This window comes from Mercurialis annua, linkage group LG4 (assembly GCF_937616625.2).
Source record: "Mercurialis annua linkage group LG4, ddMerAnnu1.2, whole genome shotgun sequence".
Classification (NCBI taxonomy): domain Eukaryota; kingdom Viridiplantae; phylum Streptophyta; class Magnoliopsida; order Malpighiales; family Euphorbiaceae; genus Mercurialis; species Mercurialis annua.
In genome coordinates this window covers 4236370-4308458 of record NC_065573.1, presented here as the reverse complement: position 1 = coordinate 4308458, position 72089 = coordinate 4236370, and positions in this window count along the sequence as shown.

Genomic DNA, 72089 nt, shown 5'->3' with positions numbered 1-72089 from the left:
TTGTAAACGTTTGCCTTAAATAGCTAAAAAGGTGAAAGTTTGGAATTGTTTCGAAACGTTTGTAAACGTTTGGCTTAAATCGCTAAAAGGGTGAAAAGTTTGTATTTGTTTCGTAACGTTTGTAAACGTTTGGCTTAATTCGCTAAAAAGGGGAAACATTTGGATTTTTTTGTAATGTTCGTAAACGTTTGGCATTAATTTCTAAAAAGGTGAAACGTTTGGATTTGTTTCGTAACGTTTGTAAATGTTTGGCTTGAATCACTAAATATTTGTAAACGTTTGGCTTAAATCACTAAAAAGGCGAAACATTTGGATTTTTTTCGTAACGTTTGTAAACGTTTGGCTTAAATTGCTAAAAAGGGGAAACGCTTGGATTTGTTTCGTAACGTTTGTAAACCTTTTGCTTAATTTGCTAAAAAGGCGAAACGCTTAGATTTTGTTCCTAATGTTTGTAAACGTTTGGCTTAAGTTGCTAAAAATGTGAAACGTTTGGATTTGTTTTTAAACGTTTGTAAACGTTTGGCTCAAATTGCTAAAAAGGTGAAACATTTGGATTTGTTTCATAACCTTTTTAAATGTTTGGCTTATATCGCTTAAAAGGTGAAACGTTTGGATTTGTTTCGTAACATTTGTAAACGTTTGGTTCAAATTGCTAAAAAGGTGAAACATTTGAATTTGTTTCATAACCTTTGTAAATGTTTGGCATAAATCGCTAAAAAGGTGAAAAGTTGAGATTTGTTTCGTAACGTTTGTAAACGTTTGGCGTAAATCGGTAAAAAGGGGAAACGCTAACATATGTTTCGTAACATTTGTAAACGTTTGGCTTAAATTGCTAAAAAGGTGAAACGCTTGGATTTGTTTCGTAATGTTTGTAAATATTTGGCTTAAATTTCTAAAGAGTTGAAACGTTTGAATTTGTTTTGTAACATTTGTAAAAGTTTGGCTCAAATTGCTAAAAAGGTGAACCATTTGGATTTGTTTCATAACCTTTGTAAATGTTTGGCTTAAATCGCTTAAAAGGTGAAACGTTTGGATTTGTTTCGTAACGTTTGTAAACGTTTGGTTCAAATTGCTAAAAAGGTGAAACATTAGGATTTGTTTCGTAACCTTTGTAAATGTTTGGCATAAATCGCTAAAAAGGTGAAACGTTGGGATTTGTTTCGTAACATTTTAAACGTTTGGCTTAAATCAAAAAAAAATGTGAAACGTTTGGATTTGTTTCATAACTTTTCTAAACGTTTGGTTTAAATCGCTAAAAAGGTGAAACATTTGGATTTGTTTCGTATCGTTTGTAAACATTGGCTTAAATTGGTATAAAGGTGAAACGCTTGGATTTGTTTCGTAACGTTTGTAAATATTTCGCTTAAATTGCTAAAAAGGTGAAACGCTTGTATTTGTTTCGTATCCTTTGTAAACGTTTGGCTTAAATCGCTTAAAAGGTGAAACGTTTGGATTTGTTTCGTAACGTTTGTAAACGCTTGGCTTAAATCGCTAAAAAGATGAAATGTTTTGATTTGTTTCGTAACGTTTATAAACGTTTGGGTTAAATTGCTGAAAAGGTGAAACGCTTGGATTTGTTTTGCAACGTTTGTAAACGTTTGGCTTAAATTGCTAAAAAGATGAAACGCTTGGATTTGTTTTGTAATGTTTGTAAACATTTGGCTTTATTTGCTAAAAAGGTGAAACTCTAGGTTTTGTTTCGTAACGTGTGTAAACGTTGGGCTTAAATCGCTAAAAATATGAAACGTTTGGATTTGTTTCGTTACGTTTTAAAAGTGTGGGTTTGTTTCGTAACGTTTGTAAACGTTTGCCTTAAATAGCTAAAAAGGTGAAAGTTTGGAATTGTTTCGAAACGTTTGTAAACGTTTGGCTTAAATCGCTAAAAGGGTGAAAAGTTTGTATTTGTTTCGTAACGTTTGTAAACATTTGGCTTAATTCGCTAAAAAGGGGAAACATTTGGATTTTTTTGTAATGTTCGTAAACGTTTGGCATTAATTTCTAAAAAGGTGAAACGTTTGGATTTGTTTCGTAACGTTTGTAAATGTTTGTCTTGAATCACTAAATATTTGTAAACGTTTGGCTTAAATCACTAAAAAGGCGAAACATTTGGATTTTTTTCGTAACGTTTGTAAACGTTTGGCTTAAATTGCTAAAAAGGGGAAATGCTTGGATTTGTTTCGTAACGTTTGTAAACGTTTTGCTTAATTTGCTAAAAAGGCGAAACGCTTAGATTTTGTTCCTAATGTTTGTAAACGTTTGGCTTAAGTTGCTAAAAATGTGAAACGTTTGGATTTGTTTTTAAACGTTTGTAAACGTTTGGCTCAAATTGCTAAAAAGGTGAAACATTTGGATTTGTTTCATAACCTTTTTAAATGTTTGGCTTATTTCGCTTAAAAGGTGAAACGTTTGGATTTGTTTCGTAACATTTGTAAACGTTTGGTTCAAATTGCTAAAAAGGTGAAACATTTGGATTTGTTTCATAACCTTTGTAAATGTTTGGCATAAATCGCTAAAAAGGTGAAACGTTGAGATTTGTTTCGTAACGTTTGTAAACGTTTAGCGTAAATCGGTAAAAAGGGGAAACGCTAAGATATGTTTCGTAACATTTGTAAACGTTTGGCTTAAATTGCTAAAAAGGTGAAACGCTTGGATTTGTTTCGTAATGTTTGTAAACATTTGGCTTAAATTTCTAAAGAGTTGAAACGTTTGAATTTGTTTTGTAACATTTGTAAAAGTTTGGCTCAAATTGCTAAAATGGTGAACCATTTGGATTTGTTTCATAACCTTTGTAAATGTTTGGCTTAAATCGCTTAAAAGGTGAAACGTTTGGATTTGTTTCGTAACGTTTGTAAACGTTTGGTTCAAGTTGCTAAAAAGGTGAAACATTTGGATTTGTTTCGTAACCTTTGTAAATGTTTGGCATAAATCGCTAAAAAGGTGAAACGTTGGGATTTGTTTCGTAACGTTTGTAAACGTTTGGCGTAAATCGGTAAAAAGGTGAAACGTTTAGATATGTTTCGTAACATTTGTAAACGTTTGGCTTAAATTGCTAAAAGGTGAAACGCTTGGATTTCATTCGTATCGTTTGTAAACATTTGGCTTAAATTGGTAAAAAGGTTAAACGTTTGAATTTGTTTCGTAACGTTTGTAAATGTTTGGCTCAAATTGCTAAAAAGGTGAAACACTTGGATTTGTTTTGTAACGTTTGTAAACGTTAGGCTTAAATCACTAAAAAGGAGAAACGTTTGGATTTGTTTCGTAACGTTTGTAAACGTTTGGCTTAAATCGCTTAAAAGATGAAACATTTGGATATGTTTCGTAATGTTTATAAACGTTTGGCTTAAATTGCTAAAAAGGTGAAACACTTGGATTTGTTTTGTATTGTTTGTTAACATTTTGCTTAAATTGCTAAAAAGGGGAAACTCTTGGTTTTGTTTCGTAATGTTTGTAAATGTTTGGCTTAAATCGCTAATAATGTGAAACGTTTGGATTTGTTTCATAACGTTTGTAAACGTTTGGCTTAAATCGCTAAAAAAGTGAAATGCTTGGATTTGTTTCGTAACGTTTGTAAATGTTTGGATTTGTTTCCTAACCATTGTAAATGTTTGGCTTAAATCGCTCAAAAGGTGAAACGTTTTTATTTGTTTCCTAACGTTTGTAAACGTTTGGCTTAAATCGCTAAAAAGGGGAAACATTTGGAATTATTTCATAACGTTTGTAAATGTTTGGTTTAAATTGCTAAAAAGGTGAAACAATTGGATAAATTAGATAACGTTTGTAAACGTTTGGCTTTAATTGCTAAAAATATGAAACGCTTGGATTTGTTTTGTAATGTTTGTAAACGTTTAGCTTTAATTTCTAAAAAGGTAAAACTCTTGGTTTCGTTTCGTAACGTTTGTAAACGTTTGGCTTAATTCGCTAAAAATGTGAAACTCTAATATCCCGTAAAATTGTAAAATTCAAGTTTCGAGTTCCGGTGACATTTTAGTTGGTTACGTAATTTAAATTTGTTTTGTGATTGGATTCGAAAATGGTTTAATTTTAGTCCGGGTTTCGAAAGGGGTAAATTGAAGTCCGGGTTTCGAAAATATAAAAAAAAAAATTGGTCCAGGTTGGATTTCGGTTCAACCAGAATTGGTTGGACCAGGTCTCGTTGAAACGAGGTTCAAACGAGACCCGGTCTCGTACGGGAAACGCAGGTCTCGTACGAGACCTGCGTCTTTTTAGCAGGTCTTGTTCGAGACCCACAGGTCTCGTACGAGACCTGCGTCTTTTTAACAGGTCTCGTTCGAGACCCACAGGTCTCGTACGAGACCTGTTCAAACTCAGAAGGTCTCGTTCGAGACCTGCTGCGGGAATCCAGGGGGGCAGTTTCGCCCCCTGATTTCTCTCATTCCGTTCGCTTTTTTAAAACGATCTCCAAATTAAAAATACTCACCACACTTCATACTAAACCTAGCCGCCATCTTCCTCGTTTTTCCTTGAGAGAAATCGCTAGTAATTGCCTCCAAAGTTGGTGAAAAATAATCGGTAAGTTTGGTTATAAATTTCAGTTTTGTTCAAAAACGACATCTCTGTTCATCACTGATTGCTCTCTCGTTTCAGAACCGAAATAAGTTCCGCTTCCTTCCAGTGATAGAAGACTCACGTATCTACAAATCCCAATTTTTGTTTCGTCAAACGGTACGTAAACGAACCCGTACCAATCGCCGTCGTTTTACCGTTTTCAGGAAAATTTTCTGTTTTGATTCTAATCGATCTCTCTGAATTTCAATCCGTTCCACAGCCGTTCGTAGATCAAAATCAGTTCCGTTATTTTCCCGTGATAGTAGACTCGATCCTCTTCGATACTACACTTTTCATTCGCCAAATGATACGTAGATTATTTCGTTTTAATCGCCGCCGTCTTATCGCTTATATTTTGCTCTTAACTGTGTATATATGAATGTTGTGGCTGTCGATTATTGAGGCATGATTTGGGCTTGATTCTTGTTGTTTGGTGACCTTAGTTTCACGTGTTGTTAATGTTACTGCCTTATTATTACTTGCTCTTGAATGTTGTTTTGGTTTGGCTCGTTAATTCGTTGTTGAAGCGATACGTACAATACTCCTTGATTAGCAAATCTTCAAGAGTTGAGTATTTGGATGGCTACATTTTGAATTATGTTCCTGAGATGAATTTGTAGATGTTTGGATGTCTTGGTTAATGACAAATTAAGGTTTCTGAGTTGTTGTTAAAGGAATGACGAATTACAGTAGGTTGAGGGTTGGTTTTTGAATGTTTGTGAAGAAGATGAATATGTGTTCTTATTCTATTGGCCATTTTGATTTACTTTTGGCTAAATGATGGTTTCAGTCACTGAATTTTTGTATGTTAAATCTATTGATTCCTAAACTTATCTTTTAACTGTTTTAATTGATTTTTGATTTCAATTTACGAAATTGTTTTCAACTTATTAATTAGCGATTTAAATAATAATATTATTTATAATTTGAAATTACTTTGGGCGTTAATATTTTAAATTTAAATTAATATTAATTTTATTATAGTTTATACGTAATTTTATATATCGACTATATTAAATAAGTATTGGGGATTTTGTTTAATTTGAAAGTTTGTCAAATTAATTATATTATTTTTAAGACCTAAAAATAATATTTGAGTATTTAAAAAAATTAAATTAATAATTATTATAAATTATTATTTAATCGATAACCTGAGATTTTTGATTTAGTATGCCTTTGGGATTAAAGTTATATTTTAGCTTTATTTTGTTATTTTATTATTTGAGATATTTTTGCCGATAGTTATATTTACTTGAGTTTCAAGCTATTGAGTTCATTTTGATATTTAATCAACATTTTATTAAATATTAAATTATAAACTGTGGTTTATAATTCTGGAATATCCGTTGGGTCTGTTTGGACTTGGGTCACCGACATGTGGGTTTAGCTTGGTAGTTTTGAAAAACTCGGCTAACCCACTATTTGAGGAATTGATTTTATTTATCATTTAAATATTATTTTAATAATATTTTCGGATTGGATTTAAGTGCAAACTCAATAGTCTTGATTTATTTACGACATTACAATTTAAATGAGATTGTGTTTCTCTGTGATTTTATATGACTTATTAATTGTGCTAGTCCTACGTGGTGTCTAGTATTCTTAGAGTTAGGGGTTGGAGCGATTTTAACGCATGATTTATTTTTAGACTCTTCGACTACTCGCGCTCCAGAGTCGAACCAGGGTTAGCTGTTTGCCGAAGTTTCACGTGGATAAGCAAGCAGTGAGTTTGTAGTGCTATTTACCGCTTTATTAAGTACTGCATCATATTTTAATATTATAAGTGCTTTTGAACTGTTTTTACGGATTACGGATCTGGATTGAAACGAGCTGCTCGATAGGCTAGTATCGAGACTGTGTGCACCGGTAAGTACTCTGGAAAACGGCAGACTAAAGTCTTGCTTACGCTGGTATATATATATATGACGAGGATTTGTTCCCGTCCACTCTGGGTTTATCGGTATGCTATGTCATACTTATGCTGGGATCATTTCAATACTGTTTTCCATAATCATACTATATTAGTATAAACTGTTTTGATTTAAGGGTTTTAAACTTAATAAATGTAATTGTATTGCGAACTAATCTCAGTAAATCTGACCCCGTTGTTTTCCCAAATTTTTCAGGTTTATGATTTGAAATCTTGTCCACTCCGATTCTTTTGATTCTTCGGAGGTTTTTATGTTATTTAACTAGTTACTGTTTTCGAACTCTTAAACTGCAATAGAACTAGTTTATTTATTACATCTGATATTACACTTTGGGATTGTCGATATATTCGATTATTTATATTTGGCATGATTACTCGGGATTACGATATTGTTATATATAAGGCATGATGTTGAACATTTAAGATATTTAAGTTATTTATATTTGAACTGTAATATAAATGGCTAGACCTAGGTTGGAATCTCGGTTGCCCCCGAGCAGTTTTCTGCAGGTTTAAATGTTTATTTGATTTCCGCGAGGCTTGCTACGGGTTTTTGTACAACCATACCCATAACCTAGCGCCGGTCATGATTCATGAAATTGGGTCGTGACAAAGTTGGTATCAGAGCTTTAGTTTCGAACTAAGGCCAAATGTTTTGCATTTTATGTGTTTATTGATTTAAGGCATGTTAAGTGTTACTGTTGTATCATAAGATCTACTGCGGAATTAGGATTCAAGTTTTGTCCTTTGAAACGTCATCATTTGTTTTGAAAACTTTCTACCTTCACCTTTAGGGATGTTTGAGTCGGTCTTATGTGTTACTAATGTTTTACTTTGCGAAGTTTATGCTTACTTTGGAATGTTATTGTTATTACTTTGGGTGTTGCCATGTGGGCATTGTTTGAGATTTATCTGTTTCATTCTTAGGAATGAATACTCGTAGGCGTGCTGCTGCTCAGGCTGAGGCTGAAGCTGATGACGCTATGTCAATTGAGGTTGACCAGCATGAATCAGAGGTTCAAGTTGGCAGGGGACGTGCAGGTGGAGTTCCGGCTGGTAGAGGCCGAGCTGGCAGAGGACGGGGTTGCAGAGGTCAGGCTGCTGGAGGCAGAGGTAGGGGACGTGGTGGTGTAGGCTTTCACGCACCAGGCGTACCACAAGCTCCTATCGATCCATTTGATTTCACGACGTTTCTGGCTAGGATCACTGCACTCCAGAATAATCAAGTGCAACTGCAGGCGGGACAGATCGCCATGTAGAACTAGTATACTATGCTGGGACAGATTGTGCAGCAACAGGTAGCACAGGCTGGTGGTGTTGCGGTTGGTGGTGCTGGAATCACTGACAGGGACTTAGTGTTTGCTTATTCAAGGCTGAAGCCGGCTGAGTTTGCGGGCGACGGCGACGCCCTAGACTTTCTGGAGGTGGTTGAGCGAAATGCTCAGAGACCACATGCTTCTGAGAGACAGACCATTATGCTAGTGGAGATCTCCTTGAAGGGTGCTGCAAATGGCTGGTTTCGCAGGGAGATTCGTGCGGTTATGGCTACTATTACTTGGGCGGATTTTATGACTCAATTCAAGGAATTTTATCTACTTTTTTCAGTGACAGAGGGTTTCAGAGACAGAATACTGATTTTGAATGAAGGAGACAGATCGGTACATGAGTATACTACTGAGTTCGTGAGACTGAGTCGCTTTGCCCCAGATCTGCAGACTGAACATTTGAGGGTGAACGACAGTTACGTGAAGGGTCTAGGTGCTAACTTTATTAGTCTTCTGACTGAGACGACCAAGGAATTTTCCGCTGTAGTGGACAGTGCCCATCGGATGGAGGCAAATTTACTACACTTTGGGAAAATGACTGAGACAAAGAAGGCGAGCGGTGTTGTTCAGAGTAGTGGGAAGCAGGGTGGTAGCATCAGCTATCAGTTCAAGCCTTTCATGTACAAGAGTCAGAAAGGGGGTGTTCGAAAAGGGTATCAGCCGTATTCTCACAGTTCTGGTTACAGTGGGAGTAGCCGTGGATCCGGTCGCGGTTACAGTGATACTTCTAGCGTCCCGTTTTGTCAGAACTACCAGCGAATACATCGGGACAGTGCACAGTGGCACCAGGTAGTTGCTATGCTTGTGGCCAGCATGGTCACTTTGCTAGGGAGTGTCCAGCATCTGGACAGCAGATGTCGTCGGCTAGTATTGCTCAGCCGTTCTTTCAGCAGCAGAGACCCATTTTCACTTCTTCGACAGGGTATTCTCAACCTGCCGCTTCGTTTGATGGCCAGCGGGGCCGTAGTTCAGGAGGCCGTGGTTTTGGTGGCCATGGGAATGGTGGTAGAAGCTCCAGTAATTATAGTTTTTCTCAGGCACCGCAGCATGGACAGTGTCAGGCCAGAGTATTTGCTTTGACTCTTAAGGATGCTCGTGCATCAAACGCCGTGGTGCAAGGTACTATTCCCATTTCATTTGTAGATGCCTTGGTCTTATTTGATGCGGGTGCAACACACTCTTTTGTTTCTTCGAGTTTTGCTGCTAAGTTGGGTATGACACCATCTAGGTTGTTAGAGCCTTTATCTGTATCTACGTCCTTGTCTGATTGTGTTGTGGTGGACGTGGTTTATCCGTCTTGTTCTGTGGTTATACATGGTAGGGATCTTAGTGCTGATTTGATTATGCTTGATGTGTTATCTTTTGATGTCATCTTGGGGATGGATTGGCTTTCACGCCATTTTCATTCTATCGACTGTCGAGGGAAGTCAGTATTGTTTGGGATTCCTGGTGATATGCCTTTTTCCTTCCAAGGGGAGAAGACAGAAGCACCTAAGAATCTAATTTCGGCGATCAAGGCCAAGCGTATGATGGGCAAGGGTTGCTAGGCTTTCTTAGCGGTGGTTCGCGATTTAGAGGGTGACAGTGGTGATGTGCATAGTGTTCCGATAGTGAATGAGTTCACTGATGTGTTTCCAGAGGAGTTTCCTGGATTACCACCCGATCGTGACATTGAGTTCTGTATTGACGTTGCTCCTGGAACAGCTCCTATTTCGATACCGCCGTATCGGATGGCTCCTGTAGAGCTGAAAGAGTTGAAGGAACAGTTACAGGAATTGCTAGATAGTGGTTTTATCAGACCGAGTACTTCTCCGTGGGGTGCTCCTGTGTTGTTTGTCAAGAAGAAGGATGGGTCATTTCGGCTGTGTATTGACTACAGACAGCTGAACAAGGTTACTATCAAGAACCGGTATCCTCTTCCTCGTATTGATGATTTGTTCGACAAGTTGGAGGGCACTAAGTGCTTTTCGAAGATTGATTTGAGATCCGGGTATCATCAACTTCGGATTCGAGATGTCGATGTGCCTGAGACTGCTTTCAGAACGCGGTATGGGCATTTCGAGTTTCTGGTCATGTCTTTTGGGTTAACTAACGCACCAGCGTTTATGGATATGATGAACCGGGTATTCAAGCCGTTTGTGGATCAGTTATTTATTGTGTTTATTGATGACATACTGATTTACTCTTGGAGTGAGGAGGAGCATGATTTCCACTTGAGAACGATACTACAGACTTTGCGTGAGCATCAGTTGTATGCTAAGTTCTCGAAGTGCAAATTCTGGCCGGATCAAGTGACTTTCTTAGGACAAGTGGTGTCAAAGGATGGGATCAAGATTGATCCAACAAAGATTGAGGCGGTTATGGATTGGCAGAGGCCGAGGTCAGTTACCGAGATCAGAAGTTTTCTGGGGTTAGCTGGCTACTATCGTCGGTTCGTGCAGGATTTCTCCAGAATATCTTCACCGATGACTAAACTGACACAGAAGGGTGTAAAGTTTGAGTGGACTGATAAGTGCGAGGCGAGCTTTGAGAAGCTCAAAGAGATTCTGACTACAGCTCCTGTGTTGGCTTTGCCATCTGGCATCGAGGGGTTCACTGTGTATTGTGATGCTTCCCGTATCGGTTTGGGTTGCGTTCTGATGCAACATGGTAAGGTGATTGCCTATGCTTCTCGCAAGCTGAAGAAGCATGAGGTTAATTATCCTACTCATGATCTGGAGTTAACAGCCGTGGTTTTTGCCCTCAAGATTTGGAGGCACTATTTGTACGGTGCGACTTGCGAGATCTTTATTGATCATAAGAGTCTGAAGTACATCTTTGATCAACGTGAGTTGAATCTGAGGCAGCGAAGATGGTTGTAGTTACTGAAAGATTACGATTGTACTATTCAGTACCATCCGGGTAAGGCTAATATGGTAGCCGATGCGTTGAGTCGCAAGTCTTCGGGCAGTTTGGCCCATATTTCTGAGATTGGGTGGAGACCCATGGTTCGTGAGTGGCATAGTTTGTTAGCCTCGGGATACGGATTTAGGGTTTCGCAGAGAGGTTGTTTGTTGGCACAGTTACAAGTGCAGCCGGTTTTGATTGATAGGATCAAAGCTTCACAAGTTGAGGATCCACAATTGAAACGGATTATGGATGAGATCCATCTGGATGGGAATTCTCAGTTTATTCTGGCGGATGGAGTTCTCAGGTACAGTTCTCGACTGTGTGTTCCGGATTCGGATGGTTTGAGAGACCAGATTCTGGAGGAAGCGCACAAGTCAGCTTACAGTGTTCATCCGGGTTCAACCAAAATGTACCATGATCTCAAGGGTACGTACTGGTGGAGCGGAATGAAAAAGGATGTTGCAGAGTTTGTGTCTAAGTGTTTGACTTGCCAGTAGGTAAAGTTAGAGCATCAAAGACCGTTTGAATATCTGCAACCGCTACCTATTCCAGAGTGGAAATGGGAGCGAATAGCTATGGATTTTGTGGTTGGTTTGCCACGTACCCGACAGGGGTATGAGTCGATTTGGGTGATAGTTGACCGTTTGACCAAGTCAGCTCACTTCCTACCGATCAAGGTTACTTATCAGGCTTCGAAGTTGGCACAGTTGTACATCGATCGGATTGTGAGTCTCCATGGTGTACCAGTGTCGATAGTCTCAGATAGAGGTTCAGTTTTCACCTCTCGGTTTTGGAAGGCGATGCAGGAATCTCTGGGTACGAGATTGAATTTCAGTACTGCTTTTCATCCTCAGACTGACGGTCAATATGAGAGGACTATTCAGACTTTGGAGGACATGCTCAGGATGTGTGTTCTGGATTTTCATGGTAGCTGGGATACTCATTTGCCTTTGATTGAGTTTTCCTACAACAACAGTTACCACGCTAGTATCGAGATGGCACCTTATGAGGCTTTGTACGGGCGTAAGTGTCGATCTCCTATCTGTTAGGAGGAGGTTGGCGAGCGCAAGCTCTCGCGAGCAGAGATTATTCAGATTACCTCAGAGAAGGTACCATTGATCAAGCGGATATTGGAGACAGCTTTTAGTCGGCATAAGAGTTATGTTGATCCGAAGAGAAAAGACATGGAGTTTCGGGTTGGAGATTTCGTGTTTCTTCGGGTTTCGCCTATGAAGGGCGTTATGCGTTTTGGTGTTAAGGGGAAGTTAGCACCGCGGTATGTTGGTCCGTATGAGATCATCGAGCGTATTGGAGCAGTGGCATACAAGTTAGCGTTGCCACCAGATATGTCGTTGGTTCACCCAGTGTTTCACATTTCCATGTTGAGGAAGTGTATTTCTGATCCTTCTCACGTGATAGTACCGCAGAGTGTTGAGATTGACCATGAGCTATCTTACGAGGAGCAGCCTGTTGAGATTGTTGATACGCAGGTTCGTAAGTTACGGAACAAGGAGATTCCGATGGTCAAGGTTTTATGGCGGAACCATTTTGTCGAGGAGTGCAAGTGGGAGACCGAGTTGGATATACTGAATCGTTATCCTTTTCTATTTCCTTGAGGTACGGAAATTGATTGTTATCTGATTTTTATGAATTTAGTTGGTATTTTGTGTTGTTTTTGTGCTATGTGTTTATTGTGTTAAATTCGAGGACGAATTTTTAATAAGTTGGGGAGAATGTAATATCCCGTAAAATTTTAAAATTCAAGTTGCGAGTTCCGGTGACATTTTAGTTGGTTACGTAATTTAAATTTGTTTTGTGATGGGATTCGAAAATGGTTTAATTTTAGTCCGGGTTTCGAAAGGGGTTAATTGAAATCCGGGTTTCGAAAATATAAAAAAAAAATTAATTTGGTCCGGGTTGGATTTCGGTCCAACTAGAATTGGTTGGACCAGGTCTTGTTGAACCGAGGTTCAAACGAGACCTGGTCTCGTATGGGAAATGCAGGTCTCGTATGGGAAATGCAGGTCTTGTATGAGACCTGCGTTTTTTTAGCAGGTCTCGTAAGAGACCAGTTCAAACTCAGCAGGTCTCGTTCGAGACCTGCTGCGGGAATCCAGGGGGGCAGTTTCGCCCCCTGATTTCTCTCAATCCGTTCGCGTTTTTAAAACGCTCTCCAAATAAAAAATACTCACCACACTTCATACTAAACCTAGCCGCCATCTTCCTCGTTTTTCTTTGCGAGAAATCGCTAGTAAATGCATCCAAAGTTGGTGAAAAATAATCGGTAAGTTTGGTTTTAAATTTCAGTTTTGTTCAAAAACGACATCTCTGTTCATCACTGATTGCTCTCTCGTTTCAGAACCGAAATAAGTTCCGCTTCCTTCCAGTGATAGAAGACTCACGTATCTCCAAATCTCAATTTTTGTTTCGTCAAACGGTACGTAAACGAACCCGTACCAATCGCTGTTTTACCGTTTTCAGGAAATTTTTTTTTTTTGATTCTAATCGATCTCTCTGAATTTCAATCCGTTCCACAGCCATTCGTAGATCGAAATCAGTTCCGTTTGTTTCTCGTGATAGTAGACTCGATCCTCTTCGATACTACACTTTTCATTCGCCAAACGGTACGTAGATTATTCCGTTTTAATCGCCGCCGTCTTATCGCTTATATTTTGCTCTTAACTGTGTATATATGAATGTTGTGGCTGTCGATTATTGAGGCATGATTTGGGATTGATTCTTGTTGCTTGGTGACCTTAGTTTCACGTGTTGTTGATGTTACTGCCTTGTTATTACTTGCCCTTGAATGTTGTTTTGGTTTGGCTCGATATTTCGTTGTTGAAGCGATACGTACATAGCTCCTTGATTACAAATCTTCAAGAGTTGAGTATTTGGATGGCTACATTTTGAATTATGTTCCTGAGATGAATTTGTAGATGTTTGGATGTCTTGGTTAATGACAAATTAAGGTTTCTGAGTTGTTGTTAACGGAATGACGAATTACAGTAGGTTGAGGGTTGGTTTTTGAATGTTTGTGAAGACGATGAATATGTGTTCTTATTCTATTGGCCATTTTGATTTACTTTTGGCTAAATGATGGTTTCAGTCACTGAATTTTTGTGTGTTAAATCTATTGATTCCTAAACTTATCTTTTAACTGTTTTAATTGATTTTTGATTTCAATTTACGAAATTGGTTTCAACTTATTAATTAGCGATTTAAATAATAATATTATTTATAATTTGAAATTACTTTGGGCGTTAATATTTTAAATTTAAATTTAAATTAATATTAATTTTATTATAGTTTATACATAATTTTATATATCGACTATATTAAATAAGTATTGAGGATTTTGTTTAATTTGAAAGTTTGTCAAATTAATTATATTATTTTTAAGACCTAAAAATAATATTTGAGTATTTAAAAAAATTAAATTAATAATTATTATAAATTACCATTTAATCGATAACCTGAGATTTTTGGTTTAGAATGCCTTTGGGATTAAAGTTATATTTTAGCTTTATTTTGTTATTTAATTATTTGAGATATTTTTGCCGATAGTTATATTTACTTGAGTTTCAAGCTATTGAGTTCATTTTGATATTTAATCAACATTTTATTAAATATTAAATTATAAATTGTGGTTTATAATTCTGGAATATCCGTTGGGTCGGTTTGGACTTGGGTCACCGACATGTGGGTTTAGCTTGGTAGTTTTGAAAAACTCGGCTAACCCACTATTTGAGGAATTGATTTTATTTATCATTTAAATATTATTTTAATAATATTTTCGGATTGGATTTAAGTGCGAACTCAATAGTCTTGATTTATTTACGGCATTACAATTTAAATGAGATTGTGTTTCTCTATGATTTTATCTGGCTTATTAATTGTGCTAGTCCTACGTGGTGTCTAGTATTCTTAGAGTTAGGGGTTGGAGCGATTTTAACGCATGATTTATTTTTAGACTCTTCGACTACTCGCGCTCCGGAGTCGAACCAGGGTTAGCTGTTTGCCGAAGTTTCACGTGGATAAGCAAGCAGTGAGTTTGTAGTGCTATTTACTGCTTTATTAAGTACCGCATCATATTTTAATATTATAAGTGCTTTTGAACTGTTTTTATGGATTATGGATCTGGATTGAAACGAGCTGTTCGATAGGCTAGTATCGAGACTGTGTGCACCGGTAAGTACTCTGGAAAACGGCAGACTAAAGTCTTGCTTACGCTGGTATATATATATATGACGAGGATTTGTTCCCGTCCACTCTGGATTTATCGGTATGCTATGTCATACTTACGCTGGGATTATTTCAATACTGTTTTCCATAATCATACTATATTAGTATAAACTGTTTTGATTTAAGGGTTTTAAACTTAATAAATGTAAATAGTATTGCGAACTCATCTCAGTATATCTGACCCCGTTTTTTTCCCAAATTTTCCAGGTTGATGATTTGAAAGCTGGTCCACTCCGATTCTTTTGATTCTTCGGAGGTTTTTATGTTATTTAACTAGTTACTGTTTTCGAACTCTTAGACCGCAGTAGAACTAGTTTATTTATCACATCTGATGTTACACTTTGGGATTGTCGATATATTCGGTTATTTATATTTGGCATGATTACTCTGGATTACGATATTGTTATATATAAGGCATGATGTTGAACATTTAAGATATTTAAGTTATTTATATATGAACTGTAATATAAATTGCTAGACCTAGGTTGAAATCTCGGTTGCCCCCGAGCAGTTTTCTGCAGGTTTAAATGTTTATTTAATTTCCGTGAAGCTTGCTACGGGTTTTGGTACAACCATGCCCATACCCTAGCGCCGGTCACGATTTATGAAATTGGGTCGTGACAAAAACGTTTGGGTTTGTTCATAACGTTTGTAAACGTTTGGCTTAAATCGTTAAAAAAGTGAAACGTTTGGATTTGTTTCATAACTTTTATAAATGTTTGGCTTAAATTGCTAAAAAGGAGAAACACTTTGATTTGTTACGTAACGTTTGTAAATATTTGGCTTAAATTGCTAAAAAGATGAAACGCTTGGATTTGTTTTGTAATGTTTGTAATCGTTCGGCTTAAATTGCTAAAAAGGTGAAACTCTTGGTTTTATTTCGTAACGTTTGTAAATGTTTGGCTTAAATCGTTAAAAAGGAGAAACGCTTGGATTTGTTTCATAACGTTTGCAAATGTTTAACTTAAATTGCTAAAAAGGTGAAACACTTGGATTTGTTTCGTAACATTTGTAAACGTTTGGCTTAAATTGCTAAAAAGGTTAAACGCTTGGATTTGTTTAGTAACGTTTGTAAACGTTTGGCTCAAATTGCTAAAAAAGTGAAACATTTGGATTTCTTTTATAACCTTTGTAAAAGTTTGGCATAAATCGCTTAAAAGGTGAAACGTTTGGATTTATTTCATAACGTTTGTAAACGTTTGGCTTAAATCGTTAAAAAGGTGAAACGTTTGGATTTGTTTCATAATGTTTGTAAACGTTTGGCTAAAATTGCTAAAAAGGTAAAACGCTTGGATTCGTTTAGTATCGTTTCTACACATTTGGCTTAAATTACTAAAAAGACAAAACGCTTGGATTTGTTTGTAATGTTTGTAAATGTTTGGCTTTAATTGCTAAAAAGGTAAAACTCTTGGTTTTGTTTCATAACGTTTGTAAACGTTTGGCTTAAATCGCTAAAAATGTGAAACGTTTGGATTTGTTTCGTTACGTTTTAATAGTTTGGTTTTGTTTCGTAACGTTTGTAAACGTTTGGCTTAAATCGCTAAAAAGGTGAAATGTTTGGATTTGTTTCGTAACGTTTGTAAATGTTTGGCTTAAATCGCTAAAAGGGTGAAACGTTTAAATTTTTTTCGTAGCGTTTGTAAATGTTTGGCTTAATTCGCTAAAAAGGTTAAACGTTTGGATTTTTTCATTACATTTGTAAACGTTTGGATTAAATTGCTAAAAAGGTGAAACGTTTGGATTTGTTTCGAAACGTTTGTAAACATTTGGCTTTAATCACTAAAAAAATTGTAAACGTTTGGCTTAAATCACTAAAAAGGTGAAACGATTGAATTTGTTTTGTAACGTTTGTAAACGTTTGGGTTAAATTGCTATAAAGGTGAAATGCTTGAATTTGTTTCGTAACTTTTGGCTTAATTTGCTACAAAGGCGAAACGCTTGGATTTCTTTCGTAATGTTTATAAACGTTTGGATTAAATTGCTAAAAAGGTGAAACGTTTGGATTTGTTTCGAAACGTTTCTAAACGTTTCCCTTAAATTGCTAAAAAGGGAAAACATTTGGATTCTTTTCGTAACGTTTTAAACGTTTGGCTTAAATCGCTAAAATTGGAAAACGTTTGAATTTGTTTCGTAACGTCTGTAAATGCTTGGCTTAAATTGCTAAAATGGCGAAACGCTTGGATTTGTCTCGTAAAGTTTGTAAACGGCTTTGTTTCGTAACGTTTGTAAATGTTTGACTTAAATTGCTAAAAATGTGTAATGTTTGGATTTGTTTCATAATTATTTTAAACGTTTGGTTTTGTTTCGTATCGTTTGTAAAAGTTTGGCTTAAATCGCTAAAAAGGTGAAACGTTTGGATTTTTTCTGTAACGTTTGGCTTCAATCGCTAAAAAGGCAAAACGTTTGGGTTTGTTTCGTTACGTTTGGCATAAATCGCTAAAAAGGTGAAATGTTTGCATTACTTTCGTAACGTTTAAAACGTTCGGCTTAAATTGCTAAAATGGGGAAACGTTTAGATTTGTTTCATACTGTTTGTAAACGTTGGGCTTAAATTGTTAAAAACGTGAAATGTTTGGTTTTGTTTCGTAACGTTTGTAAACATTCCGCTTAAATCGCTAAAAAGGTGAAACGTTTGGATTTGTTTCGTAACATTTGTAAGCGTTAGGCTTAAATTGCTAAAAAGGTGAAACATTTGGATTTGTTTCATAATGTTTGTAAATGTTTGGCTTAAATTATTATAAAGGTGAAACACTTGGATTTATTTCGGAACGTTTGTAAACGTTTGGCTTAAATTGCTAAAAAGGTGAAAGATTGGATTTGTTTCGTAACGTTTGTAAACGTTTGGCTTAAATTGCCAAAAAGGTGAAACGTTTGGTTTTGTTTCGTAATGTTTGTAAAGGTTTGCCTTAAATCGCTAAAAATGGGAAACGTTTGGATTTGTTTCGTAACGTTTGTAAAGGTTTGGCTTAAATTGCTAAAAAGGCAAAACGTTTGGATTTGTTTTGAAACGTTTGTAAACGTTTGGCTTAAATTGCTAAAAAGGGGAAACATTTGGATTTGTTATGTAACGTTTGTAAACGTTTGGCTTAAATCGCTAAAAAGGTGAAACATTCAGATTTGTTTCGTAACGTTTGTAAAAATTTGGCGTATATTGCTAAAAAGGTGAAACGGTTGCATATGTTTCGTAAGGTTTGTAAACGTCTGGCTGAAATTGCTAAAGAGGTGAAACGCTTGGATTTTGTTTCCTAACGTTTGTATACGTTTGGCTTAAATTGCTAAAAAGGCGAAACGTTTGGATTTTTTTAAACGTTTGGCTTAAATCGCTAAAAAAGTGAAATGTTTGGATTTGTTTCGTAACGTTTGTAAACGTTTGGATTTGTTTCCTATCCTTTGTAAATGTTTGGCTTAAATCGCTTAAAAGATGAAACGTTTTGATTTGTTTTATAACGTTTGTAAAAGTTTGGCTTAAATCGCTAAAAAGGGGAAACGTTTGGATTTATTTCATAACGTTTGTAAATGTTTGGCTTAAATTCCTAAAAAGATGAAACGCTTGGATTTGTTTTGTATTGTTTGTTAACATTTGGCTTAAATTGCTAAAAAGGGGAAACTCTTGGTTTTGTTTCGTAATGTTTGTAAACATTTGGCTTAAATCGCTAATAATGCGAAACGTGTTGATTTGTTTCATAACGTTTGTAAACGTTTGTCTTAAATCGCTAAAAAAGTGAAATGTTTGGATTTGTTTCGTAACGTTTGTAAACGTTTGGATTTGTTTCCTAACCTTTGTAAATGTTTGGCTTTAATCGCTTAAAAGGTGAAACGTTTTGATTTGTTTCATAACGTTTGTAAACGTTTGGTTTCAATCGCTAAAAAGGGGAAACGTTTGGATTTATTTCATAACGTTTTTAAATGTTTGGTTTAAATTGCTAAAAAAAGGTGAACCGATTGGATTTGTTAGATAACGTTTGTAAACGTTTGGCTTTAATTGCTAAAAAGATGAAACGCTTGGATTTGTTTTGTAATGTTTGTAAACGTTTGGCTTTAATTTCTAAAAAGGTGAAACTCTTGGTTTCGCTTCGTAACGTTTGTAAATGTTTGGCTTAAATCCCTAAAAATGTGAAACGTTTGGATTTGTTTAATAACGTTTGTAAACGTTTGGCTTAAATCGTTAAAAAAGTGAAAAGTTTGGATTTGTTTCATAACGTTTGTAAACGTTTGGCTTAAATTGCTAAAAAGGAGAAACACTTGGATTTGTTACGTAACGTTTGTAAATATTTCGCTTAAATTGCTAAAAAGATGAAACGCTTGGATTTGTTTTGTAATGTTTGTAATCGTACGGCTTAAATTGCTAAAAAGGTGAAACTCTTGGTTTTATTTCGTAACGATTGTAAACGTTTGGCTTAAATAGTTAAAAAGGAGAAACGCTTGGATTTGTTTCGTAACGTTTGTAAATGTTTGGCTTAAATTGTTAAAAAGGTGAAACACTTGGATTTGTTTCGTAACATTTATAAACGTTTGGCTTAAATTGCTAAAAAGGTTAAACGCTTGGATTTGTTTAGTAACGTTTGTAAACGTTTGGCTCAAATTACTAAAAAGGTGAAACATTTGGATTTGTTTTATAACCTTTGTAAAAGTTTGGCTTAAATCGCTTCAAAGGTGAAACGTTTGGATTTGTTTCATAACGTTTGTAAACGTTTGGCTTAAATTGCTGAAAAGGTAAAACACTTGGATTTGTTACGTAACGTTTGTAAACGTTTGGCTTAAATTCCTAAAAAGATGAAACGCTTGGATTTGTTTTGTATTGTTTGTTAACATTTGGCTTAAATTGCTAAAAAGGGGAAACTCTTGGTTTTGTTTCGTAATGTTTGTAAACGTTTGGCTTAAAATCGCTAATAATGCGAAACGTGTTGATTTGTTTCATAACGTTTGTAAACGTTTGTCTTAAATCGCTAAAAAAGTGAAATGTTTGGATTTGTTTTGTAACGTTTGTAAACGTTTGGATTTGTTTCCTAACCTTTGTAAATGTTTGGCTTTAATCGCTTAAAAGGTGAAACGTTTTGATTTGTTTCATAACGTTTGTAAACGTTTGGTTTCAATCGCTAAAAAGGGGAAACGTTTGGATTTATTTCATAACGTTTTTAAATGTTTGGCTTAAATTCCTAAAAAAAGGTGAACCGATTGGATTTGTTAGATAACGTTTGTAAACGTTTGGCTTTAATTGCTAAAAAGATGAAACGCTTGGATTTGTTTTGTAATGTTTGTAAACGTTTGGCTTTAATTTCTAAAAAGGTGAAACTCTTGGTTTCGCTTCGTAACGTTTGTAAATGTTTGGTTTAAATCCCTAAAAATGTGAAACGTTTGGATTTGTTTAATAACGTTTTGATTTGTTTCATAACGTTTGTAAACGTTTGGCTTAAATTGCTAAAAAGGAGAAACACTTGGATTTGTTACGTAACGTTTGTAAATATTTCGCTTAAATTGCTAAAAAGATGAAACGCTTGGATTTGTTTTGTAATGTTTGTAATCGTTCGGCTTAAATTGCTAAAAAGGTGAAACTCTTGGTTTTATTTCGTAACGATTGTAAACGTTTGGCTTAAATAGTTAAAAAGGAGAAACGCTTGGATTTGTTTCGTAACGTTTGTAAATGTTTGGCTTAAATTGTTAAAAAGGTGAAACACTTGGATTTGTTTCGTAACATTTGTAAACGTTTGGCTTAAATTGCTAAAAATGTTAAATGCTTGAATTTGTTTAGTAACGTTTGTAAATGTTTGGCTCAAATTGCTAAAAAGGTGAAACATTTGGATTTATTTCATATCCTTTGTAAAAGTTTGGCTTAAATCGCTTAAAAGGTGAAACGTTTGAATTTGTTTCATAACGTTTGTAAACGTTTGGCTTAAATTGCTAAAAAGGTGAAACGTTTGGATTAGTTTGATAATGTTTGTAAACATTTGGCTTAAATTGCTAAAAAGGTGAAACGCTTGGATTTGTTTAGTATCGTTTCTAAACGTTTGGCTTAAATTACTAAAAAGACAAAACGCTTGGATTTGTTTTGTAATGTTTGTAAATGTTTGGCTTTAATTGCTAAAAAGGTAAAACTCTTGGTTTTGTTTCGTAACGTTTGTAAACGTTTGGCTTAAATTGCTAAAAATGTGAAACGTTTGGATTTGTTTCGTTATGTTTTAATAGTTTGGTTTTGTTTCGTAACGTTTGTAAACGTTTGGCTTAAATCGCCAAAAAGTGTAAATGTTTGGATTTGTTTCGTAACGTTTGTAAACGTTTGGCTTAAATCGCCAAAAAGTGTAAATGTTTGGATTTGTTTCGTAACGTTTGTAAACGTTTGGCTTAAATCGCTAAAAGGGTGAAACGTTTGGATTTTTTTCGTAGCGTTTGTAAATGTTTGGCTTAATTCGCTAAAAAGGTTAAACGTTTGGATTTTTTCGTAACATTTGTAAACATCTGGCTTAAATTGCTAACGAAACACGGTTTTAGAGATATCAGATTCGTGGATCGGCACCTGGTTATACCCAGAATGTGCGTCCAAGAAACTAGGGATAGTATGCCCAGCCGCTCCATCGATCAACCTATCGGCTATCGGCATCGGGTATTCGTCTTTTAGTGTTGCTAGATTCAAGTTTCTTAAATCGACACATACTCTTAGTTTGCCGTTCTTCTTCATTACGGGCACTATGTTGGATAACCATTCTGTGTATTTAGCTTCCCGTATAAAGTTGGCATCCTGAAACGTTTGGATTTGTTTCGAAACGTTTGTAAACGTTTGGCTTCAATCGCTAAAAATTTGTTAACGTTTGGCTTAAATCACTAAAAAGGTGAAACGATTAGATTTGTTTCGTAACGTTTGTAAGCGTTTGGGTTAAATTGCTATAAAGGTGAAACACTTGAATTTGTTTCGTAACGTTTGGCTTAATTTGCTACAAAGGCGAAACGCTTGGATTTCTTTCCTAATGTTTATAAACGTTTGGATTAAATTGCTAAAAAGGTGAAACATATGGATTTGTTTCGAAACGTTTGCAAACATTTGGCTTAAATTGCTAAAAAGGGAAAACATTTGGATTCTTTTCGTAACGTTTTAAACGTTTGGCTTAAATCGCTAAAATGGGAAAATGTTTGAATTTGTATCGTAACGTCTGTAAATGCTTGGCTTAAATTGCTAAAATGGCGAAACGCTTGGATTTGTTTCGTAACGTTTGCAAACGGCTTTGTTTCGTAACGTTTGTAAATGTTTGACTTAAATTGCTAAAAATGTGTAATGTTTGGATTTGTTTCGTAATTATTTTAAACGTTTGGTTTTTTTTTCGTATCGTTTGTAAAAGTTTGGCTTAAATCGCTTAAAAGGTGAAACGTTTGGATTTTTTCCGTAACGTTTGTAAAAGTTTGGCTTCAATCACTAAAAAGGCACAACGTTTGGGTTTGTTTCGTAACGTTTGTAAACGTTTGGCATAAATCGCTAATAAGGTTAATTAATTTAGTAACGTTTTAAACGTTCGGCTTAAATTGCTAAAATGGGGAAACGTTTGGATTTGTTTCGTACTGTTTGTAAACGTTGGGCTTAAATTGCTAAAAACGTGAAATGTTTGGTTTTATTTCGTAATGTTTGTAAACGTTCCGCTTAAATCGCTAAAAAGGTGAAACGTTTGGATTTGTTTCGTAACATTTGTAAGCGTTAGGCTTAAATAGCTAAAAAGGTGAAACGTTTGGATTTGTTTCGTAACATTTGTAAGCGTTAGGCTTAAATAGCTAAAAAGGTGAAACATTTGGATTTGTTTCATAATGTTTGTAAACGTTTGGCTTAAATTACTAAAAAGGTGAAACACTTGGATTTATTTCGGAACGTTTGTAAACGTTTAGCTTAAATTGCTAAAAAGGTGAAACGTTTGGTTTTTTTCGTAATGTTTGTAAAGGTTTGGCTTAAATCGCTAAAAATGGGCAACGTTTTGATTTGTTTCATAACGTTTGTAAATGTTTCGCTTAAATTGCTAAAAAGGCAAAACGTTTGGATTTGTTTTGAAACGTTTGTAAACGTTTGGCTTAAATTGCTAAAAAGGGGAAACGTTTGGATTTGTTTTGTAACGTTTGTAAACGCTTGGCTTAAATCGCTAAAAAGGTGAAACGTTCAGATTTGTTTCGTAACGTTTGTAAAAATTTGGCGTAAATTGCCAAAAAGGCGAAACATTTGCATATGTTTCGTAAGGTTTGTAAACGTTTGACTAAAATTGCTAAAGAGGTGAAACGCTTGGATTTGTTTCCTAACTTTTGTATAAGTTTGGCTTAAATTGCTAAAAAGGCGAAACGTTTGGATTTTTTTTAAACGTTTGGCTTAAATCGCTAAAAAAGTGAAATGTTTGGATATGTTTCGTAACGTTTGTAAATGTTTGGATTTGTTTCCTAACTTTTGTTAATGTTTGGCTTAAATCGCTTAAAAGGTGAAACGTTTTGATTTGTTTCATAACGTTTGTAAACGTTTGGCTTAAATCGCTAAAAAGGGGAAACGTTTGGATTTATTTCATAACATTTTTAAATGTTTGGCTTAAATTGCTAAAAAGGTGAAACGATTGGATTTGTTACATACCTTTTGTAAACGTTTGGCTTTTATTGCTAAAAAGATGAAACACTTGGATTTGTTTTGTAATGTTTGTAAACGTTTGGCTTTAATTTCTAAAACGATGAAACTCTTGGTTTCGTTTCGTAACGTTTGTAAACGTTTGGCTTAAATCCTAAAAAATGTGAAACGTTTGGTTTGTTTCATAACGTTTGTAAACGTTTGGCTTAAATCGTTAAAAAAGTGAAACGTTTGGATTTGTTTCATAACGTTTGTAAACGTTTGGCTTAATTTGCTAAAAAGGAGAAACGCTTGGATTTGTTACGTAACGTTTGTAAATATTTGGCTTAAATTGCTAAAAAGATGAAACTCTTGGATTTGTTTTGTAATGTTTGTAATCGTTCGGCTTAAATTGCTAAAAAGGTGAAACTCTTGGTTTTATTTCGTAACGTTTGTAAACGTTTGGCTTAAATCGTTAAAAAGGAGAAACGCTTCGATTTGTTTCATAATGTTTGAAAATGTTTGGCTTAAATTACTAAAAAGGTAAAACACTTGGATTTGTTTCGTAACATTTGTAAACGTTTGGCTTAAATTGCTAAAAAGGATAAACGCTTGGATTTCTTTAGTAACGTTTGTAAACGTTTGGCTCAAATTGCTAAAAAGGTGAAACATTTGGATTTGTTTCATAACCTTTGTAAAAGTTTGGCTTAAATCGCTTAAAAGGTGAAACGTTTGGATATGTTTCATAACGTTTGTAAACATTTGGCTTAAATCGCTAAAAAGGTGAAACGTTTGGATTAGTTTCATAATGTTTGTAAACGTTTGGCTTAGAATTGCTAAAAAGGTGAAACGCTTGGATTTGTTTTGTAACATTTGTAAGCGTTAGGCTTAAATAGCTAAAAAGGTGAAACGTTTGGATTTGTTTCGTAACATTTGTAAGCGTTAGGCTTAAATAGCTAAAAAGGTGAAACGTTTGTATTTGTTTCGAAACGTTTGTAAACGTTTGGCTTCAATCGCTAAAAATTTGTAAACGTTTGGCTTAAATCACTAAAAAGGTGAAACAATTGGATTTGTTTCGTACCGTTTGTAAACGTTTGGGTTAAATTGCTATAAAGGTGAAACGCTTGAATTTGTTTCGTAACGTTTGGCTTAATTTGCTACAAAGGCGAAACGCTTGGATTTCTTTCCTAATGTTTATAAACGTTTGGATTAAATTGCTAAAAACGTGAAACGTTTGGATTTGTTTCAAAATGTTTTTGTAAACGTTTGGCTTAAATTGCTAAAAAGGGAAAACATTTGGATTCTTTTCGTAACGTTTTAAACGTTTGGCTTAAATCGCTAAAATGGGAAAACGTTTGAATTTGTTTCGTAACGTCTGTAAATGCTTGGCATAAATTGCTAAAATGGCGAAACGCTCGGATTTGTTTCGTAACGTTTGTAAACTGCTTTGTTTCGTAACGTTTGTAAATGTTTGACTTAAAAATTGCTAAAAATGTGTAATGTTTGGATTTGTTTCGTAATTATTTTAAACGTTTGGTTTTGTTTCGTATCGTTTGTAAAAGTTTGGCTTAAATCGCTAAAAAGGTGAAACGTTTGGATTTTTCCCGTAACGTTTGTAAACGTTTGGCTTCAATCGCTAAAAAGGCAAAACGTTTGGGATTGTTTCGTAATGTTTGTAAACGTTTGGCATAAATCTCTAAAAAGGTGAAATGTTTGGATTACTTTCGTAACGTTTCAAATGTTCGGCTTAAATTGCTAAAATGGGGAAACGTTTGGATATGTTTCGTACTGTTTGTAGACGTTGGTCTTAAATTGCTAAAAACGTGAAATGTTTGGTTTTGTTTCGTAACGTTTGTAAACGTTCCGCTTAAATCGCTAAAAAGGTGAAACGTTTGGATTTGATTCGTAACATTTGTAAGCGTTAGGCTTAAATTGCTAAAAAGGTGAAACATTTGGATTTGTTTCATAACGTTTGTAAATGTTTGGCTTAAATTACTAAAAAGGTGAAACACTTGGATTTATTTCGGAACGTTTGTAAACGTTTGGATTAAATTGCTAAAAAGGTGAAAGATTGGATTTGTTTCGTAACGTTTGTAAACGTTTGGCTTAAATTGCTAAAAAGGTGAAACGTTTGGTTTTGTTTCGTAATGTTTGTAAAGGTTTGGCTCTAATTGTTAAAAAGGTGAAACGCTTGTTTTTGTTTCGTAATGTTTGTAAAGGTTTCACTTAAATCGCTAAAAATGTGAAACGTTTGGATTTGATTCGTCACATTTTAAACGTTTGGTTTTGTTTCGTAACGTTTCACTTAAATCGCGAAAAATGTGAAACGTTTGGATTTGATTCGTCACATTTTAAACGTTTGGTTTTTTTGTAAACGTTTGGCTTAAATTGCTAAAATGGTGAAAGATTGGATTTGTTTCGTAACGTTTGTAAACTAAATTGCTAAAAAGGTGAAACGTTTGGTTTTGTTTCGTAATGTTTGTAAAGGTTTGGCTCAAATCGCTAAAAATGGGAAACGTTTGGATTTTCTTTATAACGTTTGTAAACGTTTGGCTTAAATTGCTAAAAAGGCAAAACGTTTGGATTTGTTTTGAAACATTTGGCTTAAATTGTATTGCTGTCTAGACTACGACTCTGTCAACGCGGGACCACTACTGTAGCATTCACAAAAGTCAGAAACTATACATACACAGCTGACTTCTGGACTTCAAAATTGGCTTCTAGCTAAGTCCACACACTAAACACCTAAAAGATATCAAAGGTGAGGGGTCAGTATTTGGGAAAATACTGAGTGAGTTTGAATTTACTAACGGTATTATTATAAAAACATAACATCGTATTTCAAGAAAACAATAATATAAAAATACATATAAATAGGTATTTGATCCGTACGAAACTAATATCCTAGCATGCGATATAATTCTTAAATTGTACAATCAAAATGTATTGCTGTCTAGGCTACGACTCTGTCAACGCGGGACCACTACTGCAGCATTCACAAAAGTCAGAAACTATACATACACAGCTGACTTCTGGACTTCAAAATTGGCTTCTAGCTAAGTACACACACTAAGCACCTAAAAGATATCAAAGGTGAGGGGTCAGTATTTGGGAAAATACTGAGTGAGTTTGAATTTACTAACGGTATTATTATAAAAACATAGCATCGTATTTCAAGAAAACAATAATATAAAAATACATATAAATAGGTATTTGATCCGTACGAAACTAATATCCTAGCATGCGACATAATTCTTGAATAATCAAATCATACTAATCCAGATAGTCCGACCCGGGAGTGCTCACACTCTACCTCGTCGATCGCGACCTATCTCTTAATCCCAAAGTGTGAGTCCAACTCACTAGATACGCGGACTCCAGACTACACCGTAGCCGAGTGCTCACTCGTATCAAATTCATTATCCAACTTCGAAATTCATATTCATATTTGTATCATATTCAAGTCATGTTTATATCAAATCATTTCTCAAATGCAAACACACTAGACTGACTCGATACTGGTGATCACACAGCCTACTGACACCCAATAGGTAGCTAGTTTCTTCGGATCGCATACTAGTTCTGTCACGATCGATTTTCATGAATTGCGACCGGCACTCGTGTATGGGTATGGTGGTACCAAAACCCGTAGCAAGCCTTGCGGATACCATATAAATACATAAACCTGCAAGAAACCAATGCTCGGGGCAACCGAGACTTCAGCCTAGTTCTAGCAGTTCATGCAATGCAACATATATATATTAAATACTAGACCAACTTCGAGTTTCTGACGTGGCATAAATATTTAATAACCCAAGTTATTATATTAATGCCAAACAACAATTAAATCAACTGAATAATTCTGATAAGAAGTATTATACAAATAAGACTTCTAATTACTACTGCGGTCTAAGAATAAAATCAGTTTGACAGTTTTAATAAAGTAAACCTCCGAGGAAATAAAGAGTCGGAAACCAGCTGACTCGCTCAAATCATAACCCTGGGAAAAATTTGGAAAACAATGGGGTCAGATATACTGAGATGAGTTCTTACAACTATTTACATTTATTAAGTGAAAACCTTTAAAACACTTTTAAAACATTAGTAAAGCAATTTATTATTATGGATAAATATTGAAACCCTAAACCACAATATATTAAATCCAGTTGTAGTGTCGGTGAGACGTATCTCCATAACCGATCCCCGACTGTCACTCAAATAAAACACGTGAGTCCCAGGAAACGTATCTTCCACCGGCGCCGTCTCTAGGTGAGACGTATCTCTAACCTGCCTCAAATACCATATGATCATATACCGGTGTGCACGTAGTCTCGCTGATACCCATCGAGTAGCATGTTCCAATCCAGATCCATAATGCCGAAAACAGTTCGAAAGCTGTTTATACAATATATATATATATATATATATATATATATATATATATATATATATATATATATATATATATATATATATATATATATATATATATATATATATATATATATACAAAATACAATTTACTTAATAAAGCGGTAAATAGCGATATAAACTCTCTACTTGCTAATCCACGTGAAAACTCGTGGCAAGCAACCTAAACTCGGTTCGCCTCGGAAGCACGAATGGTCGACGAGTCTAAACAAATGCAAATAGTTATTTAAAACGGACCCTAACCCTAGAGAGTATTAGACAACACATAGGACTAGCACAAACAATAAGTTAAGGTAAAGTCGATCAGAGTAAAAGCAATACTCAAATAATTATACAGTCAATAACAAGTCAATTTTTATTGAGTTCTCGCTTTAAAGTCCAGCTCAAAAAAATATTTATTAAATAACAAACCAAATTAAAATCCATATCAGTGAGTCAGCCGAGTTATCAAAACTACCAAACTTCTTCCCACTTGTTGGGCGACCAAAGTCTAACCCAACTCAAAGGTTTTATCAAATTATAAACTCAAGTTTATAATTCCAAAAAACAACTTGATAAAATAATATATTATCCAAATTATAAACCATAATTTATAATTATAAAAACAACCTTGATAAATAATAATCAAATTCGAAACGGAACTCAATAGCTTTAAATTCAAGTAACCCAAGTTACAAACCAAAAACTTAACTAAATAAGTTTAGAAAACGTCCAGGGGCTAAATTGTAATTTATCCAAATTGACATGCCAGAATGATATTGGAAATCAAATATAATTACCCGAGTAACTATATAAAGTTAGGTTACACAATAATTATCGTTTACGCTTTACTAATTTATAAATTTAAATGAAATCCAAAAGTTATTGTTAAAACAATCACAATAGGTAAAACTAACTTGAGGGATTCAATTGTTTTAGACAAAACAAATGAGTGATTATTATAGCCATTTAACCATCTCCCTTAAATTCAAACAAACAATTCCCTCCATCTAACAAAAAGTTGCAGTAACCATCAAACTTAAAGCAACCTTAAATCCATACATTATTTGAACTAACATAGCAACATTATTCATGAACAAACAATACACTAATCACCTAATCAAAACCTAAGACAAACAACATCAATTTTAATAAGAAATCCAAAGAAAAATAAGAACAACGGCATATATCAAAACAAGGCAACGATAAACCGTACGGCGTAGAACGAAGGAACTGAACGTACCGTTAACAATTACAACATGTGGGGATTGAAGAGATCGATGAATAATGAAGAACCGTCGAAGAAACTTTCAGTTTATAGCTAGAACAAGCGAGACCGAATCAAAAGCCGCATTTAACGATAACAAATTCAAATACACAAAGTAACGTGAAAGCTTACCGAAAACAATGCGATCTTGCGAGAGGAAGGGATGGGTGTTTTCAAAGAGTTTGTTAGGGTTAAGAAGTCGGCTAGGGTATCAGAATAAGAAAGGAAAAGAACGTGTTGTAACAGGTCTATTTATAGACCTGTTACTGCCCGCAGAAACAGGTGTGCGTTCGCACACTTGATGTGTGCGTTCTCACACTACACCAATTCGTCTCAAATTGTGATCCAACGGTCAACTTTTCGTCGTGCACAGCATATCCAAAAATGAGCCCGATCCAACGGTAATATTTGGAGATTTGGATGTTTTATCAAAATATGTCAGATTCAGAAGGCACACGAACCCATCATCGATTATAATTCGGATACAAATTAAATCGCCATCGAAAACTCACACGATACATGCGACACCTACAATATATAACTCCAACCCCAATTAAACTTTCGCACTTGCTAAGTCCACCATTAATAATCCGAAACTAAGTCGGAAAAACAACGAAACCATGACGGAAGAATACGGGATATTACAAGTTCCTTATATATACACTTGATACAAACATATAATATTTAATCAAATCATATAACATGCGATGCGTATAAACAATATACATATCTATATAAAAATAACTTTACTATATAAATTACATGAAAGTAAAGTGCAACTCACTGTGACCGCAATCCAATCAATGACGTGGTCCATGAAATGATATACCCTCGCTATCCCATGTCTACTGACCCTCTGCTCGCTGACACGTCTGATTCATAATAATTTACGTTAAATAGTTAGTTATTAGCCTCGTGTTTTTTATACGTGTATTACTTTAAATTCTAGGGTATATTTCATTCTTAATGTTATTCGTGATCTTGATATTCCTTTATCCCATTCACGATATATACAACTCTATTTCTCGTATTCGAGAAACATATAGTATCTTTAACGTTTTCCACTATCGTTGCCCACGTAAAACGTCGAGCTAAAACTTCACTTTTTAAATTATCGGGGTCCTTAATCGTTATTATGGTCTAATATTCAAAAATATTAAAATCCCGCTCAACTAGGGCTAAAAGCCCAATTTGGTCCCTGCGGACCCACTGTGTGCGTTCGTACACTTCAGTGTGCGTCCGCACACTTGGAAGTGTGCGTTCGCACACCACAAGTGTGCGTTCGCACACTTTGGTGTGCGATCGCACACCGAGAGCAGCCCCCGGAAAATCCATTTGCCGGGACTTTTCGCCCATTCCGACGTGCTATCTCATAACAAACATCTATAAAACTCTATTTCCTTCAAAACCCGTACTTTTATTTTTTTTTCCAAAAACACTAAAAACGATCCAAATCATTAAATTCCTAACCCTAAACAAAAATCACCATTAATTCGAATTTACCACCAAAAATCAAGATATTTACCTTGAAACGAAGCTTAGGATCGATAGAGGATTCGATTCTGAAGGAATAGCCGCGAAAACCGCTTGAATCGGACGTCGAATGGAGAAACGGTGGCGAAACGACGGTATCGATCGAATTTTCTCTCGCCTTATCCAGATGCTTCTGTTCCTTCTGTTTCATATTTCTCTTCTTATATAATTAGGCGAAAATGCCACTTTGGTCCTTGTTCTTTTTATTCATTATCATTTATCCTTTAAACTTTTCTTTCGTACGATTTAGTCCATAACTAAATCAATAAACTCTTAAATTATAACTTATATGTATTATTTATACCCGATAAATAATACGAAGCTCGATATTAATGTTTACCGTCAAAAACTACAAATTTCCATTTTCGACATAAAGTGGCTAAATTACCACTTTAGTCCCTATACTTTATTTTGAGCTTTTCTTGACATTTTTTCTCTTAATTCCAATTCAGACTTTAGAATAGAAATATAATATTAATTTCTCCGCAATAATCTTTTCCAAAACCGACCTACTAAAATTTATTTATCTTTATTTTATTGGAAAACTTTCCGATAACGCCTCTCGGGGGAGTCCAAACTGGACACGTGGTTCAATTAAATAATTAAACATTTTGGGGTATTACATTCTTTCCCCTTATAAAAATTAGTACTCGAATTTTCATAAAATTTGTTGAGACCTTATAATTATCCTTACACTTTCCTCGATGTTCACTTGTACGTTTTTGTCGCAGTTTTTCTATTACTTTAGCCTTTAGCTCTCCTTTTATAGCTTCGTACCCTCATACAGTTGAGAATCTTCTTGTTATCATTCTTGTTCATCTGTTGTCTCTCTGAAGTAGTATGGCTTTAGCGTACCCTTGATACTGAGGTCTTTGTGTCCTTATCACATGGTTGTCATTAATCATTACTCAATACTATTCAAATCCATTATTCCATTCTTAGTCATCACCGGGTCGCTACTCATCTCTTCTATACGCGACTAGTCACGACGTGTCGGTTACACCCTTAATGACGTACTTACCTTATTCATAATTCTATAAGTATTTTCCTTTGTAATTATAATCTACGGTTATGATCTTTACTATCGCCTGTAGTTGTCACTTTTCTTTCCTAGTGGGTCCTCGTCATTTTCTTACTCCTTTCTATCCTTATCTGGCACTTCGTTCCTCATCAACCAATCTCTTTCAACTTGCTCCATGTCTAACACATTCACTGTCTCTTAACATAGCTAAACCTGATACATTCTTTACTATCTTCAATTTCTCCTTTCTTTGCTTCTCTAAGCTATGGTGAATCGCACGTCATTCTGTTAATTGTGATTCTTCACTCATTTACCATTGTCTTAAGCGTTTCATTTCACGTTACTTTTGATTGTATGGTTTGTACAATTGCCCTTGTTTACTAGTATTACTCGTATTCATATCCTCTTCACTTTCCTCTAGTTGTTACTTTGAGGTTCGTCTCAAATCTCTTATTGACTATTTAGTCAACAATGTTCTTCCTTTACGTCACAGTTCCCTATTCATGATGACCTCATAAGAATCTCATATGTTTCTTTAGCATTTAACTATTTCAAGAATCCTTATCGCTAATTAGCCTTCGCTTAACTTCATCTTTACCTTATATCCTTAACGGATTCAGTAGATCCTTAATAACTTATTTACTTCCTTTATCGACATTCCTTCTTACTGTATAAACAATTTTCTTTTTCATCTCACACTTATGTTTCTTACTTTCAAATAGCTTTACGACTTTATTCTTACTCATTAAAATATTACCTTAGTACTGATTGTAATTGTTCCTTAGCTTATCCTTATTTTGTCTCTCACCTTCTTCTTGAAGGGTTTTCCGATTGTCCTTAACATTTATATTGTGCTTAACTTTGTAACTCAAAATTAGGGAATAATTTCAATTCATTGTCGTCCTATACGCCTTATGCCTCTTTAGTGCCTATAACATGGTTCTATTTGTCTTTAAGGAATTGGCTTTTTAGATTTAATTCATTCTTACCTGTCCAGTAGCAATGAAGTATCATTTTATCTTTACTTATTGTACCCATTACGTCCTTCTTCCGTTTATAATAGTTCTATTGCTGTCGTTCTATTCTGACAATCTTTCTGATATATTTCTAGAATCTTCCACTTCTCTAATCATCTTACTAAATTCTGAGGATACATGAGTTTCCTATCACATTTTCTTTTATGTTTTCACCATCCTTACGTTTACTGATACATATATCTATACGTGTGCCGTTCTTTTTATACTAGAATTCTATAACTTAACTTTTCTCCTTTCCGTTGACGCAACTTTTAACTCTTAATACTGATATTAACAACTTTACTTAATATCAGTCAATCAGCATCATTATCTCTTGATCTATCTAACTTTAAACCTTCACATTTTGCAAAATCGTCTGCTTTGTCGTTTCATATCCTTTCTCTTTTTACTTCTGTATCTTCAAACACTGATATTATTAAGGTTGTATATATTTTTAAATATCACTTGATATTCATCATTTATATTATCGTCTTTTCATTCTTCATACTTTCAATCTCTCTTCTCCAATACATCCCTCAATTGCTACGTTACTTATCTCGACATAAGAATAATCATTATACTCTTCATCCTTGCGTATTTGTTATGTTTCTTTCGTCTAACATGACTCTCTGTCATTTCATCCTTTATTCTATCATAAGGATAATTACTATATCCTTAAATATTGCCAGCGCATCGCATCTTAACTGCGTATACACTCCGACGATAACTTCTTATTCACATTCTCCTTTGTCTTCACTAGCTTTGTTGCAATTAATCATTAACATGGCTTTATTCCTTTATTGGGGTTTGTTTTACAATTTTTATTCTTATTTATTAAAAATCTTTTATTATTCGTCGCAGATTTTCATATCTGAGTTCACTTATCAAACAAAAGATTTCAAAACATTCTTTGGATGGCCGACTCTTTTAAATCACTTTTCATAAATCGTTTGAAATTGTTAATACAATTGTAGCTCGGAGTGATGACACCTCTCATCACCAAAGAGTTGCTCAAAATCACATTTTTCTGCATTATTATAAAGATATGATGCATTCCTATCGTGATTATGCAATGTCATATGCGATGTCTGAGCACAATTGTAACTTGAAAAATCATAAAAACTTTCAAAATTTTCATAAAATCATAAGTTTACTCTAGATTGTACACTCTGCGACTATCAACGTCTTTTTTTATACTTATTGAGTATATTTCAAATTTTTGTATTGCTGTCATTTTCTGTCATTTTCCCGACTATTCTTCTGATACATCTTTTCTTTTTCCATATCTCTAATAACTCAATTCAATTCAAAATTTTCTACTGCTGTAATCACCACATCCACTTCTTCAACATACTGTATCATGTCATATACAAACGCAGGTACCGATGTTTCACATCGATTCCCTGTTGGTAACCCATCTCTTTCTTCACAACTTCTAGAACGTAATATAGGAATTACGTTCACGACAATGTATTATGTGGTGTTTATTATATTATTGCTTTTGTAAATTATATTTATATGTTCTTTTGTTGTTCGCGTATTTATCAACATCGCTTCCTATAGGTTCTCAATTTCTGAGATATTATCCTATTGGCGTATTCTATTACTGACATTCTATTATGCAATGCAGCAAACATATAAACAGCAATGTAAACACATAAACACAAATACTCAATGCATATAAATCATTGATCCCTGGAGGTGCCTGATGTGGAACGCTAGGTTCCCTAATAACTATGCCTGTGTGCCGGCCCCTAACTGTCCTACCGGAGTTGCTTTCGCCTCTTTGCACAAAGTAGGGGTTGGTCCTAACTCTAGAGGATGTTTTGACGTAGTCCGGATGGTACTCACGTTTAAAATAGAAGGGTCGTACAGGATCGCCCTCCCACTCACACTCAGTTTCGATCCTACAGGCCATCGTAGTGAGCGTTCCAAAATGTTGACCTACGTGTTCATATAACTCACTAAACTCAGGTCCTAAGCCTCTGACATATCTACGGTTGATGGTTCTATTACCTTCATTCAGATAAGGGACTCCCTCAACCATTCGCAGAAAATCAGCGGAATACAAACCTACTGTTATCATTCCTCGGGAGAAGTAGCGCATCTGTCTCCTAACTTGGTCTAGAGCTATATGTGCCTGACCATTTGCTATATATGCATCTTCTCTCAAATCGCGGTATCTCTGCACCCTTGACCAGAAATGTTCACTTCTGTACTGTTCAATGTCTGAATCTTCTAACAGTTCTTCTTCCTCATACTCTTCTTCCTGAGGATCTTCTTCTTCTGCCTCTTCTTCTATATCCTCTTCTAGATCCTCCTCAGGATCCTCCTCCGGATCTTCCTCAGGATCCTCTTCCGGATCTTCCTCCGGTTCCTCTTCATCTTCTTCACTATATTCTATTTCTGGCGAGTGTACTCTACCTCTGTTGTCAGAAGAACTACCAATCTCTGATACAGACATATAGCCATTCTGACAAATTTCTGGCGATCTCCTATTATCTGCGTGGAATCCGTTCTGATGGACCCCAAATGGTTCGCCTACTTCATTGTGAAACCCATTTTGAAATATAGGAGGCGCTTCCTCCCGTTCTTCAGCAGCATGTGACTGAGCTCCGTTCTGCCCAGACATGCTGAAAAGAAACAATTTCAACATAAGCCACCATCTGAGCCCATTTCCACACGCAATTCCAATATCAATTTATAAAATTCTGTAAACATTTAGCATTTAATCCAGCCGTACGTAGTTCACAAGCAGATAACCATTTAACAATCCCAGCGCAAGTAGTAAACATCTAATTATCTCAGTCGTTCACATATATTGATACTAATCACTTGCTAACTTAATAATCCTGATTCGCGCGCGCTGTACCACGTATCACTAATACACATATCAAACAAATGCAGACAACTAAGGTCCGACTCTCTGTTGCAGTAGTTCCTAGGTTTACTTACTGACAGAGTATCCCAAATAAATCTGACACTCAGAAAAAACTGGCAGTGGTAACTGGACCAACTGCTCTGATACCAACATTATCATGACCCAAAATATTGAGCAACAACTGGCGCTAGGGAACGGGAGTGGTAGCTCCGGAACCCGTAGCAAGCCTCAAATCACTATTAATTTTTCAAACCACAATTAATTAACAAATAATATTTAACCATGGAAGCAAAAACATTTATATAACATATAACCTATATTTACATTAACTGTTTAAACCTCGCGGGCTCTAGTTACCGTACCCTGTACGAACTGGCCTCGCGGTACTATATACATCAGTTAATGTCTCAAAACATGTCACCGGCATCTGGGGCCGTGAACCACATATAGAACACATAGCATACAAAACATATAAACAAGACATGAAATATTATGTACAATCAAAATGTATTGCTGTCTAGGCTACGACTCTGTCAACGCGGGACCACTACTGCAGCATTCACAAAAGTCAGAATCTATACATACACAGCTGACTTCTGGACTTCAAAATTGGCTTCTAGCTAAGTCCACACACGAAGCACTTGAAAGATATCAAAGGTGAGGGGTCAGTATTTGGGAAAATACTGAGTGAGTTTGCATTTACTAACGGTATTATTATAAAAATATAGCATCAGATTTCAAGAAAACAATAATATAAAAATACATATAAATATGTATTTGATCCGTACAAAACTAATATGCTAGCATGCGACATAATTCTCGAATAATCAAATCATACTAATCCAGATAGTCCGACCCGGGAGTGCTGACACTCTACCTCGTTGATCGCAACCTCTCTCTTAATCCCAAAGTGTGAGTCCAACTCACTAGATACGGGGACTCCAAACTACACTATAGCCGAGTGCTCACTCGTATCGAATTCATTATCCAACTTCTACATTCATATTCATATTTGTATCATATTCAAGTTATGTTTATATCAAATCATTTCTCAAATGCAAACACACTAGACTGATTCAATACTGGTGATCACACAGCCTATTGACACCCAATAGGTAGCTAGTTTCTTCGGATCGCATACTAATTCCTTATATATACACTTGATACAAACATATAATATTTAATCAAATCATATAACATGCGATGCGTATAAACAGTATATATATCTATATAAAATAATTTTAATATATAAAATACACGAAAGTAAAGTGCAACTTACTGTGACCGCAATCCAATCAATGACGTGGTCGATGAAATGATATAACCTCGCTATCCCACGTCTACTGACCTCTCTGCTCGCTGACACGTCTGATTCATAATAATTGACGTTAAATAGTTAGTTATTAGCCTCGTGTTTTTATACGTGTATTACCTTAAATTCTAGGGTATATTTCATTCTTAATGTTATTCGTGATCTCGATATTCCTTTATCGCATTCACAATATATCCAACTCTATTTCTCGTATTCGAGAAACATATACTATCTTTAACGTTTTCCATTATCGTTGCCCACGTAAAACGTCGAGCAAAAACATCACTTTTTAAATTATCGGGGTCCTTAGTCGTTTTTAGGGTCTAATATTCAAAAATATCAAAATCCCGCTCAACTAGGGCTAAAAGCCCAATTTGGTCCCTACGGACCCACTGTGTGCGTTCGCACACTTGCTCAAGTGTGCGATTGCACACCGAGTGCAGCCCCCGGAAAATCCATTTTCCGGGGCTTTTCGCCCATTCTGACGTGCTATCTCATAACAAACATCTATAAAATTCTATTTCCTTCAAAACCCGTACTTTTGTTTTTTTCCAAAAACGCTAAAAACGATCCAAAATCATTAAATTCCTAACCCTAAACGAAAAAACCATTAATTCGAATTTACCACCAAAAATCAAGATATTTACTTTGAAACGAAGCTTAGGATCGATAGAGGATTCGATTCTGAAGGAATCGCCGCGAAAACTGATTGAATCGGACGTCGAACGGCGAAACGGCGGCGAAACGACGGTATCGATCGAATTTTCTCTCGCCTTCTCCAGATGCTTCTGTTCCTTCTGTTTCATATTTCTCTTCTTAAATAATTAGGCGAAAATGCCACTTTGGTCCTTGTTTTTTTTATTCATTACCATTTATCCTTTAAACTTTTCTTTCGTACGATTTAGTCCATAACTAAATCAATAAACTCTTAAATTATAACTTATATGTATTATTTATACCCGACAAATAATACGAAGCTCGATATTAATGTTTTCTCGTCAAAACCTACAAATTTCCATTTCAACACAAAGTGGCTAAATTACCACTTTAGTCCCTATACTTTATTTTGAGCTTTTCTTGATATTTTTCCTCTTAATTCCAATTCAGACTTTAGAATTGAAATATAATATTAATTTCTTCGCAGTAATCTTTTCCAAAACCGACCTACTAAAATTTATTTATCTTTATTTTATCGGAAAACTTTCCGATAACGCCTCTCGGGCGAGTCCAAACTGGACATGTGGTCCAATTAAATAATTAAACATTTTGGGGTATCACAGTTTCGTAAGGTTTTTAAACGTTTGGGTGAAATTGATAAAAAGGTGAAACTCTTGGATTTGTTTCATAACGTTTGTAAACGTTTGGCTTAAATTGCTAAAGAGGTGAAACGCTTGGATTTGTTTCGTAACGTTTGTAAACGTTTGGCTCAAATTGCTAAAAAGGTGAAATGTTTTGATTTGTTTTATAACCTTTGTAAATGTTTGGCTTAAATTGCTAAAAAGGTGAAACTCTTGGATTTGTTACGTAACGTTTTTAAACGTTTTGCTTAAATTGCTTAAAAGATGAAACGCTTGGATTTGTTTTGAATGTTTGTAAACGTTTGGCTTAAATTGCTAAAAAGGTGAAACTCTTGGTTTTGTTACGAAACGTTTGCAAAGGTTTGGCTTAAATCGCTAAATATGTGAAACATTTGGATTTGTTTCATAACGTTTGTAAACATTCGGCTTAAATTGCTAAAAAGGTGAAACGTTTGGATTTGTTTCGTAACGTTTGTAAACTTTTGGCTTTAATCGCTAAAACGATGAAACGTTTGGATTTTTTTCGTAAATTTTGTAAACATTTGGCTGAAATTGATAAAAGGGGAAACGTTTGGATTTGTTTCGTAACGTTTGGCTTCAATCACTAAAAATTTGTAAATGTTTGGCTTAAATCACTAAAAAGATGAAAAGTTTGGATTTGTTTTATAACGTTTATAAACGTTTGGCTTAAATTGCTAAAAAGGTGAAATGCTTTGTTTGTTTCGTAACGTTTGTAAACGTTTGGCTTAATTTGCTTAAAATGCGAAATGCTTGGATTTGTTTCCTAATGTTTGTAAATGTTTGGCTTAAATTGATAAAAAAGTGAAACGTTTTGATTCTTTTCGTAACGTTTTAAACGTTTGGCTTAAATCGCTAAAATGGGGAAACGTTTGGATTTGTTTTGTAACGTTTGTAAATGATTGGCTTAAATTGCTAAAACGGTGAAACGCTCGGATTTGTTTCATAACGTTTGTAAACGGCTTTGTTTCGTAACGTTTGTAAACGTTTGACAGAAATTGCTAATAATGGGTAACGTTTGGATTTGTTTCATAATTGTTTTAAACGTTTGGTTTTGTTTCGTATCGTTTGTAAAAGTATGGCTTATATCGCTAAAAAGGGGAAATGTTTGGATTTGTTTCGTAACAATTTAAATGTTTTGCTTAAATTGCTAAAATGGGAAAACGTTTGGATTTGTTTCATATTGTTTGTTTGGGCTTAAATTGCTGAAAAGGTGAAATGTTTGGCTTTGTTTCATAAAGTTTGTAAACGAACCGCTTAAATCGCTAAAAAGGTTAAACCTTTGGATTTGTTTTGTAACGTTTGTAAACGTTTGGCTTAAATTGCTAAAAAGGGGAAACGCTTGAATTTGTTTCGTAACGTTTGTAAACGTTTGGCTTAAATTACTAAAAAGGTGAAACGCCTTGATTTGTTTCGGAAAGCTTGTAAACGCTTGGCTTAAATTGCTAGAAAGGTGAAACGCTTGGATTTGTTTCGTAACATTTGTAAACGTTTTGCTTAAATTGCTGAAAAAGTAAAAATATTGGATTTGTCTTTTAATGTTTGTAAAGGTTTGGCTTAAATTGCTAAAAATGTGAAACTCTTGGTTTTGTTTCGTTACGTTTGTAAACGTTTGGCTTAAATCGCTAAAAATGTGAAACGTTTGGATTTGTTTCTTAATGTTTGTAAAGTTTGGTTTTGTTTCGTTACGTTTGTAAACGTTTGGCTTAAATTGCTAAAAAGGTGACACGTTTGGATTTGTTTCATAACGTTTGTAAACGTTTGGCTTAAATCACTAAAAGGGTGAAATGTTTGGATTTGTTTCGTATTTGTATACATTTGGCTTTAATCGCTAAATGGGTGAAAGGTTTGGATTTGTTTCGTAACGTTTGTAAATGTTTGGCTTAAATCTCTAAAACGGGGAAACGTTTGGATTTGTTCGTAACATTTGTAAACGTTTGGCTTAAATTGCTAAAAAGGGAAAACGTTTGGATTTGTTTCGTAACGTTTATCAACGTTTGGCTTAAATCGATAAAAAGTTGAAACATTTTGATTTATTTCGTAATGTTTGTCAATGTTTGCCTTAAATCGCTAAAAAGGTGAAACGTTTGGATTTGTTTCGTATCGTTTGTAAACGTTTGGCATGAATCGCTAAAAAGGTGAAACATTTGGATATGTTTCGTAACATTTGTAAATGTTTGGCTTAAATCGATAATAAGTTGAAATATTTGGAGTTGTTTTGTAACGTTTGTACACGTTTAAATTAAATTTCTAAAAAGGTGAAATGCTAGGATTTGTTATGTAACATTTGGCTTAAATTTCTAATAAGGTGAAAATCTTGGATTTGTTTCGTTACGTTTGTAAACGTTTGGTTTAAGTTGCTAAAAAGGAGAAACGCTTGGTTTTTCTTCGTAAATTTTGTAAATATTTGAATTAAATTGCTAAATATGTGAAGCGTTTGGATTTTTTTCATAACGTTTATAAACGTTTGGCTTCAAACGTTAAAAAGATGTAACGTTTGGATTTCGTTCGTAACACTTGTAAACATTTGGCTTAAATCGCTAAAAAGGTGAAATATTAGGATTTGTTTCGTAACATTTGTAAATGTTTGGCTTCAATCGCTAAAATGGGGAAACGTTTGGATTTTTGTCCTAACGTTTGTAAACGTTTGGCTTAAATCGCTAAAAAGGTGAAAAGTTTGGATTTGTTTCATAACGTTTGTAAATGTTTGACTTAACTTGCTAAAAAGGTGAAACGCTTGGATTTGTTATGTAGTGTTTGTAAACTTTTTGCTTAAATTGCTAAAAAGATGAAACGCTTGGATTTGTTTTGTAATGTTTGTAAACGTTTGGCTTAAATTGCTAAAATGGTGAAACTCTTGGTTTTGTTTCGTAACGTTTCAAAACGTTTGGCTTAAATCGCTAAATTTGCGAAACGTTTGGATTTGTTTCATAACGTTTGTAAACGTTTGGCTTAAATTGCTAAAAAGGTGAAACGCTTGGATTTGTTTTGTAATGTTCGTAAACGTTTGGCATAAATTGCTAAAAAGGTGAAACGCTTGGATTTGTTTTGTAATGTTCGTAAACGTTTGGCTTAAATTGCTAAAAAGGTGAAACTCTTTGTTTTGTATCGTAATGTTTGTAATTGTTTGGCTTAAATCGCTAAAAATGGGAAACATTTGGATTTGTTTCGTTACTTTTTAAAAGTTTGGTTTTGTTTCGTAACGTTTGTAAATGTTTGGCTTAAATCGCTAAAAAGGTGAAATGTTTGGATTTGTTTCGTAACGTTTGTAAACGTTTGGCTTAAATCGCTAAAAGGGTGAAACGCTTGGATTTTTTTCGTAACGTTTGTAAACGTTGGCTTAAATTGGTAAAAAGGTGAAACGTTTGGATTTTTTTCGTAACGTTTGTATACGTTTGGCTTAAATTGATAAAAGATGAAACGTTTGGATTTGTTTCGTAACGTTTGGAAATGTTTGCCTTCAATCACTAAAAATTTGTAAACGTTTGGCTTAAATAATTAAACATATGAAAAGTTTGGAATTGTTTCATAACGTTTGTAAACGTTTGGCTTAAATTTCTAAAATGGGGAAACGCTTGGATTTGTTTCGTAACGTTTGTAAACGTTTGGCTTAATTTGCAAAAAATGCGAAACACTTGGATTTGTTTCCTAATGTTTGTAAACGTTTGGTTTAAATTGCTAAAAAGGGGAAATGTTTAGATTTGTTTCGTAACGTTTGTAAACGTTTGGCTTAAATTGCTAAAAAGGGAAAACGTTTGGATTCTTTTCGTACCATTTTAAACGTTTGGCATAAATCGCTAAAATGGGGAAACATTTGGATTTGTTTCGTAATGTTTGTAAACGTTTGTAAATGTTTGGCTTAAATTGCTAAAACAGTGAAACGCTTGGATTTGTTTCGTAACGTTTGTAAACATTCGGCATAAATTGCTAAAAATGTGTAACTTTTGGATTTGTTTCATAATTGTTTTTGGTTTTGTTTCGTATAGTTAGTAAAAATATGGCTTAAATCGCTAAAAAGGTGAAACGCTTGAATCTGTTTCGCTAAAATGGGAAAACATTTGGAATTATTTCGTAATGTTTGTATACGTTGGGCTTAAATTGCTCAAAAGGTGAAATGTTTGGTTTTGTTTCGTAACGTTTATAAACGAACCGCTTAAATCGCTAATAAGGCTAAACGTTTCGATTTGTTTTGTAATTTTTGTAAAGGTTTGGCCTAAATTTTTAAAAAGGTGAAACGCTTGGATTTGTTTTGTAATGTTTGGCTTAATTCGCTAAAAAGGTGAAACGCTTGGATTTGTTTTGCAACGTTTGTAAACATTTGGCTTAAATTGCTAAAAAGATGAAACGCTTGGATTTGTTTTGTAGTGTTTGTAAACGTTTGGCTTAAATTGCTAAAAAGGTGAAACTCTTGGTTTTGTTTCGTTAAGTTTGTAAACGTTTAGCTTAAATCGCTAAAAATGTGAAACGTTTGGATTTGTTTTGTTTCATTTTAATACTTTGGTTTTGCTTCGTAACGTTTGTAAACGTTTGGCTTAAATTGCTAAAAAGGTGAAACGTTTGGATTTTTTTCGTAACGTTTGCAAACGTTTGGCTTAAATAGCTACAAGGTTGAAATGTTTGGATTTGTTTCGTATTTGTAAACATTTGGCTTTAATCGCTAAAAGGGTGAAACGTTTGGATTTGTTTCATAACGTTTGTAAACGTTTGGCTTAAATCGCTAAAATGGTGAAACGTTTGGATTTGTTTATTACGTTTGTAAACGTTTGGCTTAAATTGCTAAAAAGGGGAAACGTTTGGATTTGTTCGTAACGTTTGTCAACGTTTGGCTTAAATCTCTAAAGAGGTGAAACATTTGGATTTGTTTCGTAACATTTGTCAACGTTTGCCTTAAATCGCTAAACAGGGGAAACGTTTGGATTTGTTTTGTAACGTTTGCAAATGTTTGGCTTAAATCGCGAAGAAGGTGAAACGTTTGGATTTGTTTCATACCGTTTGCATACGTTTGGCTTAAATCACTAAAAAGGGGAAGCATTTGGATTTGTTTCGTAACATTTGTAAATGTTTGGCCTAAATCGCTAATAAGGTGAAATGTTTGGATTTGTTTTGCAATGTTTCTAAACGTTTAAATTAAATTGCTAAAAAGGAGAAATGCTTGGATTTGTTTCGTTACATTTGTAAACATTTGGCTTAAATTGCTAATAAGGTGAAAAGCTTGGATTTGTTTCGTTGCGTTTGTAAACGTTTAGTTTAAGTTGCTAAAAAGGAGAAACGCTTGGTTTTTCTTTGTAACTTTTGTAAATATTTGGCTTAAATTGCTAAATATGTGAAGCGTTTGGATTTGTTTCATAACGTTTGTAAACTTTTGGCTTTAATCGTTAAAAATATGTAACGTTTGGATTTCGTTCGTAACAGTTGTAAACATTTGGCTTAAATCGGTAAAAAGGTGAAACATTTGGATTTGTTTCGTAATGTTTGTAAATGTTTCGCTTCAATCGCTAAATTGGGGAAACGTTTGGATTTTTGTCGTAACGTTTGTAAGCGTTTGGCTTAAATTGCTAAAAAGGTGAAACTTTTGGTTTGGTTTCGTAACGTTTGTAAACATCTGCTTAAATAATTAAAAGGTGACATGTTTGGATTTGTTTCATAATGTTTGTAAATGTTTTTCTTAAATTGCCAAAAAGGTAAAACACTTGGATTTGTTTCGTAATGTTTGTAAACGTTTCTCTTAAATTGCTAAAAAGGTGACACGCTTGGATTTGTTTCGTATCATTTGTAAACGTTTGGTTTTGTTTCGTAACGTTTGGATTTATTTCGTAACGTTTGTAAACGTTTGGCTTAAATCGCTAAAATGGTGAAACGTTTGGATTTGTTTCGTAACGTTGGTAAACTTTTGGCGTTAATTGCTAAAAAGGTGAAACGTTTGGATTTGTTTCGCAACGTTTCTAAACGTTAGGCTTAAATTGCTGAAAAAGTGAAACGCTTGGATATGTTTCGTAACGTTTTATATGTTTTGTTTTATTTCATAATGTTTGTAAATGTTTCGCTTAAATCTCAAAAAAGATGAAACGTCATGTTTTGTTTCGTAACGTTTGTAAACGTTTGACTAAAATCGCAAACGTTTGGATTTATTTTGTAACGTTCGTAAACGTTTGGCTTAAATCGCTAAAAAAGTGAAACGTTTGGATTTGTTTCGTAACGTTTTTAAACATTTAGCTTAAATCGCTAAAAAGGTGAAATACTTTGATTTGTTTCGTAACGTTTGTAAACGTTTGGCTTTAATCGCTAAAAAGGGGAAACGTTTGGATTTGTTTCGTAACGATTGTAAACGTTTGGCTTAAATCGCGAAAAAGAAGAAACGTTTGGATTTGTTTTGTAACGTCTGTAAACGTTTGGCTTACGTTGTTAAAAAGGGGAAACATTTGGTTTTGTTTCGTAACGTTTGTCAATGTTTGGCTAAAATCGCTAAAAAGGTGAAACGTTTGGATTTGTTTCATAACGTTTGTAAACGTCTGTTTTAAATCGCTAAAAAGGTGAAACGTTTGGATTTGTTTCGTAACGTTTGTAAACATTTGGCTTAAATTGCTAAAAAGGGTTTCGTAACATTTTAAACGTTTGGATTAGCTTCGTAACGTTTGTAAACGTTTGGCTTAAATCGCTAATAAGGTTAAACGTTTAGATTAGTTTCGTAATGTTTGTAAACGTTTGGCTTAAATCGCTAAAAGGCGAAACGTTTGGATTAGTTTCGTAACGTTTATAAATGTTTGGCTTAAATCACTAAAAAGGCGAGACGTTTAAATTTGTTTCGTAACGTTTGTAAACGGTTGGCTTAAATCGCTAAAAAGGTGAAACGTTTGCCATAAATCGCTAAAAAGGTGAAATGTTTGGATTTGTTTCATAACGTTTGTAAACGTTTGCCTCAAATAGCTAAAAAGAAGAAACATTTGGATTTAAATTGCTAAAAAGGTGAAACGTTCGGATTTGTTTCGTAACGTTTGTAAACGTTTGGATTTGTTTCGTAACGTTTTAAACGTTTGGATTTGTTTCGTAACGTTTGTAAACGTTTGGCTTAAATCGCTAAAAAGATTAAACGCTTGGATTTATTTGGCAACCTTTATAAACGTGTGGCTTAAATCGCTATAAAGGTGAAACATTTGGTTTTGTTTTGTATCGTTTGTAAACGTTTGGTTTAAATTGCCAAAAAGGTGAAATGGTTGGATTTGTTTCGTAGCGTTTGTAAACATTTGGCTTAATTCGCTAAAAAAGTGAAACGTTTGGATTTGTTTCGTAACGTTTGAAAAAGTTCGGCTTAAATCGCTAAAAAGGTGAAACATTTGGTTTTGTTTTGTAAAGTTTTTGGCTTCAATAGCTAAAAAGATGAAATGTTGGGTTTTATCTCATAACGTTTGTAAATGTTCGGCTTAAATCGTTAAAAAGGGGAAACGTTTGGATTTGTTTCGTAACGTTTGTAAAAGTTCGGCTTCAATTGCTAAAAAGGTGAAACTTTTGGATTTGTTTCGTAACGTTCATAAACGATTGGTTTTGTTTTGTAATGTTTATAAACGTTTGGCTTAAACCGCTAAAAATGTGAAATGTTTGGATTAGCTTCGTAACGTTTTAAACGTTTGGTTTTGTTTCGTAACATCTGTAAACGTTTGGCTTAAATCGCTAAAAAGGTGAAACGTTTGGATTTGTTTTATAACATTTGTAAACGTTTGGCTTAAATTACTAAAAAGGTGAAACGTTTGGATTTGTTTCGTAATATTTGTAAACGTTTATTTTCAATCGCTCAAAAGGTGAAACGTTTTGATTTGTTTCGTAACGTTTGTAAATATTTGGCTTAAGTCGCTAAAAGGGTGAAACATTTGGATTTGTTTCGTATTGTTTTAAACGCTTTGCTTAAATCGCTAAAATGGGGAAACATTTGGATTTGTTTCATAACATTTGTAAACATTTGACTTAAATCGCTAAAAAGGTAAAACGTTTGGATTTGTTTCGTAACGTTTGTAAACGTTTGCTAATGAGGTAAAACGCTAGGATTTGTTTCGCAACGTTTGTAAACGTTTGGCTTAAAACGCTAAAAAGGTGAAACGTTTGGATTTATTTCATAATTTTTGTAAACATTTGGCTTCAATCGCAAAAAAGGTAAAAGGTTTAAATTTGTTTCGTAACGATTGTAAACGTTTGGCTTAAATCGCTAAAATGGGATAGTGTTTGAATTTGTTTCGTAACGTTTGTAAACGTTTAGCTTAAATCGCTAAAAAGGTGAAATGTTTGGATTTGTTTCGTAACGTTTGTAAACGTTTGGCTTAAATCTCTAAAATGGAAAAACGATTGAATTTGTTTCGTAACGTTTGCAAACATTTGGATTTGTTTCGTAACATTTGCAAACGTTTGGTTTTGTTTCGTAACGTTTATAAACGTTCGGCTTAAATCGCTAAAATGAGGAAACGTTTAGATTTGTTTCTTAACGTTTGTAAACGTTTGGCTTCAATCGCTAAAAAGGAGAAACGTTTAGATTTGTTTCGTAACGTTTTTAAACGTTTGGCTTAAATTGCTAAAAATATGACAAGTTTGTTTTTGTTCCGTAATTTTTGGGAACATTTGGATTTGTTTCGTAACGTTTGTAAACGTTTGGCTTAAATCGCTAAAAAGGTGAAACGTTTGGATTTGTTTCGTAACGTTTGTAAACGTTTGGCTTAAATCGCTAAAATGGGAAACGTTTGGATTTGTTTTGTAACATTTGTGAACGTTTGGATTTGCTTCGTAACGTTTGTAAACGTTTGGTTTTGTTTCATAACGTTTATAAATGTTTGGCTTAAATTGCTAAAATGGGGAGACGTTTGGATATGTTTCGTAATGTTTGTAAACATTTGGCTTCAATCCCTAAAAAGGTGAAACGTTTTGATTTCTTTCGTAACATTTGTCAAAGTATGGCTTAAATTGCTAAAAATGTGAAACGTTTGTTTTTGTTCCGTAATGTTTGTAAACGTTTGGATTTATTTCGTGACGTTATAAAAATTTGGCTTAAATCGCTTAAAAGGTTAAACATTTGGTTTTGTTTCGTAACGTTTGTAAACGTTCGGCTTAAATCGCTAAAAAGGTGAAACGTTACGAAACAAATTCAAACGTTTCCCCATTTTAGCAATTTAAGCCAAACGTTTAAAACGTTACAAAATAAATCCAAGCGTTTCACCCTTTTAGCGATTTAAGCCAAACATTTTCAAACTTTACGAAACAATTCCAAACGCTTCACCTTTTTAGAGATTGAAGCCAAATATTTACAAACGTTACGAAACAAATCCAAACGTTTCACATATTTAGCAATTTAAGCCAAACGTATATAAATGTTACGAAATGGAAAGGAAAAATGTAATTTAATCCAAACGTAACGGAAAAAATCCAAGCGTTTCACCTTTTTAGCAATTTAATCCAAACGTTTACAAACGCTACGAAAAAAATCCAAACGATTCACCTTTTTAGCAATTTAAGCCAAATGTTTATAAACATTACAGAACAAATCCAAATGTTTCACCTTTTTAGCGATTTCAGACAAACGTTTACAAACGAAACGAAACAAATCCAAACGTTTCCCCTTTTAGCAATTTAAGCCAAACGTTTACAAACGCTACGAAACAAAACCGAGTGTTTCACCTTTTTAGCAATTTAAACCAAACGTTTATAAACGCTACGAAACAAATCCAAATGTTGCTCCTTTTTAGCGATCTAAGACAAACGTGTACAAACGGTACGAAACAAAACCAAACGTTTAAAACATTACCAAACAAATCCAAACGTTTCCTATTTTTAGCGATTTAAGCAAATGTTTACAAACGTTATGAAACAAAAGAAGCGTTTCACCTTTTTAGCAATTTAAGCCAAACGTTTACAAACGTTGCAAAACAAATTGAAGCGTTTCACCTTTTTAGCAATTTAAGCGTAACATTTACAAACGTTACGAAACAAATCCAAACGTTCCACCTTTTTAGCGATTTAAGCAAACCGTTTACAAACGTTACGAAACAAATCCAAACATTTTACCTTTTTAGCGTTTTAAGCCAAACGTTTACAAAGGTTAGGAAACAAATCCAAATGTTTCACCTTTTTAGCAATTTAAGCCAAACGTTTACAAACGTTACGAAACAAATCAAACGTTTCACCTTTTCAGCGATATAAGCCAAACGTTTACAAACGTTACGAAACAAATGCAAGAGTTTCACCTATTTAGCAATTTAAGCCAAACGTTTACAAACGTTACGAAACAAATCCAAATATTTCATCTTTTTAGCGAATTATGCCAAACGTTTACAGACGTTACAAAACAAATCCAAAAGTTTAAAACATTGCAAAACAAATCCAAACGTTTCCCTTTTTAGCTATTTAAGCCAAACGTTTACAAGCGTTACGAAACAAATCCAAGCGTTTCTCCTTTTTAGCAATTTAAGCCAAATGTTTACAAACATTACGAAACAAAACCAAATGTTTAAAACATTACGAAACAAATTCAAACGTTTCCCATTTTTAACGATTTAAGCCAAACGTTTACAAACATTACGAAACAAATACAATTGTTTCACCTTTTTAGCAATTTAAGCCAAATGTTTACAAACGTTACGAAACAAATCCAAACGTCTCACCTTTTTAGCGATTTAAGCCAAAAATTTACAAACGTTACGAAACAAAACAAAACATTTCAAATTTTTAGCAATTTAAGCTAAACGTTTACAAACATTACGAAACTAATCCAAATGTTTCCCAATTCTAGCGACTTAAGCCAAACATTTAAAACATTATGAAACAAATCCAAACATTTCACCTTTTTAGCTGTTTATGCCAAACGTTTACAACGTTACAAAACAAATCCAAACGTTCTGCCTTTTTAGCGATTGAAGCCAAACGTTTACAAACTTTACGAAAAAAATCCAAACGTTTCAACTTTTTAGCTATTTAAGCTAAACGTTTACAAACGTTTTGAAACAAAACCAAGCGTTTCACCTTTTTAGCGATTTAAGCCAAACGTTTACAAATGTTTTGAAACATATCCAAATGTTTCACCTTTTTAGCAATTTAAGTAATACGTTTACAAACGTTACGAAACCAATCCAAGCGATTCATATTTTTAGTAATTTAAGCCAAACATTTACAAACTTTACGAAATAAATCCAAACGTTTCACCCTTTTAGCAATTTAAGCCAAGTGTTTACAAACGTTACGAAACAAATCCAAACGTTTCCCCCTTTTAGCGATTTAAGCCAAACCTTTACAAACGTTACGAAACAAAACCAAACGGCTAAAACGTTATGAAACAAATCCAAACATTTCACATTTTGAGCGATTTAAGCAACACGTTTACAAAAGTTACAAAACAAATCCAAGCGATTCACCTTTTAATAAATTTAAGCCAAACGTTTACATATGTTACGAAAAAAATCCAAACGTTTCATCTTTTTATCGATTTAAGCCAAACGTTTACAAACGTTACGAAACAAATCCAGGCGTTTCACCTTTCTAGAAATTTAAGCCAAATGTTTACAAATATTGAGAAACAAATCCGAACGTTTCACCTATTTAGCATTTTAAGCAAAACGTTTAATACGTTACGAAACAAATCTAAATATTTCACCTTTTTAGCGATTTATGCCAAACGTTTACAAACGTTACGAAACAAATCCAAACGTTTCCCTTTTTAGCGATTGAAGCCAAACGTTTACAAACATTACGAAACAAATCCAAACGTTTCACCTCTTTAGCGATTTAAGCCAAACGTTTACAAACGTTACGAAACAAATCCAATCGTTTCACCTTTTAAGCGATTTAAGCCAAATGTTTACAAAGGATACGAAACAAATCCAAATGTTTCAAATTTTTAGCAATTTAAGCAAAACGTTTGCAAACTTTACGAAACAAATCCAGGCGTTTCACCTTTTTAGCAATTTATGCCAAACGTTTACAAACGTTACGAAACAAATCCGCGCGTTTCGCCTTTTTGTAATTTAAGCTAAACGTTTCCCAACGTTACAAAACTGTAATACCCCAGAATAATTAAGTATTTAATTGGACCATGTGTCCAGTTCTGATTCGCCAGGGTGGCGATATCGGAAATAATTTCCAAGAAATTAAAGTAAATAAGCCTTTTGTAGGTCGGTCTTGGGAAAGTAATTACGCGGAATTTAATATCATATTCCAATTCTAAAGGTGGAATTTTAATTAAAAGGAAAAATGTCAAGAAAAGTCTCAAACTAGAGTTCAGGGACTAAAGTGGTACTTTAACCAGTAAAGTCCCAAAAAGGGAAATTATTTCGCTAAGGTCCGCGAAATGTTTTATAGTATATGTGATAAAAGTTTCGAGTCAATCAGAGACTTTTTAAAATTTGGACGCGGATGCGTTTCGGGCTAAATTGCAATTTTTGAAAAGTTCAAGGACCAAATTGTAAATTAGCCAATTAAGCCTCCATAATAGCAATTGAAAGATTATTGACGGAAAGTAATAATCTTGTGTTAGTATTATTTATTGGAATATAAATAATAAGTAAGTAATTGAGTTAAAGTGAATATTAACCATGTGGTTAAATAGAAAGTTTAAAAGAGAAATGATTTGAGTTAAAGAAATGAAGGATGAATGTGGATAATTAACCAAATATACATATATATGTTGACCATTCAAAGAATGATCCAGAAGAATGAAAGGAGCATCAATGAAGGAGAGAAATCGACGATCAACTTCGATTCGTCGTCGTTTCGCCGTTTCTCGTCCAAATCGCGTGTTCTTTCTATCGATTTGTTCATAATTCGATTCTTTATCTACAACGGGCATCAAATCAAGGTAAGCTTGACGTTTTGGTTTAAGGTTTCGAGCGGTTTTATCGTTTTAACGATTTTGGATTCGAATTCGATGTATTGAGCTTGATTCCTATATCTTTGATGTTGTTAAGCATTGCGGGATTGATTTTGAATGTTGTAGCACGTCGGAAAGCCCGGGAAACTGGATTTCCGGAGCTGTGCACATATTGTGCACGAACGTGCACCAGCAAAAGTGCACGAACATGCACCAGCAAAAGTGCACGAACATGCACTACAATGGTGCACGAACGTGCACCATCATAGTGCACGAACGTGAACAATGATGCACGAACGTGCATATGAATAGTGATGCACGAACGTGCAAAACAGTGCGAGAACGTGCATATGAACAGTATTTCAGCTTTCAGTTTCGAATTTGAGTTTTACGGACCGTAAACATAAACCAAGACGTTTAAAAGAGAAATGTCATTAAAAGATTATCGAAATCAAGAGTCACATTTGGAATACGATTGTATTGACCTATGTTTATAACTTAGGGTTTTGATAGTAAGCCTACGTTTATGAATTAAACGTATAAGTAATTCGAATAAGTAACTGGCGTATCGATGAAATACCAGATCGACGAGCTGGAATAGCTAAGGGATAGAACGACGCATGGAGCTTAGGCTTGCGGGATTATAATATTATTATTATTCGGAAAGCGGTCACTGTGAGTGGCAACTTTACTTTTGCGTATTATTATTATCGTTATAAATGTTATTTTCATACCCTATTAGTATTATTATCAATGCATCGCATGTATACGATTTGCTTGCATGAGATGTTATGTTTGATGAATTGGATTATATGAATGTCATTATATTCATTGTTTTGAATATGAGTATCTAGTATGAGATCTATAGAAATCAATTACCGATTGAGTGTTAATAGGCTATGAGATTACCAGTGAGTCAGTCTAGTGTAATTAGACTATTGTGATGATATAAGAATACGCTTGATTACGAGAATTTGAATAAGAGTGCGATACGAGAGTGAACTCGGTTAAAATAACCTGAGCCCCACGTGAGTGAACTCAGTTAAAGTAACCTGAGCCCCGTATCTAGTGGGTTGGACCCACCAGTGAGTTGGACCCACCAGTGAGTTGGACCCACCAGTGAGTTGGACTCACACTTTGGAATTAAGAGATTGGTCGCGACTGACGTGGTTGAGTGTAAACACTCCCGGGTCGGACCATTTGGATCAACTTGGTTCGATTATATACGTTTAGCAAATCAAGGATTAGAGTTTCGATAGAGTTTGTTACTTAGGAATGTTTGTTGTGTGCTTATATCATGTATGGAATTTACATACGTATTAAGCATGCGATGCTATATTTTGATAATACCATTAGTAACTTGCAAACTCACTCAGTATTTTCCCAAATACTGACCCCTCACTCTGATGTTTGCAGGCAGTCGTAGTCGGATCAGACAAACCATCTCCATTATGCCAGAAGTTGTTGGACTTGCAAGTATGAAATCCTAGAGCTGCAGTAGTCAGTAGGCGTAAATAGAAGGTTTTTGTGAATTGGTTTCAAATAAGTGATTCTCATTGTAAACTCTAATATAATATTTTAATAACTACAAATGCATTACCTAAAAGAGTTTTCCTGAAAATGTTTTATATATAATATTATACTTTTAAATGCAAAAAATTATTAGTGGTTTTAGGCTTGCTACGGGTTTCGGAGATACCACTCCCATTCCCTAGCGCTGGTCTCGGCTCAATAATTTGGGTCGTGACAATTGTGGTATCAGAGCAGTTGGTCCAGTTACCTCTGCTAATATGTGTTTTGTCGGTTAAGTAACCTAGGAACTACTGCAGCGATAGAGTTGAGGTTTGTCTGATCCAAGTCATTAGTGTGATTTGCTTTGTGATCCGTATGACAGATTGATTTGTGAAATGTTTGTTTGCTTCTTGTGACACGTGTATATGAGATACATACACGTATTTTGTTTTCGATTGGATGGGCACGCATGATATGCCTATGCAGATAAAGCTTCTAGGAGATGTATTGCCTCCTATGAATAGAGTATAATTGATATGATTGTGATTTGATGATATATATATATATATATATATATATATATATATATATATATATATATATATATATATATATATATATATATGTGTGTGCTTAGTATCAGATAACGTCAGAAATGTTATTGGATTCGATCGATCGAAATTTCAGAAGGAGTATGAAGAAGAAATGCAAAGTTACAGAAGTGAAAGAACTTGTCAGGTACAAAGTTTAAAGGTCTAGAGAACTTACAAAACTAGAAGTTTATAACTTTTAAAAGTTATTTGTTTAACGATTCTAAAAGCATAATTGTGCCTAGACCCGATACACAAATACATGATTGCCACGACATTGATAGAAATGCATCACTACATACATCAATACATGCATTAATAGGACATGCATCATATGCATTATGTTTAGACGAAGAGGTGAGATGTGGCAACTCTTTGGGGATGAGAGACGTCATCACCCTAGTGCACAATTTTGCTAAGATTTAAATGGAATTTTCAAAGGAGTCGTTTTATTTGAAAGAGTTTTCAAGAAGTTTTGTTTTTATGTAAGTATACCTAGACCAGAACTCTGTGACGGAAGTGAACGCGAGCAAGCTGCGATCAAGGCGACGAGGCGAATGAACACGTATAATTGTGAGAACGTATGATTTGTGCCTCTAACTAATGAACTTAGCATTGATTAAACAGTAAAGCATATCCGATTAACAACGTATAGAACATGTATCTTATGTTTTGATACTCTTGATGTTTGATTAAGTCCATGTGAGCGGAATGCTCGCAAGACTTAAGTTACGATGTGTAATCAAGGAAATCTAGGGGACACTGATTTTCTTGAACCCGGTCAACATAGATGTTTATAGCTATGATAGTAATATGCGTAGCAACATATACAACGCGAGTATATGTTTTGATAATTTTCTAAGTCTACAATGAGTTAGAACACTCAGAAGACTAGCAATAAGAGACGTAATCATAGAAGGTCGGAAGGAAGGAGATGTTCCTAAAATCCAACGTACGTGGACAGCGATTAGTCGTGATGATTAGTAAGTGTTATATTTTAAGGAATTTATCAGTATTCCTTTATATAATCGCTATACTATGAACAAAGAACTGCGCGAACGTGTGCTGTTGCACAGCAAGTATATGAAGCGCGAGAAGTAGATCGGGGTAACAAAAGCGAATACAACCTAGTCTAATTGGCCAGTAAAGGCCAGAAACGAGATGAAGTTCAATTGTTACGCCCCAAATTATTGAGCCGAGACCGGCGTTAGGGAATGCAAGTGGTAGCTCCGAAACCCGTAGAAAGCCTAAAACCACTAATATTTTTTTGCATTTAAAAGTATAATATTATATATAAAACATTTTTCAGAAAAACTCTTTTAGATAATGAATTTATAGATATTAAAATATCATATTAGAGTTTACAATATAAAATACTATTTGGAGTCAAAATGTCGATCCAACAATGACACCTATTGACTATTGCAGCTCTAGGAACTCATGCTTGTGCAAGTTCAGTACCTTCTGGCACAATGGAGATGGTTTGTCTGGTCTGACTCCGTCTACCTGCAAACATCAGAGTGAGGGGTCAGTATTTGGGAAAATACTGAGTGAGTTTGCAAGTTACTTATAGTATTATCAAAATATAGCACTACACGCTTAATACGTATATAAATGTATGATATAAGCAAACATTATTAATTTCAAAAGTGTGAGTCCAACTCACTAGATACGGGGACTTCCAGACTACACCGTAGCCGAGTGCTCACTCGTATCGAAATCATAAAGTGTGAGTCCAACTCACTGGTGGGTCCAATCCACACCGTAGTCGAGTGCTCACTCGTATCGAATTCATATCATATCATGCATAAATATATATTAAATTCTAATCACAAAGTCAGGCATTTTAAACTGACTCACTAATGATCACACAGCCTATTGACACCCAATAGGTAGTTGGTCTTTTCGGACCGCACACTAGACATTTATCTTCAAATCAACGAATACACAACATCTATATAATCAAATTCATCAAACCTAACATCTCATATAAACAGTTCATATAAAAACGATATACGGATAATAATAATAATACTAATAAGGTATGAAAATAACTTTCATAATAATACGCAAAAGTAAATTTCCACTCACAGTGACCGCTTTTCAAATAATATAAAGATCCCATGAACTTTCATTCGTCGTTTGATCCCTTAGCTATTCCAGCTCGTCGGTCTGGTAGCTGGTCGATTCGTTAGTTACTTAGTCGAGGTACCTGTACGTTTAATCCATAAACGTAGGCTTAGTATCAAAACCCTAAGTTATAAACTTAGGTTAACACGATCTTATTCTAAATACGTCTTTTAACTTTGATCGTGTTCTAATACTTAGTCGAGATACTTATTATATCTCTTGTTAATTGATTTCTAATCATAGGTTCCTTATAAATCGGAATCCTAATTGAATACGTCATGTTCGATATCCAAATTTATCGTTTTCGGGGTCCGTGTTTCCTTTTCAATGTCTGACACTCTTAAAGTCAAAAAACGGGGTCATAGCAAGGTGAAAATACCTTATAGATGCTTCAAATAAGCTATGCGCCCGCATAGCCTTGCTGCGCACCCGCGCATTATAGTTGCGCGCCCGTGCAGCGTACATACGCGCCCGCGTAAGATTGTTACGCGCCCGCGTAAGATTGTTACGCGCCCGCGTAAGATTGTTACGCGCCCGCGTAACATACTTACGCGGGCGCGTAACTAACATTTGTTACGCGCCCGCGTAACATAGTTACGCGGCCGCGTAGCTCCTGGACTCGTTCTCAGACTATTACGACGTGCTTAAACTTGATTCCGTCATGCTCCTATCTCATTTTAACACAAACTCAACTCCAAATTCATCAAAAGCGATAATAGGAACGCGATTATAATTCGTTTAATTCGTTAAAACGAAATAACCTTAATCCAATCATTTCAATATCAAAAACCATCAAATTACCTCGATTTGATGCTCGTGGTAGATAAAGAATTGAATTCTGGATAAATCGATATAAAGAACGCTCGATTTGGACGAGAAACGGCGAAACGGCGGCAGAACGAATCAATTGCCAAAACCTTTCATCTTTTTCCATCGCCTTCTGCTCATCTCTCATTTCCTTATTCTTATGGAAAGTTACTTATATATCTTGGCTAATTGTCCATTTTAATCCTTCATTTCTTTAACTTAAACCATTTCTCTTTTAAATTTTCTAATTTAACCTAACGGTTAAATTATTCTTTTAACTCGATTATTTATGTGTTATTTATATCTATATAAATAATACTAACACAAGATTATTACTTTCCGTCAATAATCTTTCAATTGTTATTTCCGAGACTTAATTGGCTAATTTACAATTTGGTCCTTGAACTTTTCAAAAATTGCAATCTAGCACAAAACGCATCCGCGTCCAAATTTTAAAAGGTCTCCGATTGACCTGAAATTTTTCCACATATACTATAAAACATTTCGCGGACCTTGGCGAAATAATTTTCACTTCGGGATTTATATGGCTAAATTACCATTTTAGTCCCTGAACTCTAGTTTGGGACTTTTCTTAACATTTTTCCTTTTAATTTAAATTCCAACTTTAGAATTAAATTCTGCATAATTACTTTCCTCAAGACTGACCTACTTGGATTTATTTATTAAATTTCTCGGATAGTATTTCTAATATCGCCACCCTGGCGAATCAGAACTGGACACATGGTTCAATTAAATACTTAACTATTTTGGGGTATTACATTCTTCCCCCTTATAAAAATTCGTCCTCGAATTTTGATATACTCTTCTCACTACTAGAAAACAGCGTTTTAGCGACGGATTTTAGTGACGGATCTAAAATCCGTCGCTATTTCGGTGATTAGCGACGGATTTTGCGACGGATCTAAAATCCGTCGCTAAACACCCAATTAAATTGGCGGGATTGATCCCGCCAACATTAGCGACGGATTTTCCGTCGCTAAAGTTGGCGGGAGTCGTCCCGCCAATTGTTTTGATAAACTTTAAAATCCGTCGCTAATTATTGGCGGGAATGCTCCCGCCTTTTATTTTCCACAATTAGCGACGGATTTTAAAATCCGTCGCTAAATTTTATCATTTGGCGACGGAATTTAGTGACGGATGTCAAATCCGTCGCTAATTTGCACTGTCAAAAAAAATTAAAAGGTATTAAATATTATTTAAGGTAGTATTTAATTAAAAATAATTTTAAATTTTTTGAATTAAATTTATATTATTTCAATATAACGTTTTTATTTATAAAATAATAATTAAACCTTATTTATGAAATAATAATTACAGATTATTTATTTATTTAAAGTATTGAAATATTTTAAAAAATTATTAATTATAAAAAAAATTATCTTAGAATGCGGGATTAAATTATGGAAACAAATAATTGTTGTTTTTAGTTACATTTAAGTATAATATACATAAATATATAACATGAATATGAGTTGGTTAAGGTGGAGTTTCGCGCGGGAGAACTACAAGGTTAAAGAGTCTTGAGAGGGAGCAATGGAAGGATGGGTGACCTACTGGGAAGTTAGCGAAAATTGACAGGTGGATGCGGGTGGGTGATTTAACTCGGGTGGGTGAGTGACGGAGGCCGCGGATGAGTGATTAATTAAATAAAAACTTTATTTTACGATTTAATTTTTTTTAAATTTTTTTAAAATTAGTGACGGATTAAAATCCGTCGCTAAATCCGTCGCTAATTAGCGACGGATTTAAAATTCCGTCGTTAAAACCGAGACCAAAATTCGTCGCAAAATTTTTTTTCCGTCGTTGTCAAACGTTGCGACCAAAAATGTAGCGACGGACTGTTTCCGTCGCAAATCCGTCGCTAAATGTGTTTAGCGACGGATTTTGGTCATTTAGCGACGGAAAAATCCGTCGCTAAATTACTGTTTTCTAGTAGTGTCTTACTTTAATCCCATTTACATCGAGAATTCTTATTCATAGTAGGAATACCGTGTTCGTCTTACGACACTGATTAGCGCAAGGAATCGTTATCCCACTTTCTGTACTTCTTGCACTTTGACGTAAGTTATCATTGACAATCTATCTTTGTTCTCTTCTCTTTATTCTACAACACAATGATAGCCCATCTTAATGATATTTTATCATTAAGGATGATAATTTTCGTCACTAGGCTTCCTAATTTGGACAATCCGTTAATGTTCTCTATTTGATCATTGTCACGAGTTGATCTTGTTCTCCAACACCGTCTAATCTTATCATCGTTTCTTGGTTAGTGATGTGGACGCTCAAACAACTCATCCTTACTACTTACGTAGTCTATCTTGTATGGCTATTACCGTCGTGCGATTGTTAGTTATAGTAGCGCTAGGAATTTATCTCACTATCTGTTATCTCCTTTTATCTCATTACTTCACTTTTCGTATGAAGATTCTTTCGCTATCATCATTAATCATGATTATCTAAGCATTTCACCTTTTTAGCGATTTAGGCCAAACGTTTACAAACGTTATAAAACAAATCCAAACGTTTCACCTTCTAGCTATTGAAGCCAAATGTTTACAAACGTTACGAAACAAATCCAAAATTTTCACATTTTTAGCAATTTAAGCCAAACGTTTACAAACGTTGCGAAACAAATCCAAGCGTTTCAACTTTATAGCAATTTAAGCCAAACGTTTACACACGTATCGAAATAAATCCAAGCGTTTCACCTTTTTAGCAATTTAAGCCAAACGTTACGAAACAAATCCAAGTATTTCACCTTTTTAGCAATTTAAGTCAAACGTTTACAAACGTTACAAAATAAATCCAAACGTTTCATCTTTTTAGTGATTTAAGCCAAACGTTTAGAAATGGAAACAAATCCAAAATTTTCACCTTTTTAGCGATTTAAGTCAAACGTTTAGAAACGCTACGAAACAAATCCAAACGTTTCCCATTTTTAGCAATTTAAGCCAAACGTTAACAAACGTTACGAAACAAATCCAATTGTTTCTCCTTTTTAGCAATTTAAGCCAAACGTTTACAAACGTTACGAAACAAATCAAAGCTTTTCACCTTTTTAGCAATTTTTGCCAATTTACGAAGGTTGTGAAACAAATCCAAATGTTTCACATTTTTAGCGATTTCAGTCAAACCTTTACAAACGTTACGAAACATAACCAAGCGTTTCACCTTTTTAGCAATTTAAGCCAAACGTTTACAAATATTCCGAAACAAATCCAAGCGTTTCACCTTTTTAGTAATTTAAGCCAAACGTTTACAAACGTTACGAAAAAAATCCAAGCATTGCACCTATTTAGCAATTTGAGCCAAACGTTTACAAATGTTACAAAACAAATCCAAATGTTTCACCTTTTTAGCGATTTATGCCTAACGTTTACGAACGTTACGAAACAAAATAAAACGTTTCACCTTTTTAGCAATATAAGCCAAACATTTACAAACGTTGCGAAACAAATCCAAACGTTTCTTTATTTTAGCGATTTAAGCCAAACGTTTAAAACGTTACGAAACAAATCCAAACATTTCACCTTTTTACCGATTTATGCCAAACGTTACGAGAAAAATCGAAACGTTTCCCCTTTTTAGCGATTAAAGCCAAACGTTTACAAACGTTATGAAACAAATCCAAACGTTTCACCTTTTTAGCGATTTAAGGCAAACGTTTTTTAAACGTTACGAAACAAATTCAAGCGTTTAACCTTTTAAGCATTTTAAGCCAAACGTTTACAAAGGTTACTAAATAAATCTAATTGTTTCACCTTTTTAGCAATATAAGCCAATTGATACGAAACAAATCCAAGCGTTTCACCTTTTTAGTAATTTAAGCCAAACGTTTACAAACGTTATGAAAAAAATACAAACGTTTCGCCTCTTTGGCAATTTAAGCCAAACGATTACAAACGTTACGAAAAAAATCCGAACGTTTCCCCTTTTTAGCAATTTAAGCCAAACGTTTACAAACGATACGAAATAAAACCAAACGTATAAAACGTTACGAAACAAATCCAAACGTTTCCCATTTTTAGCGATTTATGCCAAACATTTACAAACGTTATGAAACAAATCCAAGTATTTCACCTTTATAGCAATTTAAGCCAAACGTTGCGAAACAAATCCCAACCTTTCGCCATTTTAGTAATTTAAGCCGAACATTAACAAAAGTTCCAAAACAAATCCAAGTGTTTCACCTTTTTAGCAATTTAAGCCAAATCCAAACGTTTCACCTTTTTACAAACGTTATGAAACAAATCCAAACGTTTCACCTCTTTAGCGATTGAAGCATAACGTTTACAAACGTAACGAAACAAAACCAAATGTTTCACATTTTTTGCGATTTTAGCCAAACGTTGCGAAACAAATTCAAACGTTTTCCCATTTTAGCAATTTCAGCCAAACGTTTAAAACGTTAAGAAACAAATCCAAACATTTCACTTTAAGCGATTGAAGCCAAACGTTTACAAGCGTTACGAAACAAATCCAAGCATTTTACCTTTTTAGCAATTTAAGCCAAACATTTACAAATGTTACGAAACAAATCCAAGTGTTTCACCTTTTTAGATATTTAAGCCAAACGTTCCAAAACAAATCCAAGTGTTTCAACTTTTTAGTAATTTAAGCCAAAGGTTTACAAATGTTACGAAACAAGCGTTTCACCTTTTTAGCAATTTAAGCCAAATGTTTACAAACGTTACGAAACAAATTAAAACAATTCAGCTTTTTAGCGATTTAACCGGAACGTTTACAAACGTTACGAAATAAAACCAAACGTTTAACCTTTTTTCCGATTTTAGCCAAACGTTACGAAACAAATTCAAACGTTTCGCCATTTTAACGATTTCAGCCAAACGTTGAAAACATTAAGAAACAAATCCAAACATTTCACCTTTTTAGCGAATTAAGCCAAACTTTTGTAAATGTTACGAAACAAGTCCAAACGTTTCACCTTTATGCGATTGAAACCAAATGTTTACAAATGTTATGAAACAAAACCAAGTGTTTCACCTTTTTAGCAATTTAAGCAAAACGTTTACAAACGTAACGAAATAAATCCAAGTGTTTCACCTTATTAGCAATTTAAGGCAAACGTTTACAAACATTGCGAAACAAATCCAAACGTTTCGCCTTTTTAGCGATTTATGCCAAACGTTTACAAACGTTACGAAAAGATCCAAAAGTTTCATCTTCTTAGCAATTTAAGTCAAACATTTATAAACGTTACGAAACAAATCAAAACGTTTCACCTTTTTAGTGATTGAAACCAAACGTTTACAAACGTTCCGAAACAAATCCAAACATTTACAAACGTAACGAAACAAATCTAATCATTTACAAACGTTACGAAACAAATCTAAATGTTTACAAACGTTACGAAACAAATCCAAACATTTCACATTTTTAGGATTTAAGCCAAATGTTTACAAACGCTAGGAAACAAAACCAAACGTTTCACCTATTTAGCGATTTAAGCCAAACGTTTACAAATGTTACGAAACAAATCCACACGTTTCTCCATTTTAGCAATTTAAGCCAAACGTTTAAAACGTTGCGAAACAAATCCAAACATTTCACCTTTTTACCGATTTATGCCAAACGTTACGAAAAAAATCCAAACGTTTCCCCTTTTTAGCGATTGAAGCCAAACGTTTACAAACGTTACGAAAAAAATCCAAACGTTTCACCTTTTTAGCGATTTAAGCCAAAAGTTAACAAACGTTATGAAACAAATCCAAACGTTACCCCTTTTGACCGATTTAAGCCAAACGTTTACAAACGTTACGAAACAAATCAAATTGTTTCACCTTTTTAGCAATTTAAGCCAATTGATACGAAACAAATCCAAGCGTTTCACCTTTTTAGTAATTTAAGCCAAACGTTTACAAACGTTACGAAACAAATCCAAACGTTTCGCCTTTTTGGCAATTTAAGCCAAACGATTACAAACGTTACAAAAAAAATCTAAACGTTTCCCCTTTTTAGAAATTTAAGCAAAACGTCTACAAACGTTACGAAATAAAACCAAACGCATAAAACGTTACGAAACAAATCCAAACGTTTCCCATTTTTAGCGATTTATGCCAAACGTTTACAAACATTATGAAACAAATCCAAGTATTTCACCTTTATAGCAATTTAAGCCAAACGTTGCGAAACAAATCCAAGCGTTTCACAATTTAAGTAATTTAAGCCAAACATTAACAAACGTTCCAAAACAAATCCAAGCGTTTCACCTTTTTAGCAATTTAAGCCAAATATTTACAAACGTTATGAAACAAATCCAAGCGTTTCACCTTTTTAGCGATTGAAGAAGAACGTTTAGAAACGTTACGAAACAAAACCAAACGTTTCACATTTTTTGCGATTTTAGCCAAACGTTACGAAACAAATTCAAACATTTTCCCGTTTTAGCAATTTCAGCCAAACGTTTAAAACATTAAGAAACAAATCCAAAAATTTCACCTTTTTAGCAATTAAGCCAAACGTTTGCAAATGTTACGAAACAAATCAAAACGTTTCACCTTTATGCGATTGAAACCAAATGTTTACAAATGTTACAAAACAAAATAAAAACGTTTCCAATTTCAGCAATTTAAGCCAAACGTTTACAAACGTTATGAAACAAAACCAAGTGTTTCACCTTTTTAGCAATTTAAGCAAAACGTTTACAAACGTAACGAAATAAATCCAAGTGTTTCACCTTCTTAGCAATTTAAGCCAAACGTTTACAAACTTTGCGAAACAAATCCAAACGTTTCGCCTTTTTAGCGATTTATGCCAAACGTTTACAAACGTTACGAAAAGATCCAAGAGTTTCACCTTCTTAGCAATTTAAGCCAAACATTTATAAACATTACGAAACAAATTAAAATGTTTCACCTTTTTAGTGATTGAAACCAAACGTTACAAACGTTACGAAACTAATCTAAACGTTTACAAACGTTACGAAACAAATCCAAACGTTTACAACTTTACGAAACAAATCCAAACATTTCACATTTTTAGGATTTAAGCCAAACGTTTACAAACGCTAGGAAACAAAACCAAACGTTTCACCTTTTTAGAGATTTAAGCCAAACGTTTACAAATGATACGAAACAAATCCAAACGTTTCTCCATTTTAGCGATTTAAGCCAAACGTTTAAAACGTTACGAAACAAATCCAAACGATTCACCTTCTTAGCGATTTAAGCCAAACGTTTACAAACGCTACGAAACAAATCAAAGCCAAACGTTTACAAACGTTACAAATCAAATTGAAACGTTTCTCCTTTTTAGCGGTTTAAGCCAAACGTTTACAAACGTTACGAAACAAATCCAAACGTTTCACCTTTTTAGCGGTTTAAGCCAAACGTTTACAAACGTTACGAAACAAATCCAAACGTTTCACCATTTCAGAGATTTAAGCCAAACGTTTACAAACATTACGAAATAAATCCAAATGTTTCACCTTTTTAGGAATTTAAGCCAAACGTTTAAATTGAAGTCAAACATGTACCTTCATAGCGATTTAAGCCAAACGTTTACAAATTTATGAAACAAAACCAAACGTTTCAAACGTTACGAAACAAATCCAAACGTTTGGATTTGGTTCGCTTATCTTTGAGTCTTTCGTAATGTTTGGTTTTGTTTCGTAGATGTTACGAAATAAAACCAAGTGTTTCACCTTTTTAACAATTTAAGCCAAATGTTTACAGCCATTATGAAACAAATTCAAGCGTTTCACCTTTTTAGCAATTTAAGCACAACGTTTAAAAACGTTACGAAACAAATCTAAACGTTTCACATTTTTAGTGATTTAAGCTGAACGTTTAAAAACGTTACGAAACAAATCTAAACGTTTCACCTTTTTAGCGATTTAAGCCGAACATTTACAAACGTTACGAAAAAACCCAAATGTTTCCCCTTTTTAGCAATTTTAGCCAAACGTTTACAAACGTTACGAAACAAATCCAAACATTTCCCCATTTTAGCGATTTTAGCCAAAAGTTTAAAATATGACGAAACAAATCCAAGAATTTCACCTTTTTAGCAATTTATGCTAAACGTTTACAAACGTTACGAAACAAATCCAAATGTTTCACCTTTTTAGCGATTGAAGCCAAACGTTTACAAACGTTACGAAACAAATCCAAACGTTTCATGTTTTTAGCGATTTAAGTAAAGCGCTTACAAACGTTACGAAACAAATTTAAACGTTTCACCTTTTTAGCGATTTAAGCCAAACGTTTACAAAGGTTATGAAACAAATCCAAATGTTTCACCTTTTTAGCAATTTAAGCCAAACGTTAACAAACGTTAGGATACAAATCCAAGTGTTTCACCTTTTTAGTAATTTAAGCCAAACGTTTACAAACGTTATGAAACAAATCCAAGCATTTCACCTTTTTAGCAATTTATGCCAAACGTTTAAAAACGTTTCGAAACAAATCTAAACGTTTCACATTTTTAGCGATTTAAGCTGAACGTTTAAAAACGTTACGAAACAAATCTAAATGTTTCACCTTTTTAGCGATTTAAGACGAACATTAACAAACGTTACGAAATAATACCAAATGTTTCCCCTTTTTAGCAATTTAAGCCAAACGTTTACAAACGTTACGAAACAAATCCAAACGTTTCCCATTTTAGCGATTTAAGCCAAAGTTTAAAACATTATGAACCATATCCAAGAATTTCACCTTTCTAGTGATTTATGCTAAACGTTTACAAATGTTACGAAACAAATCCAAATGTTTCACCTTTTTAGCGATTCAAGCCAAACGTTTACAAACGTTACAAAACAAATCCAAACATTTCACTTTTTTAAAGATTTAAGCCAAACGTTTACAAATGTTACGAAACAAATTTAAACGTTTCGCCTTTTTAGCTATTTAAGCCAAACGTTTACAAAGGTTATGAAATAAATCCAAATGTTTCACATTTTTAGCAATTTAAGCCAAATGTTTACAAACCTTACGATACAAATCCAAGTGTTTCACCTTTTTAGTAATTTAAGTCAAACGTTTACAAACGTTACGAAACAAATCCAAGCATTTCACCTTTTTAGCAATTTAAGCCAAACGTTTAAAAACGTTACGAAACAAATCTAAACGTTTCACATTTTTAGCGATTTAAGCTGAACGTTTAAAAACGTTACGAAACAAATCTAAACGTTTCACCTTTTTAGCGATTTAAGACGAACATTTATAAACGTTACGAAAAAAAACCAAATGTTTCCCCTTTTTAGAAATTTAAGCCAAACGTTTACAAACGTTAGGAAACAAATCCAAACGTTTCCCTATTTTAGCAATTTAAGCCAAAAGTTTAAAACATTACGAAACAAATTCAAGAATTTCACCTTTTTGTGATTTATGCTAAACGTTACGAAACAAATCCAAATGTTCACCTTTTTAGCTATTGCAGCCAAATGTTTACAAACGTTACGAAACAAATCCAAACGTTTCACCTTTTTAGCGATTTAGGCCAAACGTTTACGAACATTTCGAAACAAATTTAAACGTTTCGCCTTTTTAGCGATTTAAGGCAAATGTTTACAAAGGTTATGAAACAAATCCAAATGTTTCACCTTCTTAGCAATTTAAGCCAAATACAAACGTTAGGAAGCAAAACGTTTGGCTTCAATCGCTAAAATAGGAAAACGTTTGGATTGGATTTCTTTGGTAATGTTTCTAAACGTTTGCCTTAAATCGCGAAAAATGTGAAACATTTGGATTTGTTTCGTAACATTTCTAAACGTTTGACTTAAATCTCTAAATATGTGAAATGTTTGGTTTTGTTTCATAACATTTGTAAACGTTTGGCTTAAATCGCTAAAAAAGGGAAACGTTTGGATTTGTTTCGTAACGTTTGTAAATGTTTGGCTTAAATTGCTAAAAAGGCAAAACGTTTGGATTTGTTTTGTATCATTTGTAAACGTTTGGCTTAAATCGCTAAAAAGATGACATGTTTTTATACGTTTGGCTTAGATCGCTAAAAATGTGAAACGTTAGGTTTTGTTTCGTAATGTTTGTCAACGTTTGGCTTAAATCGCTAAAAAGGTGAAACGTTTGGTTTTGTTTCATAACCTTTGTAAACGTTTGGCTTAAATCGCTAAAATGGGGAAGCGTTTCGATTTGTTTCGTAGCGTGTTTGTTTGGCTTAAATCGCTAAAAAAGTGAAACGTTTGGATTTGTTTCGTAACATTTGTAAACGTTTAGATTAAATTGTTAAAAAGGTTCAACGCTTGGATTTGTTTTATAACGTTTACAAACATTACGAAACAAAACCAAACATTTATAAACGTTACAAAACAAATCCAAACGTTTCACTTTTTTAGCGATTTAAGCCAAACGTTTACAAAGGTTACGAAACAAAACCAAGCGTTTCACCTTTTTAGCAGTTTAAGCCAAACGTTTATAAAGATTACCAAACAAATCAAAACTTCTCACCTATTTAGTGATTGAAGCTAAACGTTTACAAACGTTACAAAACAAATCAAAACGTTTACAAACGTTACGAAACAAATCCAAACGTTTCACATTTTTAGCGATTTAAGCCAACCGTTTACAAAAGCTAGGAAACAAACCCAAATGTTTCATCTTTTTAGCGATTTAAGCCAAACGTTTATAAACGTTTCGAAACAAATTTAAACGTTTCCCTTTTTTAGCGATTTAGGCCAAATGTTTACAAATGTTACGAAACATAACCAAACGTTTCCCATTTTTAGCGATTTAAGTCAAACGTTTAGAAACGTTACGAAATAAATCCAAACGTTTCACATTTTTAGCGATTTAAGGAAAACGTTTAGAAACGTTACGAAAGAAATCCAATCCAAACGTTTCACCATTTTAGCGATTTAAGCAAAACGTTTACAAACATTACAAAACAAATCCAAACGTTTCACCTTTTTAGGAATTTAAGCCAAACATTTAAATTGAAGCCAAACGTTTACCTTTATTGCTATTTAAGCCAAATGTTTACAAATTTACGAAACAAAACTAAACGTTTCAAACGTTACGAAACAAAACCAAGCGTTTCACCTTTTTAGCAATTTAAGCCAAACGTTTACAAACGTTTCGAAACAAATCCAAGTGTTTCACCTTTTTTGCAATTTAAGCCAAACGTTTACAAACGTTACGATACAAATCCAAGCATTTCTCCTTTTTAGCAGTTTAAGTCAAACGTTTACAAACGTTACGAAAAAAATCCAAACATTTCACCATTTTAGCAATTTAAGCCAAACATTTAAAAACGTTACAAAACAAATCTAAACGTTTCTCCTATTTAGCAATTTAAGCCGAACGTTAACAAACGTTACGAAACAAAACCAAACATTTCACCTTTTTAGCAATTTAAGCCAAACGTTTACAGACGTTTACAGACGTTTCCCCATTTTAGCGATTTAAGCCAAAAGTTTAAAACATTACGAAACATATCAAAATATTTCAGCTTTTTAGCGATTTATGCCAAACGTTTACAAACGTTACGATACAAATCCAAACGTTTCCCCTTTTTAGCGATTGAAACCAAACGTTTACAAACGTTACGAAACAAATCCAAACGTTTCACCTTTTTAGCGATTGAAACCAAACGTTTACAAACGTTATGAAACAAATCCAAATGTTTCACCTTCATAGCGATTTAAGCCAAACGTTTACGAACTTTACGAAATAAATCCAAACGTTTCACCTTTTTAGCGATTTAAGCCAAATGTTTACAAAGGTTAAGAAACGAATTCAATTGTTTCATCTTTTTAGCAATTACAACCAAACGTTTACAAACGTTACGAAACAAATCCAAGTGTTTTTCCTTTTTAGAAATTTAAGTCAAACGTTTACAAACGTTATGAAACAAATCCAAGCGTTTCACCTTTTTAGCAATTAAAGCAAAATGTTTACAAACGTTACGAAACAAATCCAAACGTTTCACTTTTTTAGCGATTTAAGCGGAACGTTAACAAACGTTACGAAACAAAACCAAACATTTCACCTTTTTAGCGATTTTTGCCAAATGTTTAAAAACGTTACGAAACAAATCCAAGCGTTTTACCTTTTTAGCCATTTAAGCCAAATGTTACGAAACAAAACAAAATGTTTAAAAACGTTACGAAACAAATCCAAGCATTTTACTTTTTTAGAAATTTAAGTCAAACATTTACAAACGTTATGAAACAAATCCAAGCGTTTCACCTTTTTAGCAATTAAAGCAAAACATTTACAAACGTTACGAAACAAATCCAAACGTTTCACCTTTTTAGCGATTTAAGCCGAATTTTTACAAACGTTACGAAACAAAACCAAACGTTTCACCTTTTTAGCGATTTAAGCCAAACATTTACAAACTTCATGAAATAAATCCAAACTTTTTCCCATTTTTGCGATTTAAGCCAAATTTTTACAAAAGCTACGAAAAAAACCAAACGTTTTGCCTTTTTAGCGATTTAAGCCAAACGTTTAAAAACGTTACGAAGCAAATCCAAACGTTTGGCCTTTTTAGCGATTTAAGCCAAACGTTTACAAACGTAACGAAGTAAATCCAAATGCTTCACCTTTTTAGCAATTTATGCCAAACGTTTACAAACGTTACGAAACAAATCCAAGCGTTTCACCTTTTTAGCAACTTAAGCCAAACGTTTGGACACAAATTCAAGCGTTTCACCTTTGTAGTAATTTAAGCCAAACATTTACAAACGTTATGAAACAAATCCAAGCGTTTCAGCTTTTTAGCGATTTAAGGCAAATGTTTACTAACGTTACGAAACAATTCCAAACGATTCACCTTTTTAGTGATTTAAGCCGAACGCTTATAAACGTTTCGAAATGAATCCAAACATTCACCGTTTTAGCGATTTCAGCTAAACGTTACGAAACAAACCAAACGTTTCGCCTTTTTAGCAATTTAAGCCAAACGTTTACAAACGTTGCAAAACAAATCTAAATGTTCCCCCTTTTTACCGATTTAAGCCAAATGTTTGCAAACGTTACGAAATAAAACCAAACGTTTGAAACGTTACGAAATGTCACGACCCAATTTCATGGATCGCGACCGGCGCTAGGGTATGGGTATGGTCGTACCAAAACCCGTGGCAAGCCTCGCGGATAGCCTTAAATTAAATATGAACCTGCAAGAAAACCAATGCTCGGGGGCAACCGAGACTTCAACCTAAATCTAACAACTTATATAGCAGTTCTAAAATAATAACTTAATAGTAATTCGAAACTATGAAACATGCCTCATATATTTATAATCCAATGTAACATGCCATAGTATAATAATATAAAAGTCGTACCACTACGACAAACCAAAGTACAATAATAGAGACAACTAGTTCTACTGCGGTCTCAGAGGTAAAACAGTTGACTAGTCTGATAACATAAAAAGACCTCTGAGGAATAAAAAGATCGGAGATGACCAACGCTCTCAAAATCATAAGCCTGGAAAATTTGGAAAACTACGGGGTCAGATATACTGAGATGAGTTCATAATGCTATTTACATTTATTATGTTTAAAACTCTTAAAGCAAATCCTTTTATACTAATGCATATATTTGACTATGGAAAACAGTATTGAAATGAAATCCCAAAGTATTTAACCCAAAGTAGATGGGAACAAATCCTCATCGATTCCCAAAATAGGCCAGACATTGGTCAGCCAATCCCGAAGTACTTACCGGTGCACGCAGTCTCGATACAAGCCTATCGAGTAGCTCGTTTCAATCCAGATCCATTATCCTTAAAATAGTTCACAAACATTTGATATACTAAAATAATGTGCGGTACTTAATAAAGCGGTAATCAACACTACAAACTCACTGCTTGCTTATCCACGTGAATCTTGGCAAACAGCTAACCCTGCGTAGACTCTGAAGCACGAGCAGTCGACTGGTCTAAAACATTATATAAGTCAAAATCCGAACAACCCCTAACTCTAAGAATACTAGATTCCATATAGGACTAGCATTTCACAACGCAACCAAAGAATCAAACAAGGTAACCAAAGTACAACCAAGTATTTATGCAACCAATTAACATAGAAGGCAAGTTATGCTTAGGTCAAATCTTATCTTTCAAAACAAAACCAAAGTACTTAAATACTTATATAGTCCTTTTAAAACAAGTACAGTTCCCAAAGTAGTGTGTTAGCCTTACTGCAGTATAGCTCAACACAACATGTCGGGAGACCACGTCAAACCCGACCCAACCATAAATCAAAGTTTAAAAACCAAAGTCTTAAATCAAACCTTAAATGAAACCAAAGTTATTTTAAATAAGAACTCGCACCGTGACTTAATAATGCCACGAAATAATAGAAAACAATAATCCAAATAAGCTTGCCATCACTTGACGAGTAGCACCCGAAGTACACTTAACATTCCACCTTAATAGGATCAATAAGATTCGATATCTCTAAAGTATCAACTTGAAACTAAATTAGTTCAATCAACACATAACAACCCATATAAACCTTTCATGCCTTATAACTCATTTAACCAATGTTAACCGCAAAATAAGACCAACATCCTTTTAATATGTTTAAACCTCATTTTAAACAAGATATAAATCAATCTTATATTTGATAAAAACCATTTTAAATACGCCTTAAACATTAGGTCAAAACGTTAGTTAAGCCCTTTAACCCATCCTCACCCAAAGTAGCATCTTAATTACTTTAAATCAACTTTAAAGTAATTTCCAGCAAGTTACTCATTCGAAACATCGAATTTAAACCTTTGTAAAACCTTAATCAAACTATGATTTGGCTTTAGCCGATTACTTCAACACACTCCATGTATTAGTTCCTATTTATCAACGTATTACCCCTTTGAAAGAAATTTCCAGATTTTAGTGTGTAACCAAAACATAATTTTAAATCAAAAACATAAGTCAAACGATACTTTAATCCTTTCACAAGATTCCCCCAATATACCCAAAGTACGTTTGATGTCTAAACAACCTAAGATTAGCTTTTATGAAATTTCCAGATTTTTAAACAACAATCAAAACAATTTTTATAACCCAAAATCTTTAGCAATTCGATAAGTCTATCAATTGTATCATCAAAACCAAACCACCCAAAGTACAAATGAAAACAAAGAGACTTATATATCCTCAAATCAAAATTTCCAAAATTTATAAATCATAGCAACACAAAAAATACGATCAAGGCATCCAAGGTATTGAATTAACACATCAACTAGCAATCTCTACAAATCATAATAAGGGTTTAGAGCCAATAACCTTTTAGAATAGATTAAGGACAACAATCAAGAGAAAACTCAAAAAATATAGATCCAAAATCAGCCTACAATCAATCCATACGATGGATAATGAATTTATAATTGATAGGAATGATAAACAATGGATTAAACCATAAGAAGAGGATTAGAAATACTTACAATCGATAAAAATAGGCTTAGGAATGATAGAGAATGACTAAGAGAAGTGCTACTGTCGTTTTAGGATTTTAGAGAAAGTGTAATATCAGATTAGGTCGAATTAGGTGAGTTTAAATAGAAATCAACGAACTGAACAGTGCACGCGTCGCGTCCGCTACACCTCCATAGCGCCCGCAATACATGAATCGCGCCTGCGATTCAGGCATGTCGCGCCGCGAAATGCTACTGCCTCGATGAAAATTTGAGTTTTGAAATTCAAATCGAAAACGTTTCAAACTCCGAGACTACTTCTAATACATCTTAAAACACATTTTAAAAAGTTTGGAACCTTCGGAACGCGAATCTAAGTGGTCGAACCACTCAAACAAACTCAAGGTACCGTTTAGGCTTAACGGAACAAGTTAGAAAAATACGGGGTGTTACATTCTCCCCAACTCAAAACAAAATCGTCCTCGATTTTACAACAACGACACTAAGCAACAAGTCACATAAACACACGAAAGTAATGCACCTAGTACAATGCCCAAAATATCAAACACCTAGTAACACATAAAATAA